General features: G+C 40.9%; 6 protein-coding genes across 15 annotated transcripts in view; 4 read left to right on the top strand and 2 right to left on the bottom strand.

The window, feature by feature from the left end:
- The window catches only part of LOC143431349 (transcription elongation regulator 1), a 9,746-nt gene extending 1,918 nt beyond the window's left edge, over nt 1-7,828 (top strand). For all 3 annotated transcript variants that reach the window (XM_076908015.1, XM_076908016.1, XM_076908017.1), the window contains exons 5-17: nt 1-147; nt 229-432; nt 505-775; nt 893-1,125; nt 1,295-1,455; nt 1,554-1,762; nt 1,867-2,017; nt 5,768-6,211; nt 6,299-6,508; nt 6,645-6,911; nt 7,003-7,080; nt 7,322-7,545; nt 7,661-7,828. The exon at nt 1-147 is cut by the window's left edge and continues 72 nt beyond it. In XM_076908015.1, coding sequence (XP_076764130.1) covers nt 1-147; nt 229-432; nt 505-775; nt 893-1,125; nt 1,295-1,455; nt 1,554-1,762; nt 1,867-2,017; nt 5,768-6,211; nt 6,299-6,508; nt 6,645-6,911; nt 7,003-7,080; nt 7,322-7,545; nt 7,661-7,664 — 2,603 coding nt within the window. In that variant the 3' untranslated portion in view covers nt 7,665-7,828. The remainder of the gene's footprint in view (nt 148-228; nt 433-504; nt 776-892; nt 1,126-1,294; nt 1,456-1,553; nt 1,763-1,866; nt 2,018-5,767; nt 6,212-6,298; nt 6,509-6,644; nt 6,912-7,002; nt 7,081-7,321; nt 7,546-7,660) is intronic.
- Nucleotides 7,829-10,613: 2,785 nt separating this feature from the next.
- On the top strand, nt 10,614-16,891 carry LOC143431350 (uncharacterized). Its single transcript, XM_076908018.1, has 10 exons — nt 10,614-10,736; nt 12,914-13,312; nt 13,652-14,504; nt 14,608-15,267; nt 15,335-15,644; nt 15,732-15,802; nt 15,876-16,069; nt 16,168-16,295; nt 16,397-16,576; nt 16,673-16,891. Exons 1-10 carry the CDS (start codon nt 10,637-10,639, stop codon nt 16,847-16,849), a joined length of 3,072 nt encoding a protein of 1,023 aa, XP_076764133.1. The 5' UTR covers nt 10,614-10,636; the 3' UTR covers nt 16,850-16,891.
- A 296-nt stretch (nt 16,892-17,187) lies between these two features.
- Nucleotides 17,188-20,573, bottom strand: LOC143431351 (protein SERAC1). The gene is made up of 15 exons (XM_076908019.1): nt 20,503-20,573; nt 20,295-20,422; nt 20,026-20,229; nt 19,835-19,962; nt 19,628-19,738; nt 19,398-19,533; nt 19,169-19,312; nt 18,840-19,097; nt 18,503-18,695; nt 18,270-18,434; nt 18,075-18,202; nt 17,830-17,982; nt 17,582-17,728; nt 17,395-17,461; nt 17,188-17,312 (listed from the first exon to the last, which is right to left on the bottom strand). Exons 1-15 carry the CDS (start codon nt 20,571-20,573, stop codon nt 17,195-17,197), a joined length of 2,151 nt encoding a protein of 716 aa, XP_076764134.1. The 3' UTR covers nt 17,188-17,194.
- A 460-nt stretch (nt 20,574-21,033) lies between these two features.
- On the top strand, nt 21,034-26,824 carry Erf1 (eukaryotic release factor 1). 5 transcript variants are annotated; one of them, XM_076908068.1, is made up of 12 exons: nt 21,034-21,276; nt 21,427-21,642; nt 21,815-21,990; nt 22,055-22,182; nt 22,267-22,417; nt 22,482-22,672; nt 22,762-22,891; nt 23,284-23,504; nt 23,597-23,744; nt 24,112-24,222; nt 25,953-25,969; nt 26,682-26,788. In XM_076908068.1, exons 2-10 carry the CDS (start codon nt 21,557-21,559, stop codon nt 24,189-24,191), a joined length of 1,311 nt encoding a protein of 436 aa, XP_076764183.1. In that variant the 5' UTR covers nt 21,034-21,276; nt 21,427-21,556; the 3' UTR covers nt 24,192-24,222; nt 25,953-25,969; nt 26,682-26,788. The 5 variants fall into 5 exon arrangements, with proteins under 5 accessions (XP_076764183.1, XP_076764182.1, XP_076764184.1 ...); XM_076908067.1 differs by lacking the exon at nt 25,953-25,969 and having other exon boundaries at nt 26,682-26,816; XM_076908069.1 differs by lacking the exons at nt 25,953-25,969; nt 26,682-26,788 and adding an exon at nt 24,290-24,305.
- Nucleotides 26,825-29,377: 2,553 nt separating this feature from the next.
- On the bottom strand, nt 29,378-31,908 carry Mcm10 (minichromosome maintenance 10 homolog). The gene is made up of 4 exons (XM_076907750.1): nt 31,881-31,908; nt 29,723-31,699; nt 29,435-29,648; nt 29,378-29,393 (listed from the first exon to the last, which is right to left on the bottom strand). The coding sequence occupies exons 1-4, from the start codon at nt 31,906-31,908 to the stop codon at nt 29,378-29,380; spliced, it is 2,235 nt and encodes a 744-aa protein (XP_076763865.1).
- A 4,249-nt stretch (nt 31,909-36,157) lies between these two features.
- Nucleotides 36,158-65,510, top strand: LOC143431379 (protein couch potato). 4 transcript variants are annotated; one of them, XM_076908071.1, is made up of 9 exons: nt 36,158-36,467; nt 45,978-46,055; nt 49,436-49,489; nt 52,749-52,811; nt 54,352-54,490; nt 58,731-58,864; nt 60,438-60,646; nt 62,195-62,399; nt 65,099-65,510. In XM_076908071.1, the coding sequence occupies exons 1-9, from the start codon at nt 36,405-36,407 to the stop codon at nt 65,237-65,239; spliced, it is 1,086 nt and encodes a 361-aa protein (XP_076764186.1). In that variant the 5' UTR covers nt 36,158-36,404; the 3' UTR covers nt 65,240-65,510. The 4 variants fall into 4 exon arrangements, with proteins under 4 accessions (XP_076764186.1, XP_076764185.1, XP_076764187.1 ...); XM_076908070.1 differs by having other exon boundaries at nt 54,349-54,490; XM_076908072.1 differs by having other exon boundaries at nt 54,349-54,490; nt 65,130-65,219.
- Nucleotides 65,511-70,474: the final 4,964 nt, after the last annotated feature.

Here is a 70,474-nt window from a genome sequence, read left to right as displayed (position 1 = left end):
CACCACCTAATATGATACCTATGCAACATAGAATGCCGAATCAGTTTGGCGGTCCAATCGCGACGCAATTTGGAGCAGCACCTTTCGGTATGCCACCGCCAGGATTCCAGCCGTTTGGGGGTTACGGTCCGCCGCAGGCAAATTGGGGTAATACTATTTATACAATTCGAAACCATTTCCCGTTGATATTCGTCGAATAGTTGTTAAAAAGATGATTAAATTTGTTAGGTATGCCACAAATGCCACATGGGGTGATGGCCCCGCAAGCTCCGGCGGAAGATCCGGCCATCTTGGCTCAACTCGATCAAGATCTAGTAGCATCTGCTATGGTATGGACAGAGCATCGCGCTCCGGATGGCAGGTTGTACTATTATAACAGTAAAGCCGGTGAATCTGTTTGGGAAAAGCCACAAGCGTTAAAAGATTTCGAAGGTGTGTATGCTTTTTTGGAATAAAACTAAGTAAAACTGAGCGAGTTACGATTCAATGGTCGATTGTCGCTAGGTGCAAAATTGGCGTTGCGGCAAAAGGCAGAGGAAGCAACTGCCAACACTGCCAGTACCGTTGTAACCAATGCCACTGTTACTCCTAACAATGTAACCGCTGAACCCGCGAAACAGGAAAAGCCTCAAGAAAGCAATCACGAAACCAAAGATAGCGTAAAAGAAGCGGACGTCAATAAGCCGAAAAAAGAGGAAACAACGCCTAAAGAGGCTGCGAAACCTCAAGATAAGTCTAGGCCAATTTCCAGCACACCAGTCCCTGGAACCCCTTGGTATACGTTCAAAAGTTAAACGAACCTTTTTCGAGTTACGACCTCTTTTAGTAGCTCGAGAACGGTTAGTATTCTTTCTATTACTTGGGTAAAATATAAATTGAAACTATTCGCTAGGTGTGTTGTTTGGACGGGCGATGGACGCGTGTTTTTCTATAATCCTTCGTCCCGTATTTCCGTGTGGGAAAGACCGGACGATCTTATCGGTCGTCAAGATGTGGATAAAATGGTGTCTACTCCACCTGATGCAGTGGTGACAACTAAAACACCGCGTCAGTCGGATACAAGCGAGAGCAGCGACGATGACCATCCAACACCGGCGAAAAAGATGAAACAAGAAGATACGAAAAGTAAATATCTGTAATGTCTGTCTTAAAAACAATTACCGCGTCGTGGTCTGTCTGTAGTAAGTTCTTCTAAAAGCATCGATCTATTCGAGAATGAAATCGAGAAAATGATAACAACACGTATACGTACGTTATAATAAATTTTTAAACCGTTATAACGTTTACGCTTTAGCTGTGACACCAAAAGAAGAGGAGGAAAAGGAAAGTAAGAAGACGATTGACATCGGGAAGGAAGCTGCGATAGAGGCGGAAGTACGCGCGGCTAGAGAAAGAGCGATTGTTCCTTTGGAGACGAGAATCAAGTCGTTCAAGGATATGCTTGCAGAGAAGGATGTAAATGATCGTTAACTAATACCAACGACCCGTAATGACCCGTGCGAACGTAAATTAATATTTTTCCATTTAATTTACACGATCGTTATCGATAATAGGTGTCGGCGTTTAGCACTTGGGAGAAGGAGCTTCATAAAATTGTGTTTGATCCTCGGTACTTACTTTTGACGTCGAAGGAGAGGAAGCAAGTGTTCGAGAAATACGTGAAGGAGAGAGCGGAAGAAGAGAGGCGGGAAAAGAGGAACAAAATGAAAGAACGGAAAGAGCAGTTCCAAAAGCTGTTGGAAGAAGCTGGTCTTCACGGGAAGTATGTAACAAAAACAAAAACAAAAAAAAAAATTAATATTTAAGATAGGTAAATTTCATTTTAACTCATCTTCACGTTGGATAAATAAATATTTTGCTGTTCAGGTCCTCGTTTAGCGATTTTGCTCAGAAACATGGGCGTGATGAACGGTTTAAGAATGTAGAAAAGATGCGTGAACGGGAGAGCCTATTCAACGAATATCTACTGGAAGTGCGAAAGAAGGAAAAAGAGGAGAAAACAGCGAAACGAGAACAGGTATTTTCATTTTATTAACGCTACTGATCTTGTTGCAACGAGAATATTCCTTTTCAGGATTCGTGCTACACAGTATCAGAAACTCGATTGAAATTTCTCTAGATACTTTAGATATTCGCTACTTTAATCAATATCATAAGTAAGACAGAATTCGCGATAGAAGAGAGACATGCAAAATTTTCATATTATGTGAGAATTAAGGTATATGTATATACACTCGCGCACACGTACTACACGCACATCCATGCTTCTTTGTTTGATTAGAAATTCTTTAAAAATTATCCGTAATCTATCGTAACAATGTCGCATAGAGTCTTTTTTGCAACAAGTATTTTATAAAGTAGTAAGTTTACGTCCATTTTGTATCTCGTGTACCTCGATTCTCTGCGTGTTCCAAAGTATCGCTACTAAAGAAACTCTTTCCCGCGTATATCCGTTAAACCTTCCGCCCTTTTCCACGTAAAACCCAATTTTCATATACATGCACCCTTCCCCATTTTGTTCAGGGAAGTCGTAATACATGACGAAGGCAGTATAAAGTGAAATTTATTTTGTTCAGCACACAATATTACATTCACGATAAATTACTTAAATGCTGAGCAAGTTTTTGTTTAGCGCCAAAAACAAAATTTGTATCGTTTTACTGTTTGAGAAAGAGATAAGATACAAAATAATGCGATGATATTTAAGTAGAGGAGAAATGTTTTAGTTTTAATTATAATATTTAATGAAACTTTTGTGTTTTCAGCAATAATTAATCGTTCTTTCAGGTTCTATAGGTATGTTACTATTTTGTTCCACTTGTAAGATTTATCTAATATGAATACCTAAAAATTAACGGCTGAAGAACACATACCAGGAGAAGTTTCTCTCTAATAATTCTCTACTCCAGTAGATTTTCTCGATAGACAAAAGTTTTGTAGCTGTAAGATGGGAGATGTAGAGAATAAAAAAATCTTAGTATGTGACGGTTCCTTATGTACTTATGTGTTCTGAACTCTCCACTTCAGTCAGGAGGCAGGCAGGACAGGTTCCGTATGTGGAGTGGCTTGGTTCTGAAGCTGGTTGGTGGCATGGATGATGTCATCTACCATCCCCACCTACACTGCGTGGCACAGTTGGCACACCCTCGCGCGCCGCATTCTTTACTCCAAAGCAGAGTCATGAGAATGAACGAACTCGGTATTTGTATATTACTCGTAATCCTCGTTACTTCAAAAGATTAACTTTTCCCCAAAAATCAAAAGCAATTTCTAAAAGGAAATTAAAAGACACATTATCAGCTAAATGCTGGAGGTATCCTACTTCCGAATGGTAGCATCAATCCCAGAAGCGTATTTGTGGATCTTATTCTCTCTTTCCGGAGATAAAAGAACGGTTACTTGTTTTGTTTTCATTTATTTTGTTTTGTTTCATTTCGTTTCGCTTCGTTTTATTTTATTTCATTTCATTTCATTTCATTTCATTTCATTTCATTTCATTTCATTTCATTTCATTTCATTTCATTTCATTTCATTTTATTTCATTTTATTTAATTTTATTCCATTTTATTTTATTTTATTTTATTTTATTTTATTCTATTTTATTCTATTTTATTCTATTTTATTCTATTTTATTCTATTTTATTTTATTCTATTTTATTTTATTTTATTTTATTTTGTGAGAATCAAACGCTACCTACCAATTTCTATTTTACGATCAGTGTATATGTATCAACATAAGAACAAATCAATTTTTTTGCTTATACGTTATCTCGAGTGAAATCGTAATTCTGTCGAATTCGTCGTTTCATTCGGTCGCAAACGATTAAAAAAAGGGAATAGTTTCACCGATATGCCACTATTCTTAACGATAGAGAATGACTTTCGACAGATGTTCTTATGTCAATACATGACATATTAAAATTTAAATATCATTATCCAAAAAATTCGTATATACATATATGTATATATGTATGTACATACGTATATATACATATATATTTCTAATTGGTGTTTAGGCACTTTTTCCTTGGTACAGTAATCTTTTTCTTTTTTTTTTTTTTTCTCTTCTTTAAAGAATATTTTACTCGCCGTGAAACGCAATACAAGTACTTTTGTTTTAAAAGATTAATATATTTGAAGCGACAAGATAAGCATACATTGAAGCAATAGAATGAGTGTGATTTTATGAAATTTGGTTTGTATTCTTCGGAGAACACACCTTGATTGCTTTTGTCTTTAGAAAGTAATAAAAAAGTGGACTTTGCAATAATTGTGTTTAGATGAAAGTTAAACAATTGTGGCACAAGTTCTTACTACCTATAAATAATATAGGATCAGGATCCGAGTAATAACTGATGATAGAAAATTCAAGACCGAAATGTGCCCGCAACTCTGAACTCTAATCATCTTTCATTGTGAAATAGACGCGTATTAAGTTTATACGTGATAGAGTAATAAATTAATAATAATAATTATTGTTATTATTATCATTATTATTATTATTATTATTATTACTACTACTACTACTACTACTACTACTACTACTACTACTACTATTATTATTATTATTATTATTATTATTATTATTATTATTATTATTATTATCATTATTATTATTATCGTTATTATCATTATTATTGTTGTTGTTATTATTGTTATTATTATTATTATTATTATTATTATCATTCTTACTATTATTATTATTCCATTGAAATTATAGGTCGTTCATAAATTACGTAATGGGAATTTGGAACCAGGAACGTGGAATAAAAGAATCTGAAGATAAATAAATTTGTTACATACAACTCTCTGTATACATCTTCTAATAACGGGAAAACCTGTATCGTTCCTAAGCAGTTAGAGAATTTCAATGGTTCCGGTCAAGTTTTTAATGTTAGCTTATTAAAAGTTTATTAAAATCATTACGTGTACATGGGGTCATCGAAGGATTCGTTAATTATAGCAATAATGAGAAATAAAAAGTCGTACATTTTGGGAAGGTGTTGTCGAAAAGATATAGGAAAAATAGTAACTCGTTTCGTAATTTGAACGGCTGAAAAAGCTTTTAACATTTTCAAAATCTCGTGATGATATACTAACGACATTTTTCTTTTCAGCGAGGGCAGCAGATAAAAGTTAATCCATTTCACATACCGTCTCATCACTAAACGCGACAGCAGATATACCATTTTGATGTAATGAAATAATTGAACATTTGAATTTTACACATTTCCGTATAATGCGTAAAATGTTTAATGATGACTCGGTTATCAAATAATTATTTTTGCAGCTATAATGATTATAATTTTTTTCAGCAAAACTGACCAGCTTATTTCATTAAAACAATTTCAACAAGTAGAGCCCTTAACGTCGTGAATACCTCCTGATACGAACGAATGACACGAATGACTATTTCTTCTACCCCTAACGAAATGTAGTTTGAAAACCATTAAAAAGGTTTGCAAGTTGACATAGTTTGATCCACATTACAAGTCATTGAATACACGTATACGTAATAATGATGTCAAAATGATTGTAATGTGGCTGAACGTGTAATTATTGGTTGGAAATTATTAAGCGTGCATGATATTAAAGTGATGATACAGATAAATAAAAAGATAAATTATTAAAATAATGCGTATGAATAAATAAAGAAATAAATGAATAGATAAGAGATTTAATTTTAAGAGAGAATTGTACGAATAGAGTGTAAGCAAGAGGTAATTCTTCTTCAACGATGAAAACTGTTATGATAAATGCGTTTCAGGTGAAAAAGGAATTCATAGCGATGCTACGCGAGCACAAAGACATCGACAGGCATTCGCATTGGAGCGATTGTAAGAAAAAATTGGAATCAGATTGGAGGTACAGAGTCGTAGAGTCGGCAAGCACAAGGGAAGATTGGTTTAGGGATTACATTCGTATGCTAAAGGAGGAACGGAAAAAGGAGAAGGAGAAAGAGAAAGATCATCGGCACAGGGACAAAGATCATCATAAATCCGAGAAGAAGGATAGGGATCGCAAGGATACTGATAAATACAAGGAGAAGTCGTCCAAGGACCGAGCAGACAAGGAAAGTTCAAAGGACAAGAAGCGTAGAAGCGAAGCACCCTCGGAAGAGAATGGGAAGGAAAAGAAGGAAGCAGTCGCTGAGAAGGAAAGCGGTGAAATCGAGGATAACGACGAGAAACCATCGAAGAAAGAAAACGACGTGAGTACTACGTTGTTCAACAATATCGTTCGAGTTCGTTCCAAGTAAGAGTAAGAGTTTTAATTTTTCTGTTCTTCTTTTCCTTAGAAAGAGGACGCGGAAGATCAGTCCGATTCAGAAGAAGACCGTGAAAAACAGAAACGAGAACGTGAGAGAAGAGCAGAAGCGAGTCTTCGCGAGAGAGAGAGGGAAGTTCAAAGAACTCTTGCCACGCATCTTCGCGACAGAGATAAGGAGAGACAACATCATCGTCACACGGAAGCGGTGCAACATTTTAGCGCTCTACTCGCAGACCTGGTATATTTTATAATCGATTCTAAACAATTTCATTGGGTTAATCCTTTAGGCGCCAGTTCCAATGTCCTAAGAAAGGCGTTTGCAGAATGTATAATGGTTGACGCTCGACACTTGAAAGGATTTTGTTCACTTATAGGTGAGGAATGGTGACTTGGCGTGGCGAGAAGCAAAGCGACAATTGAGAAAAGACCATAGATGGGAATTGGCGGAAAGCTTGGATCGCGAGGAGAAAGAAAGATTGTTTAATGAACATATAGAGCAACTTAGCCGCAAGAAACGTGATAAATTCCGAGAACTCCTCGACGAAGTTAGAGCTTCTACCGAACTGACTGCATCCTGGAGGGATATAAAAAAATTATTAAAAGACGATCCTAGATATATTAAATTTTCATCTAGCGATCGAGTACGTAGTACTGGTTTGAAAAACGGTACATCTTTGGAGTTTAATTTTTTTCTCCCATTTTTAACACCGTATTCCTCCTTTCTCTTTCTAGAAATGTGAAAAAGAGTTCAAGGAATACATTAAGGATAAACTTGTCGCGGCCAAAGCTGATTTCAGAGAATTGTTACAAGTAAGCGCAAAATATTATTATACTGTATTGTATTGTATTGCATTACATTATATTATATTATATTATATTATATTATATTATATTATATTATATTATATTATATTATATTATATTATTCGATGCAGCATCAGAAAACTATCATTCGTATCGTTAAGAAGCCAATCTCGTCTTTCCTATATAATTTTTTGTCTATTTATGCGCGTTGAGCATTGCCATGAACTCGATCAAATATTAATTTCAGGAGACAAAACTTATTACTGATAAGACGTATAAAAAGGTACAAGAGAATAATGCACATTTAGCAGAAATTGAAGAAATCTTAAGGAAAGATCGAAGATTTTTGGTATTGGAAGCAGCGGCTGCTGAACGAACGCGTTTATTAATGGGATATTTAGAAGAATTGGCACGCAGGGGTCCGCCCCCGCCACCTACCGCTTCAGAACCATCAAGACGACCAACTACAAAGTAATTATCCATGATAAAACCAGAGAGAGAGAGAGAGAGAGAGAGAGAGAGAGAGAGAGAGAGAGAGATATCTACTCTATACACATTTGACTTTCGGCATCTATTTTTGTTCTAGCTAAACGAAGCCGCATCGATGCATGGTATATACATACGGTGTCCAAATAACAAATCAGTGAATGATCTTATAGCTGTAGTTGAATTGAAGTACTTTACACACGAGATGATTATCGCCTGTAATTATAGGATTCAATAAAACTAACGCCAATTCCACACAGCTGAAAAATGTGTGTCATACTGTAAAGATGCCATAGTGTAAGCATATCATTATTTGTTGAATTACGTTAATAATAGATGTACTATTAAATTTAACGAAAGAATTATTAGTAATATCATATCGTAATATCATGAACTACGAATTTTATACCTATTTTATTCAGGTTTGTTATATAAGCACCTCATTATTGCATATTTTGTATAAAAATAACGTAAAAATTGACAACCGAGTGTTTGTTTCACTCTCGACTAGTTTTAAAAGCATGTGCAGTGAATGTCTATGAACTAATGTTCGAAAATAATAATAATAATAACAATAACAATAATAAGAATAATAACAATAATAATAATAATGTGAAAAATGTAATCCTTGTACCTAAAAAGAGTGTATATCAATCACGGCAATTTTTTCGACGGTGTACCGTTCGGAAAAATCATGTGTTTCAATTTTCAAATTACTTTTTTTGCACAGCTCTGCTGGATGATGAAACGTAAGTATCTTACGCGTTAATCTCGTTTGAAATTTATTTTACTACAATAATTATTATTTTCAACACTTATTCGTGTGTACATATCTGTAATATATATTTTATTTTTACTGTTTTATAGAATTTCATATTGCAAATTCACGTGAGCAGTGAAGAAGAGCAATAAGTAGGTACATAGTAGGTATATATCAGGGTTATAAAATAAAACCAATCTTACTTTCCTCAATCGTATGATTAACAAGTGCATAATTCTATGTTACATAGGAGCGAGCGAGCGAGCGAGCGAGCGAGAGAAAGGGAGGGAGAGAGAGAGAGAGAGAGAGAGAGAGAGAGAGAGAGAGAGAGAGAGAGAGAGAGAGAGAGAGAGAGAGAGAGAAGAGAAATATAACAATTAGCTGTACAAATTTATCTTTATAAATTGGTACTAGACGTTCAGTTCCACTTGTCCTTTCATTATTACGTATTACGTCAGGAACAATGTAGTACTACGTAGACGCTTTCCCCAGTGATTTCAACGCCAGTGCAGGAACAGAGACTTCGATGCCCGTGATAATCGTACTAGGTATGCTGCTGTCGCATCGTGCTTCTCTTATGTAATAATTGTTTTTTTTTCTTTAATATCTATTTCATTTAACATGAAATTCAAGTTGAACGAAAATATTCTTGATTCCTGAATACAAAGTAAAGTTTAAAAGTTAAGTTTTATTCGTTGTCTTTAGATTGAAGTTCCTTCAGATTTGCGGGTGGCCATGGAATTCCAAGATTGAATTCAATACGCATTATCCCGTGAATTCGTAGCATTGTCACGAAACAAAATACCGTACGTGATTGTATTATGGTACATCTTTGCCGTCGATACCGTTAGAATCGGGACTGAGTTGCACTTCCTGTTAACTCTGTAGGAATACGAATACGTGTTACTTTGACAGTATTATATACTCCCCTTCTACTTTTCTATTATAGTCTCTCATCTCTTTCATTTTATCTAATAAATAATAGTAAAAAAAAGCTGAATTTTTTTACTATTTCGATCTTGATTTAATAATGGCGCGTATCTCTGTTTCAGCATGTAATTTCGTAAAACTTCAAAGAAGGAACGCGTCGATTCTTCGCTCTGCAAATGAATCGCTCGCTACAGAAACTCACGACACCCAAAAGAGATAAAACAAGAAGCAGTAGAAGAAAAATTAGGATAGTCGAGGGACTCTGAAACATGCGAATAGACGACCATTATTATTAATCCATAGCGGTGCCATAGCGATAATGGTAATGTAGAAGCTACTATATTACAGAGTGTCGTCGTCAACCTTATTGCGTCACCGATGCCAAGTGTTACTTTCCCCGAGATGCCCCGACCTTGCTCGTCTTTTTCCTTTTAGGTCCGTCTGGTTTCTTGCCGGATGTGAATCTGTTCAAGAATCGATGGTGCATACGTCGATTCGCAAAGGTCGGCCGTAACCGGTAGGTAAAGGGTTAACGAACGTGCCGCGACAGGATAAAATCGACAGGTAAAAAGAGTTTACGAAGGTCCTGACGAAGGACGCGCCCGTGTTATGACATTCACGGATTGCATTCTTTCGAGATCCCAAAGGAAAAGAAGCAAGGGATGGACCGAAATAAAAATGCTAAACGTAGCCCATATACATATAATTCGAATGTATTTTGCAGATACCTTGAAATTTGCTAAATTTATTTCCAAATTATTCAAATTTATTTCATCGGTACACACCGTTACTTCATCGCCTGTACAACTAGGTAATTTGAATTTTCTTTGAAAAAGCTTTTCGCACGTGCAACATGTAAAACGGTCTAAATTTCCCAAGGTTTTCGTTTGGATGGACGACCTTCGCGAAGATAGAAGAAAGGTCGTACCCGGACGTTCTAAAATTTTTGCTGGAACCCGTCCCCTTGGTTTTCCTAAGTATCGGCTCCCTCTCGTTGATCGTCACAAAGACATGTTACACGCGATAAGAGACGCAGAGAGAAGTGAACGTGCAGAAAGGAGAGGGAATGATCTCGATGGCCTCGACGTGCCAGCTCCGCCTTGCAAGACGCGCAGCCACCAAGTGAAAGTGGGATTTTGCTTTCTACCCGTGGCCAGTGACAAGCGTGCCGTGCTCGGGAACGGCTCTTTTCTGTTTACGAGGATGTCCCTGTCCGTCGACTATCGATAAACCAAGAGAACAACGCGGATACGTCGCGACGAAAAAGGTACGCGCATACTCGGCGTCGTTACGATGTTACAGTGTTATTCCGACAGTTAGGCGAAGACCTACCGCGAAATCGTGTCGATACGAAAAGTGCGCGGTGTGAACAAGCGCTAGAGGACGATGTCGAGGCGCAAAACTAACGTTATCCGACCCATCGACGTGATTCCGACATTGTTCGTTCTCGGCTGCTGCTTGCTCGCGACCAAGTGTCACGAACACGGTGAGTCCCTTTCTCTCTCTTTTTTTTTCCCGTCTTCCGTTGGTCGAAAAGATCCGCGGGAAAATGACCCTTTCGAAACGGCAAGTTCGAGTGCGCTAAGGTGTTTCGCGTTCCGACCGAGAGAGCACGCTACCGACAAAAGTCGCGCGATCCTTTCATGGATAAAAAGAGTGCGGGAATTTGATGAGATTCCAGGTCTCATAGGAAGAACGGCGAAAGCGCTATCCACCTAATGTCGCCAACGTAATGCCAGTAGAACGCGTAGGTGGTGTACTTATGTAATCCAGCGAGTCGACGATGTACGAGTGTCGCGATTCAGTGAGAACCTTGAGTGACAATTTTCTCTGGCTCCGGCCTTAAACCTGGGTGGATAGGATGGGATAGGAAAGGATAGGATAGGATATGATAGGATAGGATAGGATAGGATAGCGATACAATACGCGATAGAGTAGAGTCAGAATTCAACGTATAAGAATTACGTACAGTAGCGGCGTAACGCAATCAAAGTTCTATTGTAGTCTGTAATAATGATATCGGTAGTGCTGAGAGATTATTGTGGTATCCACTAAAATTGCGGCGAACGCGCAACTATTTCGCGTAATGATTTCATGTTACATCGAATGTAATATTTCCATGTTCGCGTGCGTAAAGCAATTCCTTTCGACGAATTAATAGAATTATGAATCGAAGTAATCGGTGCACGTTTCACTGATTGCATAATAGATGAGAGGAAAGAAATAGATCGCTTGTTTCCACGGTGTCACGGATGGCGTTGAGAAATGAAGTAAGGCAAATGAATGATTTGGCTTCTTTTCTAGCTGAACCGCTGACCTTGAAAAAGAAACTTGTCTAGAGAAAGTTTGTGTCAACACGTATGGCCATATCGAGCGCGCATTTTCTTTCACGTTCATCTAAATCTGATTCACGGCATAATAACGGTGCGCGTTCGCTTACGATGTATCGAGCGTATCGAGCGTCGAATCTTTGACGAGGCGCATTTCTTATTTAGGTTTGGTTTTCACTAGGATTGTAGGCCAGAAAATGGCACAGCCGTCTGGCAGCGTAATCTTTCGCCTTTTACATTCGCGTTGTATAAGGAAAGTCACGGTACAATAAGCATGAAACGTATTACTGTTTCAAAATATCGTCGTAAATACACGGCTAGATGCCGTTCTGCGACCTGCGATTCTACATGTATGCATTATTATTCAATGAGAGAGAGTGAGAGAGCTAGTAGTTTTAATCGATCCGAGATCGTACGAGGTCACACTACTCGTTTCGACGCTTACCCGCGGTACGGTCGCACGAATAAGACACTTGTGATATTTTCCGGCTGATATGAAAATGATTTCACTTTTTACCGCTAAATTTTGACCGCCCCAGGTGTATATGTAAAGCATTGAACCGAGCTTTAAGATTCGATAACGATAATCAAATGATAAGAAATATTGTAACAGGATCGGTATTTACCAGCAAGTACTTAGTTAAAGCCAAGAACTCGTGTGAACGTACATACGTGCACTTTTAGAGAGTAGGAGCGATGAAGTCGAAGGACGATCGAAAGGAGAACGGCTGTGCTCCCGGCTCGTGTATTTACAACTTCGTTGGCCAACCGTGGCACGCGCGACTTCTCGCCCCTTTCGTGCACGTACACCCGTTATAATTCAACAGCAAATACTTCCTGCTGCCTCGATCGTGAATGTGCCAAACAAGTCCCACGGACGGTACGAACCGGTATCAATCGTATCGCATCAATTTTCAATCGTACCGATTTTCAGTTACGTAACGATAGATGGATGAATTTGCCGACAACCGAGAAGGAGCAGGAGTTCGTGGTTAGCGAAAATTTCGGGAAAAGTTAAGGCATTCGAGGTGCGAATTATATTACACACCGTGGCTTAATTTATATTCGCTGTGGGATTTCGAATGCCTGTGGAGCGCCTTGTCGATACCATAGCGGGCGCACCCACGGAACTATTCCAGTTACGAGCCCCTTTCAACGGTATCTATATTTCCGTCGTTCTCACTGGAAAATCTAAACTGAACTCATAATCAACTCGGTGTCACGGTGGCACGTAGAAAATTGTTCACTGTTGAGTGAAAAACGTCTTGGCTTTATACTTTCATTTATACATTTTCTCTCGCTCTATACCGAATTAATCTGTTTTATTCAGAAGGATCAGTCGAGTCGTGGGACAAATCGTCACGTCTAATACCGACGAATTCGGTGTACGAACAACAGGACAGAGATGCATCACCTTTGGCCAACAATCCGGGTAAAACATTATCGCGCTCCTTGGACGAGAACAACGTCATGGAGACGTCGAGAACAGACAGAAAGGACGACAGAGAACGCGAAGAGGAGGTAGACGAGTACCGAGTCCGAGTTAATCCAAAAGCGGAAGAGCTCTCGAAGATCACCGATGCCAAGTCTCCAGCTGTTAGTAGAACTGGTCCAACGAAAGACACATCCAGAGAGGAGGATTACCTAGAAGATCCCTCGACGAGTCAATACGAGGCGTATTATTATTACGACGATTATGAAAGTAGTAATCGGTCACGGTACCAGGCTGTAGGTAAGAGAAAATTTCAAGGCAACCGCTTTCAAGCCTTACGTAGATTTCGAAAAAATGTTACGGTGTGGATAATAGAGCTCTCCAAGATCGCTTGGAAATTTAAAGACCATAGGAAATCGTCACGTAACGGCACGGTACTATCGGATAATCGTCGCCCTTTCAAACTGTATCCATTAGCGTTATGTAAACCGTAGGCGTTTCGTCGCCTAGTTTAGTTCCCGAAGTAAGTTCGAAAGTTTCGCGAGTAAACCGGTAGAGGGGAACGCGTTCCACACCCGTTTCTTCCGTGTAACATGTCCGCAAAAACAAGACTCGCAAGATCGAATAAATAATTTTTAGCGAACGCCGAAACCCTGGACTATCCGGACGGGGAAGAGGAGGAGGAGGAGGAGGAGGAGGCAAAAGAAAAGGAAGAGGGGAAGGAGTTCTCCGCGAGGAACAACGAGGAAGAAGGCTCTTCGATGGAGGGTAGCGATAAAACGTTCGCGATAATCGACCCGCCAAAGGCGGAAACGAACTCCTCCATCGCCGACAGTTCCATCTTGATCGGTGAAGCCGTGGTGTCCGTAGTTACGACGAAGAGTGTCGTTAATGGGACCATCTCCGTGCCGACGACCTCCTCTCCAACTACCACCGAACAAGTCGCGGCGCCACCCTCGTCCACGTCCATGGGTACCACCGAAGAACCGGTGACAGCGGCGACGACCGAGGACACGTCTAGAATATTGGCTTCCGTTCAGACCAGTCGCAGCATATCGGGCGCCCGATTTCTCCCGTTTCCCGTGATAGATCGTATCGAGCCGATCGGTGTTAACAGCGAGAGGAAGACCTCACCGCCCCCGGAGTCGACTGAAAGCATTATCGACAAATTGGACAGGGTACAATCGGAGTTGTTCGGCGGCTTTCTCGCCGGTGGCTTCAGAACTGCCGGTAACACTCTTCAATTGGAAGTATTGAACGAAAGAGAGAGGAATAACAGAAAACGATACACAACCACCGCCAAGACACCGGTTATTAGCAAATTCGTGCCTCGTCGATATAACGACAAGAGGATCGATCATGCCACGGCAAAGCCGAAACCAGTTGAAACCACCCTTGACAGGGACCCATTGGAGGGGCTGCTACTTCCGCGTGATTATGCGGCGAGGAGCTCAACGACAACGGCGTCCCCACTTTCCAAGACCGGATTTAGGTGATGATCTCTTTTGCATTTCAATATCTAATATTACCCCGTAGTTTAGGTTTACCCCTAGTAGTAAGACGCGCGAAATAAACTTTTTTATAACTTTCCTCAGATGGCCCACAAAGAGCAGCACAACTTCAACGACGACAAACGCGAGTGGTAAGATTCAATTGACCGCGTATACCACCGCCCCTAGCGCGACGAAAAAGGCTAAAGCCAACGTGATCGTACAAGATATCACCGCCTTCTTGCCACCTGGCTACAAGTTGAAAAAAGAGGACGCGACTGTTACGGAAAGCTCCCTGTTGAGCGACATCCTTGCAAAGTCAAAAGTTGACATATCATCGTTGTTGCCACCGAATTATAACAAGAGGAAGAACGAGGGTAACTTGAACGTGAAAAGTGAACAGACCACAACGGTTAAAACCGCAGCAACACCAACCAAGAGTGCAGCTGGTTCATCCGAGAAATCGCCGGCTGAAAAAGCACTCCAGGATCTGTTCGCCAAGTCCAAGTTCGACATTACCGGGCTGTTACCGAGGGATTACGAGCAGAAAAGCAAAAATCTCACCGAAAATTCTATGGAATCTAATGCTTCTTCGACAACGGAAGCGGCTCTAGCCGCGGCAAAGAAACCCGGGGGATTGAAAATCGTGTTTCCCAGCAGACCTGGCGGACGAAAACCTATTCATAAGGTCACCACACCAGCGAGCTCTCGGGGCGAAGGACCTGGCTCGGTTACGCCGAAAATTCAGAAAGGCTGGCCAACCAGGTACAAACAAGTTTTCTTGGAGAAAGTTTACTTTTTCATCTAACGGCGTCGATCCGATCGTTCACAGAGCTACCACAGAATTTACTGGATGGCCCACGCCATCGACAACGCCAATCTCCATTGAAAAGTTACTGGAAGCTGCCCGTACCGCGACCGTTTCATCCGCGTCGATTATCCCGATAACCGAGGTGACGTCGAGCACCACAACGACGACTACTACGACGACAACGCCTAGACCAACCACTCCAGGGGTCTGTGAACAAGAATGCGAGGTAGCCGGAACCATAAAGATAATTGGTAACGCGACCTGGGTACCGGAACTGCTCGATCGAAATACTCAAGAGTGGCAAAAGTTTGCCAATGAAATCGAACAAGAGGTATTTCTTTGATATATTCCGCGTTATTGCGCGCATTAAACACAATTTTTGAGCCAAGTGTTCTGTTTTAATTTTTTTTAATCATAGATGAACTTTGTATTCTCAAAATCTGCTGTCCTAGCGAAATGGTACAAAAAAATAAGAATCGATTCGTTCAGGTAGTAATGCACGGTATATACATACATCGTTTACACGTACATTATTTAATTTTGGTTAATCAATTCATTTTAGCCAGGGTAGCATTTTAGTAGATTATTTTGTTGAATTGACCGACATGGAACAGAAAGTTAACACGCAAGAGTTGAAAGTTATTTTCCACGACTCATTGCGCACGTACAACACAAACAGATGGAACGAGACCAGAACGAAAGGTTCGATAAAACTTGGATCATTTACGATCGATCCGAAATATACAGACTTCGTGGGTGCGTTGTTATTGTTGTTGTTGTTGTTGTTGTTGTTGTTGTATAATATCTTGTATTTTCGTTGATCGTTCCTTCGTTTAAACAAAATTTCTTTACAGTAATACCTAAAGCGGATATTCCTCAACATATTGAAAAAGATGATAGATTAGTTCCACAATGGGCAATTGCTGTGATCGTAATTGGTGTTGGTGGGTTAGTCTTCATTATTATATTTGGTGTTTCTGTTGTAAGTATTAACAAAATTTAGCAACTAAAAAGCCAATCTCAAAGAATCCCCTAATCGATTCCCCAATCGATGATTCAATTTAAATAATAAATTCATTCTAGTTGATAAATCGTCATAATGCTTCGAAATTGAAACCATCTATATCTACGATTTACGAAGAGGAAGTTGCGAAAAACATTACATCCCACAGATCTAGTGATTACTCAAAACCGGTTCATACAATCTGGACTGATCCAGATGTTTCCTGGAACGACAAGTCGTTCGAATCGACTTCCAATAAGGTAGGTATAGTTTTAAAAGAAGAAAAAAAAGGAATTACGATTTCTATATGTACACTTTTATATATATATATTTTTTTATTTTCCTTTAATTTCAAGGCACTCGTCGACAAATCTTTTCAAGATAACAAGAAATATAACATGTACGATAGCTGGAGGTCAGAATGGAACGGTTACTACTATAATGGGTCTCACACCAGTAGTAAATATGGCGGCTACGACAGTACAACAAATTTATCGACTCGTCATCATCCTGATTACGACACAAATTTCTAAATTTGACGGTAATAAAGTAAAACTGTTATCGATTTTATTTTCATTCAATTCATTTGGCAACATACACGAACATCTTGTGCTTGACTACAGAAATTTCTCTTATCGAACAATTTCATCGTTTTCATTGTATTTCTTTATTGAAGATTTTATTAAAGAAATTTGATTGTTCGTTCTAGTCAAAGAAATAAACGATCGGTAGTGGTGTTTATTCCATGCATAAATTGAGGAGTAGGGAGAAAGAAAAAACAAACAGGGGTATATTATTATAGAGGTTTATCTTTCGACTCGTCGTAAGGAATCTTTTAATATTATCTGTAGTCGATGAATATAGAGGTATGTACGGAATTACAATAATTTACTTGGCAATGAGAACAGTTCCATAATTGGAGAAATGGCTGTTTTCTCGTGCGTTGGTATGTGACGTCTCAATACGTTCAAAAGCTTTTGATATAAAAAGGAATGTCTACGAGATAAGAATAAAATATAGAATCAGCTTAATCTCTAATGGATAGAAAGAAAATTTCGAGGTATTTAGAAATGATTACCTGTTTGCCGGTTTACATATAGACAAATGATCTTGGCTAATCTCGTAGAATTCACCTACACCGGGATCTAAGAGTAATTTAACATTAAAGTGTTTTTGCTTATTAAGAGGTTAGCGATACGTTAAATAGAATAATTAGAGATGAGTGCTGAACAGGAAAAAACGACTAATTTCTATTTAAATTATACCTGCTGAATTGGAAGTAACAAACTGAAATGGCACTTTTAATGGTGTTATATGAGTAGACTTGGTTTCAACGAAACTGATAATTTCCATAGGATGTTCTTTCAGCATATCGAGGAAGTCGTTATGCAATTCTAATAACTGCGGCGATTCTAGAAGAAACGTATTCAATATACTACGCATATTTGATGCGATAAAGAAGACTCGGTCGAGCAAGTACGACGCTATCGTATATAATATTTAATACATGTACCTTCCCGAAGTTCTAGTACTTCAACCGATGGCCATACTACCATTTGTGTCGCTTGTTTCAATGCTGCCACGCGAGAACCTCGATGCGGAGTACTATAAAATATAATGCTACGCGTATTTTTGCATATATCATTTTTATCACCGTTCCTCCATTCTGTAAGCAGAGTAATTAATCGTCGCGGCTAAGTAATTGTATAAAACGATCAAAATATTTGATACTATCGAAAGAGAAAACAAAAAACCAACCGTCCACAAGCATCTTTTTTACTAACAAACCACCCATCGAGTGACATACCCAAATCGTTGGTCGTTTTCCAATGCCGGCGGTTAATAATTTCTTTGTATATTCTTTACTTCTTTCTCTCATACCGGTTCTAATTAATAGTAACAGAATAATAGAAATGACCGTAATGACCGTGTTAACCGCAGTTAAATATTTACCGTACGCCTTCTATCGGGCACAAAGGAGTCCACATTGATAAATTTGTGTCATAATTAACTCCGATGACACGAAGAAATGGGACGTCCTCTGGTAACCAGTCTTTAGGCCAACACTGTGTTTTGCGCTGCTTATCTCGGTGAATGTTCTTCATGCACGCATCGTCTCTGAAATTGGTGCGAAATTCCTCAATGAAATTTCTCAATGAATTCGAAGGAAACGAAATTAAATATACCCGCTGCAGAAAAATGGTCCACTCGCTCTGGAGTTAATATTTTCCGGACAATCGTCTAAAATCACTTCAAAATCCTGTCCCACTCTGTCCCATTCACGTTTTCTCAAGTCGCAAGCTAAATCTTTCAGAAATTCTTGCGATTGATCGTCAATTAAATTTGAAAAATTGATTCCGTCTTGTATAATATGGGGATCTAGACGAAAGTGAAGTGTGTGGAAAAAAAGAAGAACAACAAAGAAGGTTCCGTTTCTTCGGTTATGCTTAATTAAGATGATCAACAAGTTCCTAGTATACGGTTACCATTTACACTAAATTATCGCTTGTAATACTAACAAACCTACAACTCGAACTTGAGATGCGTCTACATCTCGTTGCCTCCATGTTATAAATACACCACCCAATAGCCCGTGTAAGAAAACAACATCCAGCTTTATTTTCGCTCTAGTTTTATGCAGAGGGTGGAGAAGATATATGCGCCTCGGGTATTTGACAGATTCATTTTCATCTACATCCAAGTTTGCCAATGCACGACTAGCCGGCACCGACAATCTTATATCGTTGCTTTGAGACCATTCTACCAGTGTACCGATCCAACCTAAAACACGAACGAGATTTTAATTATTATTCGAACATTCATTTAAACTCTGTTGAACGATCGATATATACCTGCTTGGAAAATGTCGTCCAAACACTCGGAATGAAGCGAAATATTGGAAATGATCTTTGCAAGTAATATGCACACGTCGGTATTGTCGAGAAAGATTTTTTTTATCAACATCAATAACGGAAGACCACCAGCGTCAATAATATCTAAAGATGAAAGTGGAAGAAACAAACAGGCGAAACAAAAGTACTAATCGGTAGAATCAGTAGAATAACAGACTTTACGGTTTACCTTTGCTGTATTGTTCAAGACAAGAATGATGGCATAACGTTTGAACGCAACTCTGTAATAGTTCCGTATCCCATACCGTGGCTGGTGCTACAGCCAGCCCTAAGTTTGTTAAATCGTGATCAAGTATCAGACTATCCTGTTTGTTTTATACTTTGTAGATAAATTAAAATGCGCACGAGACAATGTCGACAGTGGACGTTTGAAAACTCTAGGTAACGTGTACTACTTACAGAAGGTGTATCTTTAAATTTTTTGTTGAGAAATTGTATAAGACACGGATGTGTATTTTCGCATACAGCACTCAAACGAAGGAGCATCCGATGCATCTTTTCTATAACGTCCTGAAAAGGAGGTATAAGGATAGTTGAACTTTTAAGAATCAAACTTTCGGAGAATCAGAAAAAGAAATACTATATCGTAATATGCGCTGTACGCACGTGTAATTTATATTGCACGTGATAATATGGTGGCTTTAAGAAGAATCTCGCGTCAACGTTTGGTATTCTAGCAAGAGATATGGCAGTTTTAGCGTCCAACATTTGTGCGATATGTCTATAGTGCCAATCTGCGGTAGTAATGTTTGAATAAAAATGTAAGAAGCGTCGCTAGACTGGTATAGAAAGGATACCTTTTAAATGATTTAAAGAATTTAAAGCGTAGAGAGCCCTCAATCGATCAGTTTCCATGTTGGCGTGTCTCGCCATATGCAACAGTTTGTAAGCCACATTACGGTTTAACGACTTCCACCATTTGGTTATAGCGTGACTGAACGAAAGTGACTCCACTGGGACGGACGATTGTAAATTTTCAATTTTTCGAAACATAAATACATCTAGAATGGAAAAAGATAACGAATAAAAAATGTTTGCATTTCGATGGACTTTTAGAAAGCAATACCTTTGAATCTAGGATCATCGATATAAATATAGCGGGAGTGCGGTTGCTCCTTGCTTAGAACATTGGTAGGGACAGAAGCTTGTAAGATTTGGGACACTTGACGCAATTGATACAAAAACCAACAGCCGCTGTAAAAGTGTTGATAATTGTTATTGTATATTGTATGCGTGTATATATATGTATATATATGCGTATACGAGCGACTTACCCAACCATAAAGAAACAAAATCCAGTTGATTTTATATACTCTATATATTTTTGATAACCTTGTAGTCCCATCGTTATTTTTAGTATATATTCATAGACATAATATAGATTGGAAAGAAAAAGAATCCCTTCCTCCCTATCGTCTATCGAAATTGAGAAAGAGAAAGAATCGTTGAAACGATTTTGTTTGCACGCGAGAACGAAACAACTAGTTACTAGTCAGGTTTTAGATTATTTTTGGTAAACGATAATTGCGATGTAGCGTGGTTAATTTCGATCAATATATTATATTTACAATTGTATAAATACAATTGGACAAGACGTGACGATGCGAACCGGTTGACACGACCAATGGAACGCAATCCGGTCGGTCGGTGTAGGAGGAAGAATGTAGGAGGAGAAAATAGTGAAATTTCGACGAAATGGTAAATAGTTGATGGTTCTAGAAGGAGAAATTCGGTCCGGTTCGAAACGAAAGCATAAAACTGGAAGTAGCAAGTAGCAAGCAAGTAGACGATGGTGTAAGATGTAATTGCGGCTGCGCCTGAATAGGGGATAAGCGGCCTCGAGGCGCTGCTCGCGCACGAAACCTTCAGTCTTTTTGCTTCCCATTTTGTACCGTATAGTACGTCCACCGAAGCACTGACGTTTCGCTGTGCCATCGCATGGCCGACGTGTGCATATCGAGGTTCACTTTCGCGTGGTACCCGCTGTGGCACGAGTATTGCTTTTAAAACAGAACATTTGCGGGAAACAACGGCATACTGATCTGAAAGTGAGTGAGAAGTGCGAGAGAATGATAGTCGGATTTTACTAGTGCGGAACAGTAGTGATTCTTTCGAACGAACACGTTCTTTCTGACATAATCCGGTCTAAACTGGATCGAAGCAGATCCATCGATAAACGGATTGATCGTTCATTTGAGAAAAAAATTTTTAGATCCGGCTTTCACGTCGACGCGGACCACCTTGCCAGGCTTCGTCCCGTTGGTGATAAACGATTAACTCTCGGTAGCCGTATTCGTAAGCCGCGACCACGCGACCCAACGCGCAGCAATGTCCAACGAGGAGACTTCCGCCGACCGCAATGTCGAGATCTGGAAAATCAAGAAACTTATAAAAAGTCTCGAGATGGCCAGAGGGTAAGTAGGCCGAAATTAACGTTTACCGCGCCTTTTCCCATCAGCTGTTCAATTTTCTATCCGCACGTTTCCTCCTCGGCCCCCCGGAACCTGTTAATATATTTTACCAACAGATTGTTGCTAAAACGACCAAACGTTTGCCTGCCTCATCATCGTTTACCTTTTCTTACAGGAATGGGACTAGTATGATCTCGCTGATTATCCCTCCGAAAGATCAAATATCCAGAGTAAGCAAAATGTTAGCGGACGAGTTTGGGACTGCGTCCAATATTAAATCTCGTGTAAATAGACTATCCGTTTTGGGTGCGATCACGTCCGTACAACATAGGCTAAAGTTATATACTAAAGGTAAGTTAAAACGATACCTCTATTTCCTGGTCTATTAAATAGAAAACGTCGAACATTATTCTAGTGCCTCCGAACGGCCTGGTAATATACTGCGGTACCATTGTAACGGAAGAGGGAAAAGAAAAGAAGGTTAACATTGATTTCGAACCCTTCAAGCCTATTAATACATCTCTTTATCTTTGCGACAACAAGGTAGTTTATCGCTCTTGAGAATTTTCTAAGAGCCAAAATTGGCCAGAAAACAGAAATTTTAACGCTATTCTATGTACATTCCAGTTCCACACCGAAGCGCTTACAGCGTTACTCGCCGACGACAACAAATTTGGTTTCATCGTGATGGACGGTAACGGAGCGCTGTTCGGTACGCTGCAGGGAAATACTCGCGAGGTTCTACACAAATTTACGGTAGACCTCCCAAAGAAGCATGGTACGCAAAAAAACAAATGTTATTAAACAATATGGAAATAACGCTAACGGGATTAAAATTTCAGGTAGAGGAGGACAATCGGCACTTCGTTTTGCCCGGTTGCGTATGGAAAAGCGACACAACTATGTGCGAAAAGTTGCAGAGGTGGCCACCCAACTGTACATTACCAATGACAAACCTAATATTGCCGGTTTAATTTTAGCGGGTAGTGCTGATTTTAAAACCGAACTTAGTCAATCAGACATGTTTGATCCGGTAAGTTTATGCACCGTGAATTAATCAACAGACATTTATTAAACACGATTTTAATTTCATTCAGCTTTATGCAACTTTTATTGCTTTAGAGATTGCAAGCGAAAGTTATAAAACTAGTAGATGTTTCGTACGGCGGAGAGAATGGTTTTAATCAAGCTATCGAGCTGGCTGCTGAGTCTTTACAAAATGTAAAATTCATCCAGGAAAAGAAATTAATTGGTCAGTATACGTTCGCGATCGATAGACTGCGGGTATTTATGCAGACACACTAAAATCTAAATAGAAATTAATTACAACGCGTACATTTTCATATCTTTTACATATTTTTGCGTGCATATTTCACTTACATGTTTCCTTTCTCCTTTTTCTTTTCTTTTCTTTCCTTTTCTTTTCTTTTCTTTTCTTTTCTTTTCTTTTTTTCCCCCCCTTTTCTCATTTCTATTTTGTGCGAGTATACGAGTACCGGTTTGAGAAGCTCTGATAAATGTATGCGCATAGATCGACGTAATAATTTGAGATGGAATGAGAAAGAGTGTCTGTAAAAGAGAAAGCAAAACGCAGTGTTGTTTCTAATTCGTGGCTAAGTATATATTGTGTACTGCTCTGTTCAGGCCGCTATTTCGATGAAATTTCACAAGATACAGGAAAATATTGTTTCGGCGTAGAAGATACGTTAAGAGCATTGGAATTAGGCAGCGTGGAAACTCTTATCTGTTGGGAGAATTTAGATATCCAACGATACGTTTTAAAGAACCATACGAACGCGGAAGAAAAGGTTTTACATCTAACACCGGAACAAGAGAAGGACAAAACTCATTTTACCGACAAAGAAGTAAGTTAAGCATATCGAACAGATTTTACAAACTGGACTAAATGAAATTCTTGGAGTAATTGAGATCGGATGTTTCATGTTGTCACGCTTAGAGCGGAGTAGAATTGGAACTTGTAGATTGTCAGCCTTTGCTCGAATGGCTGGCAAACAATTACAAGAGTTTTGGTGCCACATTGGAGATCATTACAGACAAATCCCAAGAAGGTTCTCAGTTTGTAAGAGGTTTCGGCGGCATTGGAGGTAAGTTTGCTAGTTTCGCTTGACTTTTAACGCTACTAACCGTAACTCGACTGAAAGTAATATAATATTTTTAAGCAATAATTCGTATTCATCCACTCGAAGTGTATTACTAACACAAAAGCGGCTGATTCCATTTTAGTCTAACTAGCTAATTGGCATTGAGCCAAACTCTCGATACTTTGTTAATAAGAGTGTAATCGATCCTCATAGCGGAATCTTCTCAAGATGGTTCCTTTCTTTTTGCATACTTTTAAAAAGGGAAAAAAGTGGTAGTAAAGTTTCAAGAATGTATCTAAGTAAAAGTAAATGGTATCGAACGAAAGTTGAAAATATTTTCATTAATTATGGAGTATATCTTGATGCATAGGAATCCTCCGCTACAAAGTTGATTTCCAGTCACTGCAGGCTGATGAGCCTCTTGATGACGTTGACCTCGATGATTACTAATTTCATCTGTGAAATACTCAAAGTTGACCAGGTAGCTCTTTCTCTGTCTTGAGTGCATTCGTTTACATTTCGTGTATTATAGAACATATTACTTTCAGAACTGGACAAATTTATCAAAATCTTGTATTCATTTACAAAAGTAATAATAATAATAATAATAATAACAATAATAATAATAATAATAATAATAATAATAATAATAATAATAATAATAGTCAAATGACGACAATTTGTATTATATGCTAAATTTTCATATACGTATAACGGTTGTTTAATAATAATAATAATTATTATTATTGTTGTTGTTGTTGTTGTTGTTGTTGTTGTTGTTGTTGTTGTTGTTGTTGTTGTTGTTGTTGTGCATTGAATTACAATATGTAGAATGCAACGCTTTATAAGAAAAATCTTGTACCCATCACGAAGAGATGAAATGTGTTTATTCCTTCTATTACAATTGTTCATTACCAGTAACAAGATTAACGTGCAATTGAGGATAAATTTGTCCAAACAATTTGCAGTTTCTTCTGTTGGATTTCTCACTGAATAGTTAGCTGAATAATTTTATGCAAATTTAGTAGTATATGTATGTCTCTCTTCTGATGATGAGTTTTGAATGTGAGAATAGATATTTTTTTAGTTGTGAATTTCGAGATATAATATTTACATTTTACGAATAAAAAGCCTGAAAACTTTGCTGTCTCCTTTTTTTCTTGGTGGTGTAAAGATTAAGAAAATCTTGTATATACATATACGAATCGTGGATAAAATTGAATGAAAAATTGAGAAGGGTGAGTCAAAGTATATTCCAGTGTACAACTATTTTCAATTTTAAACAATTGAAACATCCCAAATATTTGTGTTTTACATTTAGTCAGATGTCAAATCCATAAATTAATATGTGCGACGCACGCACGATACAGTCGCAATTAGTATTATTAAATAGTAGTTGTCATTTTGATATGTAAACTGCTACGGATGCAACACATGTATGTTTAGTAGAAATTAACAAAAGTACCAAAAATAATATTGCCATTTAAAAATAAAACGGGGTATATGGTAATAGCGAAAAAAAATTGTACATATCTAGGCGTATATATGTGATTTTCGGAATATAACATCGAAACCACTAACTATTTCTTATTTCATTCTGCAGTAGATTGTACATTGGAATTTTTTGTCTGCACGCTTGTTACACGCTTCTTAGCCCATTTATTATTGTCTTTTAGAAGCCGAACAATGTATTTTGCAAATATCCGCAATAAATACTGCAAACGTTGATTTGGTTCTATTATTTCTGTATATTACGTTTCTTTGTTGTCCAATGACTCGCGCAAGCCCTCCGATTACAGGTTGTAGAAAAGAACAGTAGTGTTGGAGAAATTACTAGTAGATGATACGCGTGAATCGAAATATGTAGCGCATCAGCAATAGAATAGAATGGACCAACCAACATTTAGTATCGATATTTTAATGTAATAGCGTATAATAAATTTGAATTTCATTTATATTATTGTATACACGAATATGCTGCTTGTCATTGCTTTATATAAACGAATAACGATTGAAAATATTGCTAGCTGCATGTTGTACGATAGGCAAGTATATTCATTTTATCACCAAAGATCAATTTTGGTGGTAAATGTAAATGTAAAACATAAATATACTAATCGTTGATTATGGAATAATTAGCTAGGCTTTGTTAAATAGTCGTCAATGTATTTGATCAAGCATAAGTACTAATTGATATTTTGTTTCTATTAGCTTGCATATTGGGAAAGGTATAGTAATTGCTTTTTACCAATTTAGTGATTGCACTCTTTTATCATTGAGCTCATATATCATTCCGCTTTAGAATGTTATTATAATACGCATCTTACGTAGAACTCTTTCGACTAATAACTTGTGGAAATATTATTTAACTTGAAGAATAAGAATGTGATACATTCTATTATAATCAATTCCCTTATTCCCCGTACCAGTACTTTCTTGATACTAGAATTTAATCATTTTGAAATTGTGCTATTCGTTATACGTGTATAACATTCATTCGTATCATGTATCATCCGTTTGTTCATTTCGATGGCAACGTTTTCTTTTCATCGATTGCATCGTGTAATCATTCACGAAAGGACAGTGTTTTTCTCGCAGTAATAATCCCTGTCGTAGCTTCGTAGCCTGTCGTAGTATATTATTAAGGTATTAAAATTTGGTTAAAAAAATTGAAAGACACTGTAAACAAAATTATGCATGACTCGTTACTATTATATTAAATTTATTTGTCATTATATTTCTACAGATGGACTGCAAACTCTACTCTTTATCGATTTGCTCATAATACTTTTTTCCTCTAGAGCATCATTATTTGTATCGTTGTTGTTGAAAAGTTTTCATTTGTTTACATAAAAATCATCGTAACGGAAAGATATATATTTACATGTACTAAAAGTTTGTATCTATTAAAATAGTGTTTTCTTAATGTGTATTTTACAGGTATATTGCGGTACAAAGTGGACTTTCAGAGCATGCAATTGGAAGACGTTGAGGTCGATACGTTTGATCTGGATGATTATTAAATCCGTGATTCAAAAGAGACAGTTCTTTTAGCTTTGGAAGAACATGAAAGAGTATATGTTCTCCTCGCATCGTATTTCAAAAGTGGCACATAGAAGGACATGTTTATAAAAATCTATCATAATGATGCAGCAGCAGCAACAACTGCAACTACAACTACAACTACAACTACAACTACAACTACAACAACAAACAAACAAACATACACACATACATACACGCACGCACACACATACACACACACGAAATTATTCATTAGAGGATATCATTGGAGCAATTTCACAAAATCGATACACAAAAAGGTGTGAAGCACAACCAACAACACGTGGCGCGTCGATAATCCATGTCCGTGAAGAAGGAAAGGCAAACTCGAAGACTGTGACACTTAATTAAGCCAGCTTGATACCTGCCTATCTCACACGACGTTATTACAGTTATATTACAGTTGCATTCTTTAATTATTCACATGGATTTATTTGAATAGTTAACACGCGCTAACACGTGCCGAATATGTTTGTACAGTTACACACGGTCGGAGACGTCATAATTTTCTATCAAAAATTAACGTTTATCATCGCATCACGAATTTTACGATTTAAAAGAAAGACGGGGAGAGGGAGAGAGAGAGAGAGAGAGAGAGAGAGAGAGAGAGAGAGAGAGAGAGAGAGGAGGGGGGGAGAGACAGAGAGAAAGAGAGAGAGAAGGAATGTAGCATTATTTTTGTTCAGATACAATTATGGATAAGCTGTAATAAACTGATTATCATAAATATAAAATTTACGTATCGTGCATTCTATACCGATTACTAAATTCATATGAATAATGAAGAGTTCTGTACATAGACTTAAATTTTTAATGGCACTGTTGCCTTAGATATAAGTTAAGATCGCGTTGAATATCCCAGGAAAAATAAAATCTTTCCGTCTATCATCGAGTGATACACGTATATAATAAACGTATAAGAGAATAATTTTTCGTATTCTATCATTAACTTTTTGCTGGCTCTCGATTCTTATATTTTGTACACTCGCAACTGTATATAAACGAAATACGTTCCGCAAGTATACCCAGCAGGGATAGAAATCTTTTCGATTGTTGAAACGGTGCAACCAACTCCATTGGTAAAGAGAATTGCCCCTCTGCAATATTTCAGTTACATTGCAGTTATTGAAACTGTTAGAAAAATTCACTTATATTGCTTATCCATATGATGCCTTTGTAATAAACGATAATATGTATTTGTATAAATGTGAAGAGAAACGAAACGTGCAATTTTGGTGAAGTATCTTTTATGAAATATCGCTGTACAGTTGACAAAGATCCTTTGTGAAAACTAACGTATTGTTAATCGATAGTATAATTAGATTATTGCGATGCAGGGATAAAGCTTTATGAAAACTTCATCAAAATAGAACGTTCAACAGCGAAATGAGAAGAAAGACGATCTGGTTTTTATGGTATGGTGCGCAACGAATTCCAAAACGTATAATGGTTCAAAAAGTATTGTATCTGTGTATTGTGCGTCTTCAAGGCAGCGAAATGTTAAATGTCAGCTTAACGTTTCTTGAAATTTTTATATGTAAACATTCTCTTTCAATAGGAATCTAGATAATTATTTATTATTATTATCATCATCGTCATCATCATCACCATCATCATCATCATCATCATCATCATCATCATCATCATCATCATCACCACCACCATCGCAATCGCAATCGCAATCACCATCGCCATCGCCATCGCCATCGCCATCATCATCATCATCGGTGCGATCATTTATATTCTGTTTGGCGAAAGATTTATTTTAAGTACGCAAATTCTAGTTCTGTAAGAACTCGGTAAAAAACGTTTGAAAGGGATTATTAGTAAGTGTCGTGTAACCTTTCTTTCTCTTCCCAAGGCGGAGTAAAAAAACAGAGAACGCGTCCATACATCTCGTTATTTTTAAACTAATCGATTACGTACTTAGATTATGGCTTGCCTATGATCTCTTCCATAAGCATAGTTGTATAATCTGCTAAAAAATTTCTTATCCTTTCGGCAATCTTGTCCTCGAGAAAATATTTTCGTTCCTTCGAATGGTTTAATTTTCATTTAACAAGGCGATACAAGCTTTCTCAAAATGTCCAACATCCTTTGGATTTGATTTGGATTTTGGAAGGGTGTCCGAAAAAAATTGAAAGATACGAGAGTATGGTAAAGATTACATGATGCATATTCTATTAAAGATGATGTTTTGTGAAGTGATAAAAAGGGATATTGCGAAATAATGTTTTACTTTTAACACTTGCGGGAAGATGGAAATTTGATTTATTTTTATAATAGTTTCGATCGATCGATAATAATTAGAAAAATATACCGTTACGATGCCGGTGGTAATGTCACGGAATTTATTTTTTACAACAAATTATTTTAATCGACAGCATCGAGCATTATTCCCTGTCTCCCTTTTTTCACGTACGCATTACACAAAATTTGTACAACGGAAAATGGAAAATTGACGTGTCGTTGATATCAAAATTGAATAAGAATTTGAATAGAGAGTATATGGTATGAAGGAAAAAGAACAAAAAAGGAAATGAATAAGAAGTGAAAAATACAGTCTATGTTTCTCATGCAAACAAGTTGCTATATTAGAACCCGAAAATGTCACGATTGCGTTTGCTTACAAAAATATTTCTAATATTTTAATGCGTTCGCGCTGCGATGGTTTTACAATTAGGGATATCTCCGGGTTCCAATTATAACGACTTTTTACATTTTTGTCAACGCGTGCTCTCCCTTTTCGCACGTGGATTTTATTAAGGAATCGCATTCGGATATGGAGTATAACGATGGAGAGAAAAGGTAATTTATCCAGCGAGCCATTCTTAAAACCAGGTTCTAATGAAAGAAACAAATAAGTGTATGTAAAAAAAAGGTTGCTCTCTCTCTCTTTTGTATAATACATTGTTAACTTTTCTCTGGTACCAAGAGATTAAGATTGGCATCTTTAGTAATCGACCCTAGAAAAGTTTCCTCGTCTCCGCGTATGCATAATGGGGCGATGGAGATGTTTGTTTTTCTTTCGTCCATCATCGCGGCTCTCCTCCAATTCGAGCTGCTGCATTTTATACAACTATGCGACGGTATTCTATCTAAACTTACTGCTCTATTGCCGCAATCGGCGCATTTAAAGAACTTCTTAACGGCATCGAGAACGCGCAACGGATGCTTTTGCTCTTTGCACAAGTCGGAAGCAGAGAACGAGGTATATTTACAGAGTAAACATGTAACAGCTTTACAGGGAAGTTTATAAGTGGCCAACATTCTCTCTTCCATCCTTTCTTTCATCTCCAGCTTATCGAAGTACTTTTCTTTCCGCTGATCGTACGATCTCTCAATCAGATCGGTATGAATAGATTTAACGCTCATTATTTCCTTAAATTTATCCGACAGGACGTTCGCTCTTTTTGCCTCCTGTCCGTCACAATACTGAACAGAGTCTTCTCTCGGTCGTTTTTTCCCCTTTTCTAGTTTCTCCTCTTTACTTAAACCTATTTTGTTAGGATCCCTCGCTTTTATCTTCCCATTCTCTTTAACCCATTTAATTGCATTACTTTTGGCTACATTAACGTGCCGCGTAGTTATTGGCTCCGACAAATCTATCGTTCCGCCAAGGCAACCAATACCTAATCGAGGTCGTCTTAAACACGCAGAAGAAGAAGAAGAAGAAGAAGAAGAAGAAGTAGAAACAGCATCGTTCTTTCCGCTTTTCGTTTCTTTCAATTCGGACGGTGAATCCTCTTGGGAGGACACTCGAGACAATACGGCAAATTTCCAACCTCGTGTCTTGTTAATTTCTTTTCGCATTCCTTCCCCTGGTGTCGCTTTTTCATTTTTATCCAAATTCTTATCCCACCCATTATCAGCCTTCTCACTACCCGAGAGTAACGCTAAACGTTTCGCATCCTTCTCTTCCAATTTTTTATTTCTCACTGCAACAACGGCACGAAATTCAGGCATGTTGTTCGTCAGTGATTTCTTTGGTTGTCGCGACTTTTCTTTCAACATATCTATGGAAAATTTTTGAGTATTACTAAACGCTTGCAATTCCGCTCTATGGGAACACATTTTATATTCTCGTTTAATGTGATACAAACAGAATTCACAACGATTAATGTTTACAATGGAATTGCAAGGTTCTCCATTTTTCTTTTTTGATCTGCACTTTCCCATGTCTTTGGATTTACCCAGTATCATGACCCTCTGAGGATTATCAATCGATAATGTAGCTAGATCGGCGCTGTCTTTGGATTCTAGCACGTTTGGGTTAAGAATACTTATAACGGTCCCAACGGTAGTTTTCCAAAGTGCTTTATACGCGTTACTGAACATAAAAAGGGACGCTACGTTCATATCCTCCGATAAGTCTGTTATTTTCCATATGGAGTACGAGCTTCCCTTTTGAGAAGTCTTTGGCGCTGACTTACTTATTAATACCCCTGCGATCACCCAATCTTTATCCATCTTTTCTCTATTAAGATGAGACTTTATTCTTGACATTGTTATTGCCATTTTGTCCGCCATAAGAGCTTGCAGCTGAGCGGATGACACTGTTGGGTTAACGATTCTGAATCCAAAGAACGGATCGCTGTAAACATCTTTCGAGTTAGTAACGGTATCGTTACTTGGATTATTGCCCTTTCTCGCGTTCAAATCAAACGTTTTGCTAGTTGTTTCACGCGACAGTGGTTTCTCGGTGATATTTTTCGTGTCACGACCGTTAATGGAATCTAGCGTACCATCGTGAACTTGACTTTCTTTACTCTGAGCGACAGGTTCATTTTCGTCAATTTTTTTCGCCGTTTCGTCCTTCGTGTCGTCGTTCGCCAAAAGGTCGTTCAATATATCGCCTACATCCGAGTCGCTCTCATTATCCATATTAAATATATCTAGAAAAAGTCATTAAATCTTACGATTACGATCGAAATTATATTCCTACTTAATCTACACTTTACTTTAGAAAATATTCTTCTCTCAGCTTAGAGGTTAGCTGTCGACACTGTATCTAGGACGCTTCTTCTTCGATTCAAACTCAAGATGCGTTTCTATAAACAGCGTCGCTACTGTTACCAATAATTTCGGTCCTATTTTCACGCATCGCCAAGACCAGTTTCAAATCAATCAGTCGTTTTAAACAAATTCAACAAATCCTATCCTTTCCCTTTATCTGTCGGGATTTATCAAATTAATTAACAATTAATTATTCACGTATGAACACTCATTCATACTGTCTATTAAATTATAAACTATAGAGACACTCTTCAAACTAATTGTTACGTATTATCTGTGTAAATACATGAATCACAAAACGACACTTACCATATATTTACAACTAACTAATTAATTTTTAAAAAGAAAGAACACTGTTTACAGCAGCTCGCGCCATCTCTTCGAAAACTGGACAAACTACTCGCGCAACATTACCGAGTGTGATGTTGGCAAGTGAATTCATGACGACATATGGCGCCATCTATGTGAGAAGCGCTGAAACTACTCGTCGTTTAGTTTCCGCCGTTCTCACAGAGATGGCGCCACGTCTTCGTCAGCTGAGGTATAAATATTACAACTGATTAAAATCGAGTTTAATTGTTAATAATTAGCGAGGAAAAGTTAAATAAAGGCCAATACATTTCAAATTCATTTATTTAACGAATATGTGTACGCACACGTATCTTTGGTCCACCCACGCGCACACACACATACACTACAGACGAGAACTATGAGTCTCGCTTCTTCCAGCGTTGATAATCGACGCAAACGATCACCCTCTGAATTTAAATAGATGAAATAAAAGGAAGAAACGATCGATTCGTTATTTCTACGCGTATTTGCTACGAAATGTTAAAGTCGCCCCTTTGACAGCTGCTGCTGCTGCTGCCGCCAGACCGGTGGCGCCATCTCTGTGAGAACGGCTGAAACTAAACGGCGAGTAGTTTCAGCGTTCCTCACAGAGATGGCGCCACGTGTCCGTCAACAGTGGCATAAATATTATAGCCGATAAAATCGAGTTTAATTGTTAATAATTAGCGAGGAAAAGTTAAATAAAGGCCAAAACATTTAAAATTTATTTATTTAACCAATATGTGTACGCACACGTATCTTTGCTTTACACAGGCGCACACACACATACACCGCAGACGAGAACTATGACTCTCGCTTCTTCCAGCGTTGATAAGCGACGCAAACGATCGCGGTCGGAATTTAAATAGAAGAAATAAAAGGAAGAAACGATCGATTCGTTATTTCTACGCGTATTTGCTTCGAAATGTTAAACTAGTCTCTTTGACAGCTGCTGCCGGACTTGTGGCGCCATCTCTGTGAGAACGGCTGAAACTAAACGGCGAGTAGTTTCAGCGTTCCTCACAGAGATGGCGCCACGTGTCCGTCAACAGTGGCATAATAATTATAGCCGATAAAATCGAGTTTAATTGTTAGTAATTAGCGAGAAAATGATAGATAAAGGTGAATGCATGTAAAATTCACCTTATTAACGAATATGCATACACACACGCGCACACACACATACACCGCAGACGAGAACTATGACTCTCGCTTCTTCCAGCGGTGATAAGCGACGCAAACGATCGCGGTCGGAATTTAAATAGAAGAAATAAAAGGAAGAAACGATCGATTCGTTATTTCTACGCGTATTTGCTTCGAAATGTTAAACTAGTCTCTTTGACAGCTGCTGCCGGACTTGTGGCGCCATCTCTGTGAGAACGGCTGAAACTAAACGGCGAGTAGTTTCAGCGTTCCTCACAGAGATGGCGCCACGTGTCCGTCAACAGTGGTATAATAATTATAGCCGATAAAATCGAGTTTAATTGTTAGTAATTAGCGAGAAAATGATAGATAAAGGTGAATGCATGTAAAATTCACCTTATTAACGAATATGCAAGCACACACGCGCACACACACATACACCGCAGACGAGAAGTATGACACTCTCGCTTCTTCCAGCGTTGATAATCGACACACACGATCGGGATCTGAATTTAATTATAAAAAATGAGAGGAAGAAAGGATCGATTCGTTATTTCTACGCGTATTTGCTTCGAAATGTTAAAGTAGCCCCTTTGACAGCTGCTGCCGGACCGGTGGCGCCATCTCCGTGAGAACGGCTGAAACTATATGGCGAGTAGTTTCAGCGTTTCTCGCAGAGATGGCGCCACGCGTCCGTCAACAGTGGCATAAATATTATAGCCGATAAAATCGAGTTTAATTGTTAATAATTAGCGAGGAAATGTTAAATAAAGGCCAACACATTTAAAATTCATTTATTTAACGAATATGTTATGTAGACACACGTATCTTTGGTTCACAAACGCGCACACGCGCATACGCAACAGACGAGAACTATGAGCTTGCTCGTTCCAGCGTTGATAATCGACACAAATGTTCGCGATGTAAATTTAAATAGAAGAAATGCAAAGAAGAAACGATGGATTCGTTAATTCTACGCGTATCTGCTTCGAAATGTTAAACTAGTCTCTTTGACAGCTGCTACTAGACCGTTGGCGCCACCTCTGTGAAAATGGCTGAAACTAAACGGCGAGTAGTTTCAGCGCTTCTCTCAAGGATGGCGATAGTCGCGCGTGTGTCGGTAAATGGAAAATTCATTGAATTAATGTTTAGGCGTACAACATATGTATCTTTCGCTGGCACACGTAGTTACCACAGATGGGAAGTATGGGAATCTTTGTTTCGAACGTGTTGATTACCTAGTGAAACGATCGCGGATCTGAAGAGGAATAATAAGAATGAAAGGAGGAAAAAGTCGGTTCTATCTGAAAGAAAGGATAATTCTAGTGGTGGTTTGACAGCTGCTGGCCGGCTGGTGGTGAAAATTAGGGGCGAGTAGTTTGAGCAGTTTTCACGGAGATGGCGCGCGTGGGTTGCCGGTAATTATTTAAATTTGAAATTCTCTTGTTTGTGTTTAAAATAGGGAGTATTTATCGAGAAGGTAATGGATAAAGCGGTAGTCGTTTGATCAGTATAGGTTTTAGGAAGAGGAAGGAATCTTGGGGAAAGCTGTTGGAAACGGCTCGCAGATGTTAGTCGTGGGGAAAGCGTAGGGTTATCGGGAAATTGTTCGAGTAGAACGGTCGGGGCAGGAGGAAAGAAAAGGGGGCACGTGGGTTGCCCGTATACTCCCACCCGTAGTTGGGTCCGCGCGCCCCACCCCTGCGCCGACGGCGAATCGAGCCCGCGCGCGCACCCGTTTCGAGCGTCGCGGTTCTTCGTAGTCCGTCAGTCTATCGGCAACCTGCGTACCAGTCGTGTCGCAGTGCTTACGTAACACAATACACATTATTATTATTATTATTATTATTATTATTGTTACTTGGCTGACCGGTGTGTTGTTCTCATTTAGAAATCACGGTTCACGGTTTTTCGTCCTCGTCCCTCTCTCGCCACGCAATTCTCTTTACACCCGAGTCTATAAAAACAGTCGTAAACGAAAGTAAAGTAAAGTAAAGTAAATTATAATACAAGTAGTATACACGCGATAAAATAGCAGAGGAACGGACGAACGAACGAACGAACGAACGAACGAACGAACGAACGAACGAACGCAGGCGTCGCGTAGTTACCCCCTGTATCCTTCTGTCTGCGCACGTCGCCGCGCGGACACCTACGGATCCGAATTCGAATCGATCGATATACGTGATAAATCGTACGAGGATACACACCAAGAAGAAAGGAAAAACGGAGTGCTGCGTGTGCTGCTGGCTACAACCTGCTGCCGGTAGATGAACGAACAAGTGTCGTCGACGAGCCACCACCACCACCACCACCACCACCACCACCACCACTACTACCACTGTAGAACACGTTCACTGGGTTCGGCCCTCCTCCGCGGGCACGGTGTATCGATTGCTCTAAAATAGACGCGTGGGAACACCTGCAGGCAACATACACATTGTATATCTACGGCGCTCTCTCTCTCGCTCTCTCTCTCTCTCTCCCTCTGTCTCTCTCTTACTTTCTCTGTGCACTGGTCTCCCGACGCCCTTGCAGCGCGTGACAGGTGCAGCACCGCGTTGTCGTAGGGCTGGAGAAGGTGGTGGTGGCGGCGGCGGCGGTGGTAGCGGTGGCGGAGGTGCAGGCGGCAAAGAAGAAACGTAACAGGAAGCGGAAGAAGCGGAACGACGAAAAGGGAGAGAAGAGAGAGAAAGAGAGAGAGAGAGAGGGTAGAAACGGAAGAAAGTATACAGAAGAGAAGAGGGGCCACCGTATACGCGCATCCATATAAATTCGTACGCGTGTGTGTGTGTGTCTGTGCGTGCGCGCACTTGCTTGCTCGCTCGCTCGTTCGCTCGCTCGGACTTCGCGAAAGTAAAGGAAAGAAAAGGCAGGAGAAGGAAAGAAAGGTGGAGAAGGAGGAAGGAGGCGATACGCCTGGTGGGTTTCTCGCGAGAAAAGGGTTATTTCCAGTGATACGTCCTGGAGGCGCCTGTCGTCTTCGCCGGTACAACCATAACGCCGCCCGCTTTAAAACGCCCGAGACGGGATACGGTGGACTCATCGCCGCCACCCGCTCGAACCGCAGCCCCCGGAAACCCCGGACCATCCAGCAAACTCGCTTGCATCATGGACGCACCGCTCTCGCAGAGTATGGACTCTGTCAACACGGTGGCCACCGGTGAAGACGAGGTACGCAACGTTCTCCTTCCTTCCACGCATTTCTACCGAGCATCCGACATAGTCGGTTCTCGTTCCCGTCACACACAGCTCGCCATATTGCTCGGTGTTGTACCCCTTTCGCGTTATTACCGCTCTGTTGATAGGTTGCACGTCAGGAAAGGCGCAGGCGCAAAGTTTACGTGCGCTCGGTCTTCACGTACACGCGTGCATACGCATGGATGGAGGATACGTATGCACGTGTGCAAAGCGGTAGAGGCGGGAATTCGATCGTGTGCCGCAGGTGACTCGACTCCGTTTCTATCGTCCGGTCGATCGCGGATGGTTGGCTGGCTGGTTAACAGGCCGGTGGTGTTTCCTTCCTTAGGTAGAGGAGACCACCTGAGAGTGTGACGCGCCATGCCAGACCACGCTTCTTATTGATTTTTCCAGAATACCTACCGTTCCCCTGTACGTTCGCCCGTTCCGTGTCACGACACACACACGCGTTACCAGACGCGTTACCCACGTAACGGTGACCGCGGCTTTTTTCCGTCCATCTTCCGCGTACCTTCCGCATACTAAAATCGTACGCCGTGAAATATCGCGATACTTATTCTCGTCCAACGGCACAACGCTCTTACACCCGAATTATTCCTGGCGATTTGTTTGCCCCGCGCCACCAGCCCGTCACCGTTCCGTTGTAGGGACAACGAACGTTAAACGATTCGAAATTTCATTCCTGTTATTCTTCGAACCATTGGTGAAACTATTATTCGATTACGTAACGGAAAATCAGTGGGCTCGCGAACCGTGCCCAGTCGTATTGTATAACGATCGGAAACGCTTTCCAGCTTTTCTACGCTCTGATTCGCTTCCCTTTTTTTTCTTCTTCTTCTTCTTCTTCTTCTTCTACTTCTTCCTCTTCCTCTTCCTCTTCTTCTGCTGGACGTCTGGCAGCAGCGCAAAATCTAACGAACGAATTAATTTTCTACCTCGTCGAGGACGAAATAAAATGGAAATTCATTTTGTAACGCCTGTTGAGAGATATTAATTAATCGATTGAACGAATTCGCAACGTAGTTTCGAACCGACCGGTTAAAAGGATAACTGGATAACTGTTTGCCCGGTGAATTCGAAAGATCTTTGTCGATTTTTCACGGGCCGATGGATCTTTCACGGAGTCTCGCACTCACCGTAGAAACGGCACCAGCGCATAAATCCCGATGATTTTATGCCCTTTTTATACTACAAGTTACAATATTTAAACAATAATGTTGCTTCGTAACGTTGTTCTTCGTAGGTAGAGATCGTAGGTAGAGATCGGGTTCTACTTTCTAAATCTGACGCGGCTACCGGCAACTCCCCGTAATCGAAACTTTTCCTTTTACGTTTCAATCTCCTCGTCGCGAGTTCTTTTCTATAACTCGCAACACTCGAATTGACAATTGCACTTTCCTTGACTTCTTTCTTTCCTTTTGACTTCCTTCTTTCGGGTAATTGGATTTGCTTGAACCATTCGTTTCGGAGCGGCATTCTATCACTAGATAGAAACTCTGTATACTTTAATTTAGTAACGTGGAAACTGTTTAGTGCCGAGAAGATTTCGATCGCGGCGCACGGGGTGCAGCGTCACGCGAGGAATCGATTAGGTTGAATATTGGTCAAGGATAACCCCGTGTAACGTGAAAAGGAGCGTTGTTGAGAAAAGGAAAAGTGCACGCAGGTAGAAATGGCCGGTGGAAATGGATCGATAAATCGAGAAACGTCAGCTCTGTTTCTCGGCGTGTGTATACCTAACGCATTGAATTTCGTACGGCTCGGGGAATGATTGTATAACGATGAACAATGGGTGGTAGCTGGGAGTCTAGCTGGTAGAGCGGATGTTGTATAACGGTTAGCCAGCGAAGAGGAACGAGACGGGAGCAGCAAACCGTAAACGAACGCCACGAGCGTTCATCCTCTCTATCCTTTTTCCACCTTTCTTTATCATTCTGTCTTTACTTGGCGTAGTTATTTTGCTGCGATTCCGCGTTGGCTGCCGCGAGACTTTGAATAATACCGACGCGAAGCGACGCAGCTTATTCTCACACCTGTCAGGTGTGCGGGCTCCCGTACTTTCAAACGTTTCCACAGAATCGAACTTTAATAGAAAAGTATGATGATACGAATCCGTGATCTTTAGGCTACTACCGGTTCTACTACCACGGTCGAAATAGACACCCCCCCTTTCTCTCGATGCTTTCGTGCATCGTTTTAATTAACTTTGAAAATAATTGTACGCCGAATATAAGGTTAATTACCGCGCGTGTATAGTAAATGCATTATTCATCGTTTTAATTAAACATCGGCTACGCTCGGTCAGATTTCTAAAAGTGGAAAAAGCAGACTTTGTCGAGTTATATATATATATATATATATATATATATATATATATATATATATATATATAATAGTAGTTATAGTTGATAAGTTTGCCGAGTACGGTGAAACGTTAAATGATTAACAAACAGGATGGTCGAATTCGCCTAATTTTATTAACATCGTCTCGCGTTGATTTCACATTGTGGTTTGCGACATGATAACGAATTGTATCGAGCATAGTCGAGGATATTATCGAACGGTAATGTTCTTTGGCAGAAAATCGAGCAGAGCAAGAACCCTTTTTCCTGTTCTATTGTTGGAAAATTGAGAAAAACTTTCTCGATACTAAAGAGTAATTAACCGGGGAACGAGTGAGCAACTGGTGACGGATAGTTTTGGCAAAAGTAACCAAGAGCGCAAGATTCTTGGCTCTTGTTTCAAGCCAGGTACAACTGATAAATACGTAGTACGTACGCGATCTCTCGACTTTCGGATTTCACATATTCTATTTTAAATTGGACAGTGTTGAACCGCTAATCGAGCGCAATTATTTCACGTCCGTACCTACCTTTATCCTCAACTCGTTCAACCGACACTCATTTACGTCGCCAGAATTCTACTTTGGTTGATGAATGGTATCGAATCGCGTTGAAAACCGCTGCTCGTGTATCTTCTGGCAACACGATGGACTTATCGGACACTGAACATTGTAAACGTACTTGATAATAGTTTGCAACGGTCATTCTTCGATCATATTCTTATGAAAGATAGATTCCTTCTCCGCGTACAGCGTTAAAAAGAAAGATCGCATAGTATGCAAAATATATATATATATATATATATATATATATATATATATATATATATATATAGTATAATTAAGTATAACAAAAGGCGCACCACTTATCGAAGCTATGCAAATATTGTTTGCATTTTCATGCAGATTTCCCTCACCCTTGCGTTTCTTTCACCTGGATTTCAGAATGCGCGTCTATTAAAGAGGAGGGAGCGAGTTGGAGTGGATGTTGTTGACGAAACCGCAGAGAGTGTTACTTGAAACGTGCATTACGTAAAATTAAACAATGTAGAGAGTTGTTAGTTACGTAACGCGTATGGTTACTCGGCTATTTTTCTTGTTTCGATATTATCTTTTTGCATTCGCGTTCGTATCTTCTCCAGTTAACTCTCCTACTACGGTTGTTCAGTTGTGACATCGCAACGAATGTTGCTTCTCGTTAAAATTGTTAAATAAACTAGTACTAAATTACTTGTAATACGTATTTTTAATTAATTAAAACTCTAGATGTATATCACGGTCACGGTGAGATTGCAATTAGTAGTGATAAAACAAAGCTTTGCATTTTTATGAACGTCCATTAAATTCAAATGAAGGTTGTTATTAGAAAAATGTAATTATCATTTCCGTAACATTTCCTAATAGAATCGCTCTATTGTGATTTAATGTAGAAGGATAATTACTCGATGGTCACGGTTCCAAGATTCGTGAGAGCGCAACCTACCTCAAAGTTCGGATCCGTCTTTTTCGTTTCTGCACGGGGGGAAATGGAGCTATGATGGAAAGAAAAAAAAAAAAAAAAAAAAAAAAAAACAAAAAAGAAAAAAGGGAGAAGGACAAGACAAGTTCGCGTTTCGATTAGATAAGCAGCGGAATGAAAAGCAAAAAAGTAAAATGTCCACTGGTGTTCGTAGGGGATTTTCGAGGCGGTACGATGCCCGAGATCGCGCTCCATTGGCAGAGACATTTTAATTCAACGGCTTGGTGCACCACACACACACACACACACACGCACGCACGCACACGCGCACGCACGCACGCACACGCGCACAGACAGACACGGGTAACGACACGGGGAGCACAGAAGCCTGGAATCATTTCGGAGCGCATGAATAAGTGATCGGGTCGCGTTCACCTCGGTTCAGACACGGCGTCGCCAGCGCGACCTCACTCTTCCCTCTCCCATCCACCAGCCCCTGTTCGTTCTCCACTCGTTCTCTCTTTTCACCCCTCTCTTCGTCATTTATACATGGAGAACCGTCTTACCTTTTTTTCGTTACCGCTGTTTCCTTCCTCGCTTCCTCTTCCTCGGAGGTTAACGTCGATAACCGAAGTAGATGGAGATGAAACGAAACACGGTGGACGTCGGAAGGAAGAAAAAGCAGAGGGAGCAGAGGGAAAGAAAGAGCCGGTGGTGTATAGAGTCAGAAAGAAGCAGTTTTCTAGCCAGAAAGAAGCGCGACTGAGGTGGTTTCTTTATGAGGGCGTACGGACATCGCCGATGCATGCAGAGCCGCGTCCTCGGTTTACCTCAGAATCTAGGGTCGCTTTTTCACCCGGAGCTGCGAAATTAATATTAATGAACGTAAAACGTACGCCGTCCTCCACTGTTGGTAGCGGACACGTGAACTACGTGTCCACTACGTTTCTAAACGATCGGCCCGTTCGGGATCGTAGCAACGTTTTTCATTATTTCTCGAGCTGTCGTGATAGGGCCACGTTTTCCAGTCGAAGGCAGAAGCGAGAACGACGACGGCCGCAACGATGAATAATAAAAGTCCGCGAGGTCAAACTAATTGTAACAAAGTTACGCGGCCGCGCCATGTGCTCGATCCTCACATTCATTTCATCGACTACTCGCGGCATCTGTGCGCGTCGTTCGAGCGAGCCTTTTACTTTCCTATTATATCCTTTCCGGTGTAATCGGATTTTTCTTTCGCTCATCGACTATGATCCGATATCATTAATTAATATGTCTGATAAAAGACCATGAACTTCTCAGGAAGAAACTCGCGCCCGTTCTCTCCTAACAATCGGCAAACATTCTCGTAAAACGGATAGCCCGATCGATCAACCGAGTCGCACAACTGAAAACACAACTCGGTGGTATTTAGCGCGTCTGTTACTAATCCCGTTATAAATCGCGTCTGTCGTGACGTCGGTGTGTCGGCGAAGGTGTGTTTAATTGGAAAATTTCTGGTACGAGGTGGACGACTATTTGGCACCGGAAACCGACGCGGCGCGTGCGACGGTGACCCGCATTTCACACGGTGGCGCCGTAATCTCGGTTCAAGCTGATTCTCCTTATTATTATATATATTCTGGCATGTGAAATTTTTTTGTACAATTTCATTCAACTTTGAACAATCTCGAGGAGCTCTCACGTCGGATCGCGATCGCCGCGTTTCACCGATTTTTCCCAGACGAAAGAGAAACCTGGGCCTGCCCGGACTGTTACTCGCAGGAGTTGGATCGAATTCGAGGGCGAGAAACGAGGAACGAAACAGAGTATCGCGAATTAATGTACGCGCATAGAATATTATTCGCGCCGTGAGAAGAAATTCTCTGTCCATCGTTCGATTTGGGTCGCACCATGAATTATAGACTAGACTCGCGCAGCTATTTTCGCTATCGCGCAAGCGGACGCGCGTGAGTCATTCGACATTTGAGAGAAATTGGAATATAAATTTCTTCGCCACTTGTAATCGTATCGCCTGTGTACCTAGTTGTCATCGCCATCCCGTTCGAATCGAATAACTTCGAAACCGAACCTTAAATATAACTAACCCGATAACTTTGATTCCGAAATCCGAGACGGCAACCCCCGCGAAAATATTCCTATACACATTTAGATACGTCTCTGTCCAGCAGCCGATTTTTCAACGTCAATTATTTTTATTTTTATTTTTCTTCTTTTTATTCCGGTCCATCTGAGATTAGTAGTTGCAACTGTTTTCATTTTTCATAGCAAATAGCGACTCGCGTTTTATTAATATGTACTGACGTAATATCACGCGAGAGGTTACGCCAGAGAATCTCTAAATTAATCGTGGTAGAGCATCGGGGCGAAGGAAACGCCGGTGGCGAAAAAGGGCCGGTGAAGAAGCCAAAGAGCAAGAAGCGTGCTTCCGCCGCCGAGACAAAATGAAATACCGGAGCTGAGCTTCGATGAACACCGGGCTCGTCGTACTCGACACGCTGGACCGTCCATTAAACATACCTGGTCACCATGTAACATCGCTACAATTTCATGTATCCTAACATCTAACATTGCGGACGTTAGGCGATGGGATTTTAACGGAATCGACGTACCCTTTATTACTATTAATAATTCGAGGAGGCTCGTAAACTCGTTTCGCCATTATTTATGCGTATTTACGGCCACGGTTATTTACGCGAAGCCATCGTCGTTCCAGATGCGAGGTGTTTGCTCTGTGACCTCGTTCAGCTGTAATATTTCATCGAAACGATCGAGTTACGATTTAAAGAATGATCGATAACGAATTATTACTCCGCGAGTAGAACTGCCTGTTGTCTCGGGGTGTTTTAAAAATATTTTATTTCCGTTGGAAATAGGTTATTTCACCTCCTCCGTACAGGGGGTGAAAAGGGGGATGTAACTGGGCTTTGATTCAGGGAAGGAAGCAAATTCTTCTTGAGAAATGTTTTGAAAGCTTCCGCGAGCTTTAATAATTTCTTTCACCGAGAACGCCTTTTCCACGAGTTTCAAAACTTTTCTTGCGACATTCAAGGAAAATAGTGGGGAAACGTGACATTTCAGGCAAGTGAATGCAGATTTAGTGTTTTGAGAACTTTCTCCCTTTCCTTTTGCTAACTGAAAGTGTTTTCTCGCTAAAAGGTACACACCCGTTTTGTTCGAATTTATTCTTTGGTGGAACGGTTTTCGACATGGAATAAATTGGACGCTCGGCGATGCGAAAAGTTGCGGATTAACGCAGCTCGCGTGGGACTGTCCGTTTTCACTTACTTCACTTCGTTTCTCTTCCTCCCGTTTTAATTATGTCTGGTTAAGCTCCGTGTTGTCGCTCGAATTTGTTGTCGAATTTTGTAAACGGGAGCTTTGAAAAAGTTTAGAAATTTAAGTTGAACCGAGTTTATAATCGCGCGTAACCCGGTAGCTAGCCCGGTAGTTAGAGAAGAACATCTAACCGGATGCGTAAATAGGAGAGGCAGGGAAACGTGACACGCTGAATGATGCGAATCGCTGACACGGCTGGTTACAGGAACTGGGAGCGGTGTTGATCGAAAACTGCGCCTCGACGTATTTCCTTCCGGTCGAATCGTCTCCTAAGTTTTGCGAAACTAAAACTTTCACGTTGCGCGATCTCAATGAGAACCCACGTGAGAGACGGAGAGTTGGTTACGGGGTGAGAGTTACGGGCCATACTTCCAGCCGGTGGCGTTTCTTAACTTTATTAATTGCCATGGCTTCGTTACAAGTTATTTCATTACGAGCCTACCACGCCATTGCGCGGGCACACGTGTGCGCTACGTCATTAATGTTGATTCACAATTATCGGTCCAGCTTCTTGGTCACGTTCAGAATCGGCCGCGCGAACGGGGACGCTCTGCGGGATTTTTTCAACAAATTTGGAAAAACTGGTTTCACTGTTGTTCATCTGTTGTTACAGGCCAGTGTGCATTTACTGTACTGGGAAAGTAGAGAACGTCCAGGGTTAAGAACTTTCACCGCATTTTTACCACCGTTTACGGTAGAAATTTCACATTCCGGAATGATCGAAAGACGAACGTTAAATTCGTTTATCTCAACCTCTCGACTGATCCGAGCAGAGTTTTTAAGGAAGGATTGACGGAGGGCATGCGATTTCTTAAAATGTAACCGACTGCACGCTTTAAAAGCGTTCAACTTGTGTCAGTTAGTTAGCTATACAACAGGTATTACAAGTGAACTGGTTTTTAGCGGTTCGCTTTCACCGGTTCGTTCGTGACACACGTCTAAATTCAGTTCTAGCACCGTCTAGTGTTGGATACGATATTTATGAAAGAAAAAAAAGAAAAAAGAAAGCAATAGTTTCATCTTGAACGAAGCTTCCGGATGTCGCGTGATCGACCCCCATGTTTGATCGTCACTCGGTAGGAGGTTGGTTGATTTCGGCCATCCGGAAAGCGTTTGGCGGGGCATCGGGTACTCGTAGGTGCAAGGTTAAATTGGATAGGCGCTCGTGAATATTAATACCAACGACATCGTGTTACACAGCATAGAGCAGAGAGCGAGTTGAGAGCTCCTTCTTCCGGTACATGCCGGGGTGAACGCGTTGCTGCGACGGTGACGCGCGAACAAGAACGCGAATGTTATGTTATGATACATATGGAGGAAAGAAATTGAGAATCGCGAATGGGGAAAGAAAGTGAGAAAGATCGTGGAAGGGTCGAAGAGAAAAGAAAAAGCGATAACGGGCGTAAAGTATGCGTATCGAGAGCAGTGAAAGCGGCTGAAAGGGTCCGATTGTTCTTTTCGTGTTTCTCTCATCCACCTGTTCGCAGCATTGTTTCCGAGGTATCGCGAGGCATCGCGAGGCTTTGTCCCTCTGGGAAATCTTACAATATGTACGTGAGAAGATGCAGATCGACGCGCCGCGGCGCGTTCTCCCTATTTCCGCTCGAAGGACTGCCGCGGAGGACTTCCTACGATATTATAATAGAAAATGCCAATCGTGATCGCCACGTATGAATCAAGCCCCGAGACAGTGGGTCCTTTATCGTGAAACAGTATCCGTCATAGGTAGTCTTTCTCGTCGTTGGCTAGCTGCCAAATCAGTAGGTAATTTACTGTCTCTCCGTTTCGCTTACTTCCGTGCCGGCCACAATGCGTTCTCAAGCTGCGGATATCTAGGTCAAGAATAAGTACTACTCGCTGTTGCACACGGTGTTAATTATGCGAACGAGATGAAACGAGCGGTATTTTTTTCGCTTAATGCAACGTTGTTCATCGCGATATAGAGAAATAGAGGGAAAAGGGGCGGAATGGACGCGGCGGTACCAAAATGTCCGTCACTCGAGCGAAAATAACCCCCGGGGCATTCTGTCGGTTAAAACTTGATCGTATACGTATTATATAGGCTAATGGCGCGAGCTTAATTTAACTGGTAATCCGTAGCTCGTTACGATCCGTGTAATACACTTTAAAATTAGGGAAGGAAGCAAAGACGAAGAGAAGAGAAGAGAAAAGAAAAGAAAAGAAAAGAAAAGGGGGTAGTATCTCACCGTCTGGTATTTTAATTCGACAATTAGCATTTGCCTTCTTTTCCTTCGTCTTCTGTTTCTTCGTTTGAACGGGTGCTTTTGAACCTTGGCCAGGTTAATTAACTCAATTATCGCTTTCTTTCTTCCTGTTGTTGCAGGTGCGCACCTTGTTCGTGAGCGGCTTGCCGATGGACGCCAAGCCGAGGGAGCTCTATCTGCTCTTCAGAGCATACGAGGTGAGTCGAAAATATAAAAGAAGAGATAACTTTTCCCCCCTCCAATCGCGAGTTTTCAGATAAACGGATTATTCGGCATCCGATTAGGTGATTTCATCATCTTCGCCGGCGTAACCGTACCGTCCAACTTGGATATCTCCGGGGAGAGAGGCAGATGTGATTCGACTTGGTTAAACTCGATCGAAATTTTCGCACGTGCCGTTTAATCAAGTTTGGGCTGTTAAACAACCGCTAGACTAATAGCTCGGCATATGGAAGATTTTTCTATCGATGATCCGTCATGTTTCATTCATAATTGGTTCAATGCAACGTCGAATGTTTGCTCGATGCTTTGGAACGTGATGGAAGCTCGACGTGAAAATCCTGTTGCGCGTTAATTCAGCTGAACAGCGTTGAATGATACTTGGCGGGACCGCATCGTCGCTATAATAAATCAACCTTAACCCATTTGCGAGAGAGTACAAATTCGATGCCTGATAAATCTGCTTTAACCTAATGGTAATAGATATTATTTAACAAATATTTGCGAACGAACTCTACTTGAATTTCGTTTCGTTTCGTTTCGGTCCGTTACTATGGACGTGGTAGTTTTTCGGTGCTGTCTTGCAGCAATATTGTAGTTTCTCTTGGCCGTTGGCAACGCGATTGTTTAACGATATATAATTCTGAAGCAGTTATTTCACGGCGAAATGAAAAATAACCGGTGACAGGATTGCGGGCCGTGTAGCGGAATAATGTAGCTAAAAACGTTCGAAATCAACTTTCACCTGGTAGAAATCAGGTTTAAACGGTGGTTAATAATTATTCGATTCGATCGGAAACGAACGCGATTGCTGGCGCATAATCGAGGCATAATCAATCGCGGGGAAAAAATGGTGCGTCCCTAGCAGCAGGTGTATTCTGGTGTAAGGTAAAAGTTGCACCGGTCGAGATTCGCTCGGATAGTAGTAGGAACCACGGGAAAGTTACTAGCGAAACTTATTTCGATATGCCCCCTTAGGGCCACTCGAGGAAAATCTATCACGGGGATCCGTTATTTCCTGCGCGGTCGATGCGCGGATCGATCGGCAGTTTCTCTCCCAGACTGATGGGCCAGATCGATCGGAAGGAAAAGTATTTTACGATATCGAGGTCGCCACGATGCAGGAGTTACACTACGGGCATCCTACGTGGTTTTTCCTACCGGAGCGATGCTTTTATAAAAATTAAACGGTGTTACGGGACCCGTATGGATTCGCGTTTCACGGGCAAGAAACGGGTGTCGCCGTTTCTTCCTATTTCATCCTCCTTTTCGTTTTACTTTATTTAATCTTTATTTTAGGGATAGGAATTCTTCTCTATCTCGAGAAGAAAAAAATGATCGACGGCATTGTGCCGGAAAATGATGTACGGGAAGCCTGCTACACGATTGCTCTCCCCGCCTCGATTCTCCTTGGCACACGGTTCGTGGTAGTACCACTGATCCAGCGATGCGGCTTTCGATGAGACAATAAACCGACGTGTTACCAACGTTCGCGTCTCAATGAAAACTGAAATATGAACCTTAAACTAATCCAACTGATCTAATTATAATAGTTGCAACAGGCACGCGAATAGTTGGGAAGGAAAAATTGGGGAGGAAAAATTGGGAAGAGGCATTCTTGTACCGTGAACCTCCACGTTTCGTCCCCGGGATGAATGTCCCAGCACCGGCTATGCCTCTCTAATTACGGCTCCGCTAATTAGTACTAACATCGTTTACGTACAATTAACAGTTTGATAGCTTAACGAGCTTTATGCCCGGTGCGCCACGCGGATGCAACAAATATTTATCTTACAGTGATTCTCCGACAGCGTTAGACGCGTGCGTTACACTTGTTAGCGACCGATCGTCACGGAGACGAACGTTTCGTTACTGGAAACGCAAAAACGATTGAAAAAAATCACAATCCGATATCCTTCGACGGGTCGACGAAGTTATCGACGTTCCCCTGGAATATTAAAATTTGCATTTTTCATGCCGCATTAAGCCTGGAGACCTTTCGAGCCATCCACCATGAAAGGAATACTTCCGTCAGAGCCGAGGTACGGGTTTAAAAATATTCGCGCGGCTTGCTCCAGTTTTCTTGTACAGGTCGCATCAATGTTTTAATATCCGCCAGCAGGTCCGGCTGGAATATGTCTAATGGCCGGCAGCATCCTTTGACCGAGTTCAAGGAAACGATCGACCCTTGACTTGTTTGAGAGAAAAGTTTGTGTAAATATCATATTGTATGATAAGGATATTAAAGCCTCCTCTATAAATAACCGTAAATCGTGCTATTCGCGAACAGGCAGTCGACGCGAGATTGCTAACAGATTTCAGTGAGTCAGTATTGATTTTCCGTTTGCCGCCTACAAAACCGCTGCGCCGCGATGATTAACGATTTCTATCGCTCTACAGCTTTTCTCTAAGCTTTGATATTGTTAGAAAGAAATGTTTAAACTGTCGCGAAACGATCATATTTTCCTCTATGAGGAAATTATCATGTAAAGCCTAAGAAAAGTCTAAATCTTTCGCGTTTAAGCGAAAAACGAAACCTTTGCGCACCCCCGTCACAACATCCTCCCTGGTTACCCCATAAATATAAATAACAAAGATAAATTCATCAAAGTTATTCGAATACGCACGGTGAAATTTATTTAGTTTAGCTTATCATCCGAACAACAGGGTGGGACAGCCGACTGAAACAGGCACGCGAATGGTTTTCTAATTGTCGCCGGTTCGATTCAATGATACTAAGGCTCTCTTTTGGGGGGATGAAAATAATGATACGATGCAGAATAATACATGTATTTACACGATATAATTCAAGAGTCCCGGAGCATTCTTATCTCGTTCTAGTATCGAGAAAAGAATCGCTTATCTTATCAGTCAAAAATGGTCGCAAGGTACATACGTTGGTGGTACAATTTAGAGAAAAGCGTACACGTGGAACGGTGCACCTGAGAGAAATGTTGTTTTTCAAGTAAATTTTAGGTAAACTCCAATCTATGGCACATAAACGTTCGCTTGCTGGTTGTCGTTTCATTTGAATTGAAAGCCGAAACTTTTTGCTGACCGAGACGAAAGACAACAGCGTTAAATTCATAGGTGAGAGGCTGGCTCGAGTTGTTCGACGTGCGTTTTATCTACGACGGAACAAGGTAATTGCACGGCAGATATGCAAATTTCCCCACATTTCCCTCTATCTACGAGCAAACCATGGTTTCCCGAACTAACTTCAGTTTATTCCTAACGGCGAGGAGGAGGATAGCGCAACGAGGGGGAGAATCTTTTTTAATATCTTATTCAATGATAATATTATTACCAGTACGATTTGTCAAATTCTAATGACACTTTGAACTCGGTTCTGTTTCAGGGTTACGAAGGGTCCCTGTTGAAAGTCACAAGCAAAAATGGGAAAACGGCGTCGGTGAGTCATTATTAGTTTTCTTTATCTTCTCCTTTTTCTTTCAAATTACCACCACCGGTCATTAACGATGAAAAAGGGAACTTTAACGCGGAAATTTACGAAGAGCAGAAAAGAATAGAGGGATGATTCCTTGCGGATAGAGCGGATAGAATTCCCTTTTACGATCGCGTAAATTTATCCGTCAACCGAGGGAACGACCCGACAAAGTGTCGACATTTTCTTGCGGTTACTCGACGGTTGGGAAACTGATGGGAAAACTTGCGCGAGCCGCTGGTTTCAGTCGAATTTCACGATCCAGAGAGAATACATTTTTTTCGTTTTCATCTCCGCCACCCCGTTCGTTCCCCATTTGCCCATTTTCATCGTTTCGAACGGTCTCGATAATTCTACCGTTAGTGCGAGTCTTGGTTAAAATATTTCCTACGATCTACTGTTTGAAAGTAGAGGGGAAATGGACAGAGTCGACTCGGAGGGTTACGTGAGTCACGCAACGCGGGAATATCGATCGTCTAATCGATTCGAATGAAAAAAAATACATCAATTTTATGGCTCCGCTATAGCGGGTAAAATGTATAACAGTGTACCGTGATAACATTAATTTATACGCCGACCGTTGGAACAGACGCGTTACACGCGACACTCAACGACTACGTTGAAAAATCTTTCACTCGGTTGAACCATTAAACGCGTTTTCCACCCTCTCGCGGCACTCTCTTCCGTGGGCTCGCAAAGTTACCCAGATAGTATTCGTATGCGTGTATCTACGCGTACATTTCTGTTTACCGTGTACGTGGCACGTTACTCTGGCCTTACTTACTGGCCTTTACTCGTATCCCGGGGCATTTTAAAATAACGCATCGCATCGAAGGATGCTGGACTGACGTCACTCGGCCTCTACGTACGGGGTGAATTCGATCGATGGGGGTGGTTCGACCTGATTTCCGTCTGGGACTGTCTCGCGAAAACACGCGAGATTGGAAATTCGAGACGCGTAGCAGCAACGCGGCGAAAATTTCTACGACTGCAGAAATCGATACCAGCACCCTTCGCGGCGAGCAGCTAATTGCGCTCCGCTCGTCTGCGCCGCGAATATTCCTCCCTTTATCGCTACGGTCCATCTGCGAATAATGAATCGAACGGTGAGTAGAACTGTTTCATCATTTCCCTTGAATAACGTACACGTTACGCGTAATGCTTTTTGCACATCCGCTGCATATTACTCGCATATTTCAACCATTACACGACCGAGTGGCCGTCGCGTTGACAGGACCGACTACCCTCGCCTTCTTCCCTCGATGTCAATACGGTTATACGAATTAGAGAAAAAGGGGGAAGAGGGAGGGAGAGGTACTTTTACTTTTGAGATACGTACGGACGAGGTATAGGTGTAGAAGGAACGAAAAAGCGTAATGACTTCTGGAGCTGCGGTTATTGCTTCCAAGTGAATTCAACGATTTTACGCTTTCGTTTCGCGTAGATTCGCTTGAATGGCGAACACTACTTTCCACTCTTCCTTTTACGGATCAAAATGAATCGTATAGCGCAGCAAGCTTTATTACTCACTTTACCACTCGGCATTAGTAACATGAAGTTCGCGAATTTCAGTTTGTACAGAATCCCTTTTACGATCCTCTTACAAGAAGACATAGAGTGTTAATCGGCTGTGAAAGTGTCGAGAACTTTAAGTGGAGGAAAAAATATTGCTGCAATTTTAGTAGCCACGTCGGGGTGAACTTGTACTCGATTCCAGTCGGATTCGCGTTCTTCCGCGAAGCCGGATCGAAAATGCCGCACCAGTCGGCGGCATTGTATAATTTTCCAACCCCCTTCGATTATGCGGGATCGCCGTTGCGCTGTTCGTCGCGACAAGCGTTACATGCATAATCGCGTATGCGCCGTTTTCCATTATTCCCCGCATAGCTTGCGTTGCAAGAAATATGCTTTTCCTATCGCCATTATTCATGCGTATCAGTGGTCGCCGAGTAAGTAGAATGAATAAGCGAACGGGTAGACGCACTAACAAGAATTTCTATGCGTGTGAAAAAGTCGAACAGTGAAACTTGATGCAAGACGCAATTACGTATTAAATATACTGTTAACCTACATAGGACGAGAACGATGGGCGTCGTTGATAAAAATGAGCTAGGCGAAACAGTACATTGCGGTCAGAAATTCCGTGTCTCGATAAGGGTACCGGGAATATGACGAGTGTCACGAAACGGGAATCTAACACAGAATTCATAAAAGAAATCAGAATTGGTGGTACTCTGGCGTACTTTGTTCGAATTACTATTTTCTTGAAATCATGAGGAAATTCGATTAATTAGTTGGGGAATTATTAACGCCATGACGACAAAATTCCTTTGCCGTTTCATTATCTGGTTCGTACAATCGGTTTCAGCCGCAGAAATTTATTTGCAACGTGCCCCCGTTATCTGATCCTGTCGATGTAATTTTGCAACGCGTTCACGAATATCGCTTTGTCGCGTGTTCCCGCTTATCAAATTTTGATTCACCAACGCCGATAAGAAATTTGTGGAAAAACCAGCTGCGCTCCAACTACAATATGTATAATGCATAGATCGTGCCAGAGATCGTTAGAGGGGCTAATGTTATTAGAGGAATAAACTGTAGAGGGAATGCAGAGAAGTTCAGAGATCGGATTCGCGGTGTACCCTGTTAAACGGATTATTCGCTTCCGATCGAGTACTTTTTCGATGTGACAAAACACGAGCCGAAATAGTATTAATTCTGTGTGTGTGTGTGTGTGTGTGTGTGTGTGTGTATGGAAAACGCACGTGGAAACTTGATCGAGTTACCTCGGGAAATTACATCGTGAAAAAGGACCGTTGAACGAACGATTCGTTTCCCGGTGAATTGCAGGCTTCTCGAATCCCCTCTTAGGAAACCGGGGGTGAACTTGCGAACATCGTCGAGTCCGAAAGCCTATTCGATCTATTTTAAGCCGTATTAACTTCAATACCAGACTGATTCCTTCGATTCGAACGATTCGAATCTGTTGCCTTTTTCAAAATAAATTCTGTATGTGTTTTGAATAAATTAAAACTGCAACAGAAGAAAGATGCAAATCTTAATCCTGACGGATTTAATCCTTTTAAGGTAACTAAAGTTTCAAGTCTGAACAATTGAACGATTTGATTTTCTAACGTATTACAGCAAAACTAACATATTTTATTTAAGAAAAGGAAATTATCTTCCTGAATTCGCATTAATGCGTATCGATTTTGTGTGATTTCAGCCGGTGGGGTTCGTGACTTTTCATACGAGAGCCGGTGCCGAGGCGGCGAAACAGGACCTGCAGGTAATAGTCCGTTTCTCGCAGGTATCGAGAGAGAACAAGTCGTGTTTTCTAATGAAATGCGAGAGCTCCCGCGGGCTCTTTTTTCAATTACAATCATATTTTCTATATATATATATACACACATACATACACATACGAATAAACAATGGCCCGCAGTTTTCTGTCCTCCCCCCATATACATATATATGAATTTTTTTCACTTTTTTTTTCTATTCTCTCTCTCTCTCTCTCTCTCTCTCTCTCTCTCTCTCTCTCTCTCTCTCTCTCTCTCTCTTTCACCTATAATATATTATACAAATATATATAAGAAGAAGATACACACCCTTGCCTTAGATTCCAGCTGGCACGGGTTAATGCTACGTAGCTCTTTACCTTTCAATTACCATACACGTACTCTCTTTATCTCACTTTATTTTTCTACCATGTATATGTATTGTATACATCAAGTTTCTTTCCTCTCTCTCTCTCTCTCTCTCTCTCTCTCTCTCTCTCTCTCTCTCTCTATTTCTGTCTTTGTAATCTACAATTATGCTCCCCATAAGCGTATTTTGCGTATTCACCCTCGTTTTACCTCCGTCTCAATATAAATACAGTACTCTTCGTAGGACTGTTCAATCCTTGATTCCTGTACAGATTACTTGGACAGATATGATGATATCTAGTAGATCGGCCGAGTGTATTTATACATTCACGTACAGAATATGAGGAATAACTTTACCAGTTTGAATAAACTGAAAATTGTATTAGGATTAACGACAAACAGGAAGAAAATTGAATTGATGAAATTGCGAGCGTATTCAAGATGGTAGTATAGAGTTATTGCCTCAAGTTGTATACAGGATGTCTTTGAAGTTGATGGTTTCCTTGAGCGAGGGTGTTCAGAAAATGAAGTAAAATAAAAAGTTGTTATATCATCTCTCGGTTAAGAACATGATATTTGTTGAAAAACGTCCTGTGTATAAAATTCCGTATTCTTATCACACCACTGCAATTGATTTCACGCAACTTGCAACATGTTTATAAACCTGTGTAACCAGTTACGTACGCGAGGGACTCGAAACATCCTCTAGTCGGATGGACACGTCCGCTGAGAACAGCCTAGAGCAGACTAACAAATGACCCACTTCCATCGATAGCCACTTTACCAACAATAATACCGATATACGATCTTGTGCTAATTTTCCAGTAATACAGACATCAGCAATCTCCTCCTCCTCCTCCTCCTCCTCCTCTCCCCGTTTCATTCTTAGCCGACGGGCCGTTTCTACGAAACTTTCGTTGCCAGTCGTTGATCTAATAGCGAAGTGTCAACGAGCGGTAATTAAAACGGCAAATAAGAAGCAATTTGAAGGATAGCGTTAATATTAGAAAGTTTACTTGAAATTTCAAAAGAAATTTAGCAAGATAGTCGTCGCCAACACTCGCCATTTCTCAATCTCTCTGTCTCTCTACTTCTGTCTTTCTCTTTGTTCTCCTCTCACCGATCCAAGCATCCACGTGTGCTCCCGGTTTACTAATTTAGGGAATCTATTTGCAGCAGGGGGTTAGATTCGATCCTGATATGCCACAAACCATACGTTTGGAATTTGCAAAAAGTAACACAAAGGTTAGCAAACCCAAGCAACCAGCCGCTGCAGCAGCCACCTCGCACCCTGCTCTGATGCACCCTCTAACTGGACGTAAGTATGCACCGCCACTCGTTCACTCGCTGGATACATCTCACTACTATTCTCACCCACTGCACCGAACTACAACGTATCTTCCTCCCTGTTGTTTCTCTCTCTTTCTCTCTCTCTCTCTCTCTCTCTCTCTCTCTGTATTACCATTACTACATACCTACCTTATTTTTTTACCTTGTCTATCTCTTGGAGCATTTTTTTACTTTTCTTTATTTTTAAATTTATTTATTTATTTTTCTTTTTTATTCTTTATCCACGCGATATTCCTGACCACCACCCCACACGGTCCTCGGGTATTAACCCCTTCTCTGACATTGGTCGGTCACCGAGGCGTCGGACAGCGAGGAAATAGTACGATAAGGGATACGAATTTTGAATATTTAAAATATTGAAATTAGAGAATAAATGGTGAAAATAAATGGTAAATTTGACAAAAACATTACGATTTTAGAAAGGAGCAAAATATAATAAAATTGGTACTGGTAACAATATTTCAACGAACAAAGCATCGATATCAATTCAAAGTGACGCGTCACTTGTAATACAATAGAATACAGTCTGTTGTGAAAACTCGGCAGCAAATTGATTATCGTATTATTCGACCGCTGTCCGATCAGTTGAATTCCTCACGTTCTTTTGGGATACCTTGTGGAACAATGGACATCGTTATTAACCCTGTCGATCATTCGTAGAACCAGCATTCGCCGCGGTACGGTCGAACGTAACTTTGGTTAACGAAATGGAACGTAGCGTTACATTAATCAATTTATTAAACCGGAAAAACATATCGTCTTAAACGTCTTAATTGTTACACTTGGAAAAAATGACGAAAAACTGAATAGAAATGAAAGTTTTTCGTATCGAAATTAAGTTGGAGTAGAAGAGCGGGATTACGAGATTTCCAGTGGAATGCGATGCGAATCGATTTAGGAAGATAAAGCGAACAGACTTGTTGAAAGAAACATCCTCCTTGGCACACATTAACGGGTCGTCTAAAATTCATGATCCATACGTACACCATTTCTCACGAATGCAGGCAACTTACGCTTCGTATAATGATTAACGCAATTAACTATCCGAACTATTTCCCTTGCTTCTTCGGTAATCCATTTTTATATTTTATTGTGTAATTGTGAAACTTGGAAACGTGAACTACACTTGACACACTGTTCGTAAAAATAGGGCGATTTTCGTGTGAAAAGTCGCAGCTAGAGTACGATTTCGAGCCGATACGATTCCTCGATGGAAATAAAGAGATGGAATAGAATCCGTTTAAAGGGATATCGACAGTATAATTGAAACGTCAATTCCTGTAGTTGTACACGTTTGGGAAATATCGAAGGTATTCGAAGTAATGTAGATATAACAGATATAACAGACGATGACCGAATCGAGAATGGAAAAAATCAGTCGAATAGTGTTTAAGGTATATTTAGACGCTCGTGTCGAACGACACAACGCGCCCGTCGACAACCTTCGGATATGGAACAATTCACCTTGCGGCGTGCGAAAAACCAGCCACCCGTGCAATTTTCTCGCAAGAACGCAGACGTGCATTCCTCGACGCATAAGTAACGGGGGGGAACGCGGTGTTTCTCGCGACCGAGAGCCAACGAGGACACACGGTACAAGCGATCGATTTAATACTTGATATAGATTTTAAAGTAAAAATGAAATAAAGAAAAGCGAAAAGTTAGGCCGGTTTGCATTCCATTGTACAAATATTTTCCAAGAGCGTTCGTTCTCGCGTTTCACGCGTCTCTCCTCGTTAACGACGCGACAACGACATTATTATAGATTATCCGGGTTTTTTCGATGAGACAAAGGTGTCCCGTAACAGCTATTCACCTGTCCCCATGCTTCTTCCACTCTAAATACTCTCAGTATCGTTCGCGTTAACGAGTGCGTTAACTGATCGTTTTATTTAACGTCCTATCGTGGAAAAAATAGTCGATCGATTTTCTTTCTCACTCCTCAATTAGCAATTTAAATAAACATAACAACGAGAAGGACGATAATGAATTTTTTTATAAAATGAGAAAATGTAAATTGTAAAAACACCAGTTTGAAACTTTACTGAAACATCCATCGTCATGATCGTCCTATTCACGTTTTTATATCACGTAGTACTAGAAATATATGCGTGTCGTCGGTGGGTGTAATATAGAAAACGACGCGTTAAAACTGCACAACCGAACATTTATTTCGTTCGCGATAAAACGCAATTTCAATTTATTTCTTTTCGTCATGTTTTATGGAAAAATCGTATAAAAAAAGAATTTATCCACGTTTGAAGACTCCTCGGAGGGGTGGTGGTTTTATACGTGGCTAGTGAATTAGAGAGTAGAAGCAATGTAAAGTATTCGTAGTGACGGTAGTGACGGTGAGACTCGCCGTGAGAATCGCGGGTCAGCCTAAAATCAATAAAGTGCAAGGTTCTGCCACGTACGAAAAGCCCGCTGGCGTGTAGTAAAAACCAGCGCATAGTGCAGGTGTGACGTGCCATTGAATTATTTACCGTTCTCATCCGACTGTTTTCCTTTCTTCGAACCCTTCGAGAACGATTCGAGATACGTTGAAACGTTCTATACAAACTTGGAGTAAATTTAATGGCACGTACATTATTTGTCGCGTTTATGATTACGCCATAGCGAGTCGCGTGCTTGGTATATTTTTAGGTCGAGTGACTTTATCGCTCGATAAGTTACAAGTACACCGAGCTTGAGAGTTAGAGTTCGAGCAGTAGTATTTCGTCGAGCGTTAACAAAAAAGGGAATGAAAGACGAATGAAAAACGAGTGAAGAAAATACTAATTAGGAAAATCGCTAATTACGAGAGGAGACTCGATGCAGCCAAGTTGAACGAAGCGCGGATCTCCCCGCTAGGATCGCGATGCACAACGTCCCAAGTACAAAAGGCTTTGGGTGTTTTTTTGCGCGACGCTGACCATCCTAGATACGGTATCTTTCTTAGAACGAGCAAGAACGCAGGGCCTATTAGAAATTCATAAATGAAGCTTGTTAACAGACTCGACTCGCTAACGACACGTTAGTTCGTTAGCTGAATAATTTGTAGATAATAGAGAAATGTGTAATTCGCCGTTGAACAGCGGCGGCCTACAATTTTCATAAATCATCGCGATAAAATCGCGTTTCGTTCAATTTTAGAGGGAATTCTTTCCTTTTCTTAACTCGTCGATGTCGCGGTCGATTTCGTGTCGGCTAGAAAATGATTAATTATAAAGCAGCCAGATCGGATCGCGTTTTCTGCAACGTTGTATGGAAAAGAGCCGTGTTGTTGCGCAACCGTGGCCATTCTGTGCAATCTTTCTGGGATAATTGCCGGTTCGTGACGTATCGTCGGTCACGAGAAACAAACGGCTTCGTAGAAGCCGCTTTGGTTGGCCGATTTTCATTGATTTTGCCACGGGAATACGTGTGGTGCAAGCGTCAACCTCTTCCGGCAAAGTTAAGATGAGTTTTTTCTTCTCCTCTCTTCTATTAGCGTTATTAGTTCCAATGATAAATAGAATGAAATATGTATTTGGAAATTTAGAAGAGAAATGGAACGAAAATGAATCCTATCATCATTATCTCCTATCGTCTTCGCATCGCATCCACGCAACAAGTTGGTAATCAAAAGTAAAAAAGTGGTGATACTTAATTAGCACATGTTTTATGCATCCTCGAAGGTTGGATAACAAAAAGATGCATAATATGCCATTCTTCGAGGAAATGAACTCGATGGTTGGTATTTCTATGCGATTCCAAGAAATCGATATTTTTTCTTCGATAATTACATTTGACGATTGTATCGCGCCATTATGTAGTTTCTCTAGAAATAATCTTGATATTCACAGTGGTATAGAAAAAACTTGTGTGTCACAGAATGTGCCGTAACGGCAGTAAATAATTAATGATAATCGATAATACTATTGTTTCTCGATGATGATCTGTTTGAGTTGGGAGATTGTTCGAACTTACTTACACACACACACACACACACACAGAGTATTCGGAATGAAGAAATTCCACTGTTAGTCATCGATATAGATCGGTATAAAAAGGGCAAAAAGAGATCGATAAAAACGTGAAAACGAATGGAATCGTGAATAAATTACATACCACGTACATTACTCATTGTATAACGAGGACATAAGAATAGCGCGGTTAAAAAGCACAAAATAAGGAAGAACGGTAAACCGATAAGACAGCAGCTCTAATCGTGTATTCTATTGCAGACCTAGGGAGCCCGTTCTTCCCTGGTGGTCCTGAATTGTGGCACCATCCACTGGCATACCCTACCACTGGCGAAATACCCGGCACGCTGCAACACGCGACGCTGGTGCATCCGGCGTTACATCCTCAGGTCCCCGTACGTTCCTATCTTTGACTATCTGCAGACAAAGCTCTGGAGCCGCCGACGAGCGCCCCGATGCACGTTAGTGATACATGACCGTTATACTCGATTACTATACGATACATCCTAACAGGTAGACACGCACCGAAACGCGATTCGGACTAATTCGAACTTTCGAAGATAATATTACGCAGCACGTCTTACTTGAACGCGTTCAAGAATTTCTGTCGGTTGTTCGATCGCGAGCGTCGCGATATCGATTCTCTCGACTGAACGCTCTGAAACTTTCCAACCTCGCCAAAAGTTAATTACCTCTCTGATCAAAGAAAATTTCAAGCAAACTCGTATCGTGTCTGCCTGATTCCCCCGACAACAGTAAGAATGAACGATGCTGGTACAGCCGGGTACGAATTGGCCAAACAACCAGCAGCTATTGATTTTTAATATCGCCTAGTAATCCTGTGCCAGGTTCACCTGGGTACTTTTATCACGCACGATCGCGAACCGTATCAAACACTACTACATCTACCTTTCCTGCACCGTGAGAACGCGAAGAAACGCCAACGAACGAACCTTCCGTTTCTTCGAAACGATTCTTTCTACGATGGACATCTTGCCCCGAAATTAGAGTTTCATAATTGTCGAGGGAAGAAAATGTGGAAAGGGCGGTGGCAAGTACCGCGACGTATAATTGCGCGAACTTTATGCCAACGGCGACATATTGCAACGTGGAATTACAAATTGACTGCGGAACAGAGTATTCACCGGTGGGAACAATTTCTGTTGCTATGCTTTACTACAATATCACAAATACATTTGCATATTTACTACGCGTACATAGGCTACTGCTCATGAATATTAAATCGCCTCGTAAGTAATGCAGTTTTTGCGTGTTTTCTTTGCAAAAGGGATGAAATAGAATTTTCCAATTTTTTCCAAGTATTTATATATTTCTAAAAAAAAAAAAAAAAAAAAAAAAAAAAAGTAAAAAGTAAAAAGCAGTATACGCGCGCAGCGTGATAATAAAAATGATTCGAAACTCGTTCCAGGTGCGAATTAATTAATCTTGAAATTATAAATAGAGGGAAATCTATTTCACAGCCGAGATTGTTTCTCGCAGTTCGATCGCGTTTAATCGCGAGCTACTCCTTTTAATGTTACTGCAAATTATACTGCGGTTCTTGCGTTAATTAATCCACGCTTCGTAACTCGGTCATGGACTCGAGTCTGAATGGTACCCGCTCCCGTTGTTTCGGTGATTATATCGAATTTGTACGTTAACCGCGGAGTTATTAATAGGCGATATTAATGTCATTTGTTGAAAACACATTTCGACATTTTTCAATCGGTTGACGATTTCGAGAATGATTAAATGAGAGAGCACGCGAATGTCTCTGTTCAATGGAATTGAAAAAATCGAATATGCCGGAATATATCGGTGTATTCAGCTTCCGAATGCTTTTCTGCATTGGAATGAAACAATTGGAATGTAAAAAAACAGAGACATTCACATAGACAGAAGCAATACGACCGTAACGTTCGAAACGTCCTGGTCGAATGATGAACCTCTCGAACTTTTCTTTTCCAGGCGCCCATGTCTCTACCGCATCCAACGACGCTGACGTCGATACACGCGTCGCTGCCCCATTTCCTACCGTCACCGGCATTGGCATCGCCGGTAGGTTCACCCTCGTCCCAGCCGAACATAGCAATGAGCAACGCGCCCTGTTCCACGCTGTTCGTCGCGAACCTTGGCCCGTTCGTGGCCGAGAACGAGCTCAAGGACATCTTCAGCCGGTCAGTGAACGAAATATTGTCAATTGAAAACCACTTTGTTTCGATTTTGTTTCGAACTGCTTGAACTGAACCGTCGTAGAAATAGAGGATGATCTTAACTCGCGTTAAGAACTCAAAACAACTTAAACTGTTGTTGATTTTCGGTATTTGAAAAATTGAAAGGAAACTAGAAATAAAGCTGGATTTAGCAACTTCGATACACCGGTGAACACGGTGATCTTTCTATAATCTCGAAAGTGCTGGACAAGATTTACTAGACCGAATCAAATCAGTCGAGTAACGTGGCATGCTCTGCTGATTTTCAAAGTCTTTCTCTTCGAAGCTTGTTCCCGCGTGAAAACCCCCCGCTTCCCATTGCGCTCTCCTTCGAGAGTTAACTTAACAAGGAGCAGAGGTATGAAATTTTGCGTAAAAAATTGTAGACTCTGACAAACTGCACTGCCAGTAGCAGTAGGCAGTGGAAACCGCGCGTGCTACTTGGGAATTCATACGCGGAACATTCATACACGGGATTCGTGGTGTAATGAGAAGAGGTTCCGCGGGCTAATTATACGAAACACGAAGGAGGTTCGCACTCGCGCTCTTCGCTTCGTCGCGGTACGTTAGACGAGGGGGTGCCGATTTATTTTCGTTTTACCGACGGACCGGTTTCATCCCCCTCTGCTCTTCTTGATACTGTACTCTAATTTTAAGTAAAAAACTGCCTTAAGAAGCGTGCGTTGCTCCGCAGCCTCGCGAACATCGCGTGAATGGCAGCAGTGGATACAGTCGTTTCCGATCGGTCGTGTATGTACGAAAACCTTTACGCGAATGGGCTTCTTAAAACCGAACTAACAGCACCGCCTCCTCCGAGAAGTGTATTATCACTGACATCCGCTCATTCATTTTTTGCCAGCCACCAGTCTAGTAGCTCGTAGCCGTAAGACGCACCCAATGCTAGTGTACCCGTAACCGTATTGTCAGTATCGGGATATTCAGTAGCATTAACGAACACACCCCAACACGTACTCGTCACCGCGTATACACATGGTGCTCGCACCGAGAGGAAACAGCGGACGAGCATCGTGAGAGAAGAAAGGAGTGAAAGTTCCCGAAGGACGTAGTATATCCTTAGTAGTCGAAAGAATCGCAATTTACCTGGCGGATACTGTCGAGTTATAAATTTCTCTGTAATCGGTCTTCGTACACGGTCTTTGAAATTACGGATCTAAATCTTTTGTTAAGAACGACGCGATATAACGAGTCGAGGCGCTCTTGTTTCAGTATAATATTCGAATATGAATATTCAACATACGTATACCCTTTGTCCTATTCGTGCTCTCCATTTCTCACGGTGTCTCGTCTCGCTGTTCGATCATCAGTTAGTTAAAGGCAAATAAATATGTCACGCATAGAGAGATGCAGAGATATACGCAACACACACACACACACACACACACACACACACACACACGTATATGTACACATCGGCCCTTCTCTTTTGACCAGAGTACCGTCTGTCGTAACTAACTAGAGCACGTATTGTACGCTTCTCTTATTTATGCACAGTTTTCCTGGTTTCTCCCGGCTTCGTATGCACACGAAGGGAGGGTCGCCAGTGGCCTTTGTCGAATACCAAGACGTTCGCTACGCGACCCAGGCGATGGCCACTCTCCAAGGATCCTTTCTCCTCTCCTCCGACCGGGGAGCAATACGAATCGAATATGCAAAGTCAAAAATGGCCGAGGTGGGCTTTACAAATCTCTGGATCGAAGTAGGTTTCATTTTATGCTACGCTAGCCGCTACGAGATAGACCACGTCTACATCGAAACGAAAACGCAGTACCCTCCGTTAACCGTAAAAACCTCGTCACGACGCATTTACCCTTTCATCCCTTCATTGTCTCTTGATAAGGCGTTTTCTCCAGTTCTGTCGCTTCGTTCTATGCTCTTTTTCTTTACCTTCTGTTCGTATCGACACGAATAATATGTCTACGTTTTACCGTTGATCCACCAACCATGGGTAGAACCATCGACGATTCCAATGGCATATTATTGCACGGAGCACAGATCTGCGTTTTCGTTTACGGAGTTTGCAGCGTTATCGCGGGGAGTTTGGACGAAATGCCTCTGAAAGGAATCTTGAGAGGATCTTGTATCCGTTACTTTTGCTCCCTCCTTTCGTTTCTCCAAATAATAAAGTAGAAACCGCACCGAGACAGGCTTGATCGGGCGTGCCACTGTTGCTCCATTCGCTCTCCTCTCACGCATTTATACGTGCATTTTATTTCACCATCTCGTACATTAATAACATCTGTAAATACTTGTCCACTTTCCCGATACTTCTCAGGGGCATTTTACCACAGCTCCAAACAGTACAGTGGCCTCAACCATCAGTCTCGCAATCAATTATCCCGCTTGTCAGATTTCAATCGATCGATAGAGTAGTAACGCGGGGACCATCGATCCAACTTTTGTTGATATTCGTTACTTTATCCTTGTTCTACGTTTTATATCGTCGATTTTCGACAAGGTTCTGCTCGGTCTTCGCTGTGCTGCTTGAGAGATTGATAGTAACTCGTTCATTTTCCTTCCGCTCTGTATGATCTTGTTTTCTTTTTTTTTCTTTCTATTTCTTCCCATCTTCCGTTCCCTGTACTCTATTGCACTGTGTACCCTGACGCGCTTCTCGTAGACATTCTGTTGCTGATATCGAGGTTAAAGGTGGCGAGAAGGTCGGATATCTGGTAATTAAATTATTAGTACATTACACAGTCATATTACGTATGAAATGTTTAAAGTTTCAAATGTTTAAACTGGAACGGCGTCGCAGACGTCCCGCGATAGGGGTGAAATATGGGTCACAGCAAGAAGCAAGACCGCATCCTCGGCGGAAAATAGGATTCGATCGAACAAAAGCAGCCTCTTGTCCGGAAAAGAAAAAAAAAACAGGCCAGATCGTCCGACCTTCCCCGTCGGTGAAATTAGAGGATCGATAGAGAATCCGCTTGGGGGCTGGGAGACAGCGGGGGACGAAATGCATCGTCACTAATTCATTTCGCTTAACCGGAACGGAGACAGAGACGCCTTGGCAGCGCGACGAACGTGGCTGTTGAAGGAGTATTCGATGTCTCTCCCTGATCTCTCGCCGTGAATTAAAGCGACTCGACGCCTCCCTGTATTTCCTTTCATTCCTTCCACCGCGACCAAGGATCCCCGAAAGCCGAAAGGTTGAAAAAAAAGGGAGAAAAAAAGAAAAAAAGCAAAGGAAAGAAAGAAAGAGGGCTTTTCAGTCCGGACGCAGTCACGGCCTAATGAGGTACGTAAATTACTCAATGGCAAGGCGTCTCTTCTTCCGTGGGCCGTGGAAAGAGGGGCTCGTTCAGGGTGGAGGGACGAAATGTAGGTTGTCTCTTGCTTTCGGTACCAGGGACAATGACGAATTCATTTAAGAAACGCGACGGCTCAGGCTGCACTGAAATAAGGTAAAACGCACGAAAACCGGATGTTCGAACCGACCGTTTATTTATCGTTCGCTCTCGGCCACGATCACGGCTGATTAGGACGAACGCGAGTCATCATCGTTGGCTCGTTCCATTGAGATCCTCTACTTAAGTTGCGTCGCGTGTAATGCTTTAGAGAAAGTGTCGGAAATTTTTGGTAAACGCTATTGTATGTTCGTGAAAATTATAATATTGCGACGACGACGACGACGACAACGACGACAACGACGACGACGACGAAGGTGTTCGTATAGATTGTAGTTGTTGCAACACAATGTTGATTTACACCCAAGACATATGTACAATAAATAATAATTCGTTGCAATGTTATTTGCGAGCACCATGCAGCACCTAAAAGTTTATGACTCTTTCTGCCAAAGCAACGATCGATTACTCGGGAAAGAAACGTTCATTTTCGGTCGAAAAACTAAAGATTGTTCCACCATTCCCATTTCCCATTTCTTTAATCTTGTTTATAACAGTAGAAATTTCAGTTAACAATAAAACTAGCGTAGAAAAACCGTGAAAGTGGCGGAATGGAGACAAACGAAGCGCGATGAGCGGCCGTCCATCCGTTCCGATTTCACGAGGAACGAGCGTCCGGCAACTATTTCGCAATCCCGTCCAGCTCGGTTTTTTTTCACTTTCCACGAACGATTTGAAACGATAGGCCACGGAGCAAGCAGAACTTATGTTTCCGTTCGTCGTTCTCGATTTCATTCCCTTTCATCGACACGAACGCGATCGAAACGTTCGATCCTTTTTTTTTTTTAAACCAGCCATAGACCCATTAAAAATAGGGAGAACTTATCTCGTTCACGCTATTTGTCGCGATTGATCGAGAATTACATTGCGAAACTATGAAAATAGATTGCCTTTCCTTATGAAATATTTCTATCCTATCTCAAAAACAAAGATACATTGATTACTCAGTGTGTGCATCCATGTTTTTTTTGTTTTTATTTTTCAGAATGTTCTAATTAATCTGATGGTGCTTCCAGGGATCAAAGAGAGAAGAAAACGGGCAACCTTAAGATCGACATCAACGGCATGTAAAAGGAACGAGAGAAGACCATGCGTGCTTGCACCCCATCCAATGTTTTCGCAATAGTAACAAAGAAAACATCGATAACGACAATTCCGAGACATTTCCAGTGTAGCAGGTTTCCAGAGCGATCGAACGGTTCGCTCGTGAAACCGTTGCGGAGACAGAGGAACCATAATAATGGAGTGGCGAACTAAAGTAAAACCAGACAGAGAGGCAAAAACAAACAAACAAACAAACAAGGCTATGGGGGTGGGGGTTGCGTGTCTGGAAATTTTTGGGAAAAAACTAAGAACAGCAAAAATGGAAAGAAACGGCAGAGAATACGTACACACACGCACACACACACACACGCGCGCGCGCGCGCAGACGCACACACGAAACACACACGCACGCACGTACACGTACGTATTGGGAAAAATGGGAACGATGAGGAATGAACGAAAAAGGAGATAGTGGAAGGGTCTGGTTCCAGTCTTGTCTCGCGGTTGCAGCACGGTACCACGGTAGAGAGAAGAAGAGAAAAGGATAAAAATAATAAAAGTATAGAAAAAAAAAGAAAAAAAAGAAAAAAGAGGAGGGAAATGTAACGGAGGAAATTCTTGTAACTTGCGCGGAGCAATGGCGTTTTAGATTCGCGACTCGCGGGGGGCCCAAAATAATCGCGTATATATGATATTCCTAGGTATATATATTTTTTAACGACTTAACTTATCGATCTATTTCGATTAGCCGTGTACTACCTTGTCTATTTATTTTCCACCGAGTCGTGATTGCGATCAACGACGACGACGAAGCGAGAGAGACACGAATAAAAAGATAAATACGGGAAGAATATCGGAAGCAAAAGAGACAAATATACGAACACGTTCAAGTACGCGCATCACACAATCGACACGTAGAGAAAATGGCAAAGGAAGTGCGTTCGAACGAACTCGCGCGTAACATCGCGTCGCTCTAGCGAATTTTCACGCCGAGACGGTCACGCACCGTGATTCCGACATCCGTGACACGATTTTCTTTTACATACCTACACACGTGCACACTATATACAAACGAATATACATACAGACAAAGAGAGGGGACACGTGTAAAAACAAGAAGGCACTGTTCAAGTTACACGCGCACGCATATATCTGATACTCGTTCATACGTACACAGAAGAACACACCAGAGTCCACGGTCGCGGAAGATTCTTTTAGGAAAATCGAGCCCCGCGCTGTTTTCGGGCAAATTGTTTCGTTTCTCTTTTTTCTTCTTCTTTTCCTTTTTCTTTTTCTATTTCTTTTTCTTCCTTTCTTCCGAGCGGGAGAGGAAAGGGATGGAGGGAAATGAAACGAGCAGGGACTTTATTGTAGGATACTGGTGACGTGGTTATTCCCGGGAAAACAGTGTAGTTTCGTTGTACGGGGCGAGTTTTTAACCTGTTAACTGGATTGTTTGTTGAAATGAACGAATTTGTCGAGATAATTTCGAAGATGAATGAATTTAAACTGATAGCAAAAGAAAAGGGGAGGAGAATATAAAGTGGAAAGTTTCTGTAAAATAAGAATGAAATTGGTATTTCGTTGCACGTAACAGTATTGTTTAACTTCTTGTCTTATAATGATACGCTTTGTGGTCCAATCTCGATATAAACGAGAACTAATATAATTGTATAATTTATTCTATCTAGTCGTAAGGTTGCTTTCGAAATCTATAAAATAGAGTCTAACGAAACGCGCGTGAATTTATATACTGCTACAGTGATAATCATAAACAAGAATTCGGACAGAGTAGAAGTGATAAATAAAGTAATAAAAATAAAATGGCAATATCGTTTCGAAATAACGTCGCAAAAGAAAAAAAAAAAAAAATGAAAAAGAAAGGGGGAGGATAAATTGATACTAGCAGACTTCGACATGTGTGATCATACAGAAATAATGATAAATCCAAAGGCGAGGAGTTAAAGCAAAACTGTGAAATCGAGGTATAGTACAGTTCGGTTCGTACAGTCTAATCGTTCACTGAAAGTTGTGTACAACCTGTTGGAAGTAAAAAACGCGCGAGCTGTATATTTCGTAATTCATCCTGTAATTGCCAGTTAACAGATTAACGTCGAACACAGCCCCGAAAAGTGAAAAAAAACAAAAAAATTGGAAACTGTTACAACATTCATAATAAATATTTCTCGGAAAGTTTAGAAAGACGATGCTGCGAAGTACAAGCGCGGGTGCTCGTGAAACGAAATTGCGTAATATAGAGAGATACAAAAGAGACGAAGGCGAGTACATCAAGCTTAATACCAAAGGTGCCCTAAGAAGCGTGTATTTATGTTTTATCATTGGCGCGTCGCAAAAAGGCGAGCATATATACATTTAATTAACGCATCTTGTTAAGAAGAGTCTAAATATCCTAGACGAGTGTGGCAATGAACGAATGAGAGGATAGGAACGCGACGAACGTTACGTATGAATGATGGTGAGCGAATGAGAGGATCGTGTTAATTTTACGCGTAATAATCTTATACATATACATAACGAATGCGAACATATCATAGGTTTAAGCAGTAGAGGCAAGAAAGTTAAAGAGTTCTTTTTAAGAAGGATTTAAAGTAACTTTTAAAACGTTTTCTGTCATTGTAGTGGCGCAGATAGACAGAATACGATGATACGAAGGTGGTGTGTGCCCTGCGTGCTAGATACGACGGCCAACTCGGCACGTAATTTGCCCAAGTGCCTTCCCGTTGGTCGAGTCATGCTGTAATTCATACCGTGTATTATTCGTCTCGTCCCAATTTCAAACGTCGAACTCCCCCTCCCTCCCTCCCTCCCTCCCTACCTTCATCCCTACCTTCATCCCCGTAAATACATTACGCATCTATACACGTACACGCATAATGGAGAGCGAGCGAGAGAGAGAGAGAGAGAGAGAGAGAGAGAGAGAGAGAGAGAGAGAGAGAGAGGAGAGAGAGAGAGAGAAATTAAGGAACGGTCGCAGTCCTGAATTTATCCCAGACGTATGCTTGTACGATATCGAAGAAAAACAGAAAAAAAGAAAAAAACAGAAAAAAGAGAAAAAGGGAAAAAACAGAAACTCTTCGACTAAATCCAAAGCTGTTCGAGCCTGCCTGATAGTTTTCTATCGCCTCGTCGTTTTCTACTTACAGCTCTATTATTCCTCAAGGGATAAAGAGCTGCCGCATCGATGCGTGTTCCTCTAACTAATACTTGTGCTCGACGATTATTCCGTTGACAGAATCTAAAAGTATCTCTGCGAAGTACCAGTGTTCGCAAGGGATGAAGTAAGGAAGGAATAAAAATTATTGGATTTCGTTTGAAATTACGCCGAGGAAGAGAGAGAGAGAGAGAGAGAGAGAGAGAGAGAGAGAGAGAGAGAGGATAGGAAAACCGAAAAAAATTCTTCAACGGAAATCGAAAACTACTCTTCGTGTAGCGTTAAAAGAAAGGATCGCATATTTTTCTCGTAGATTCCTCGGATTTCGATCGACAGCTTCTTTTCTCAGAGTTCAGAGAGCCAATCCTCGTACGAATAAATATATATGTATATATACATATATCTGTATCCTCGTCGGAACAACCACTGGGCATTTATTAAAACGCAATCGCAATTAATAGTGACAAGTGGTGATTAAGTGAGTAGAGGTATAATAGGGTGATAGAGGGTGTTAACCGAACCGTGTGCAGATAAAATTGCCAGGATAGAACAGAAAAAGAGTCGATTCAACCATTCAACCCATTCAAAATACGTCTCACCAGCGACATCCGGCTGCTGTCGTAATTGCTCTCGAGCCTCGAACAAGCTCCTTTATTTTTCTATTTACAAAATACAAAGTGTACCAGGCTAAAAAAAAAAGAGCACGTCGAAGAAGCACTAAAAACGGTTGCGAACTCGTGCCGAGCACACTAGAAAACATCGTGAGATGATTTTCAAAATCTTGTTGCTCGATGAACCTGTGAAGGTGGTCCATCTACGATATTCATTTTCAAATAACGAAAATAGAATAGAAAATAAACTAAAATCTAACCAAATTGTAAAGTAGTGTAATTGAAAAATTCAGGCGGAACGGACCACCTTCTTGCCTTTCCGTCCAGCTTTCTTGCTGTGAAATAAATGTCCGGCTGACCTGAAAGAGGAGCCTAACCGGCTCGTTTCCGGGGAACTGGACCGTCACGAAATTCAGAGCGAGACGAGCTGTCCCTTGATGCTGTGGAAACGGTAAACACAGCTCGTCGGGCAACGAGATTGTCCGAGAGGAAGTGTGCCAACGATCGCTAGGTTTCAAAGGTCGGAGTGATGGTGTGGTTTTAAAAAAAATTTCGGCTCAGAGCGCTCGATCTGTCGTCGGTTTTTAAATTACGCATAAATGAGTCGTTGAATCGAGAATGAAATAAAAAATCGGGCAAAGAGAAAGGGCCAGGCAGATGTAACACGAGTTTTCAGGGTAGTCACTCTTCTGATACATATCGCTAGATTGTTAAGGGTTTGCCGAGCAGGTCGTTTAAACTAGATAATTGTCTTAGATAGCGTTTGTGGTCGTTCTTTAGTATTATCATTGCAAGAGTAAAATCGATCAAAAATCAACTCTGAGTGAACGACTTTACCAGACGCTTTCTACCTGATTGTTAGCGTAATAAGGAAAAACAAGTAAAACAGAAAAAGCAAAAAAGTCTGTGAACCGCTTGAGTCCGCGAACACGTCGATCCACAAACATATCACCGAATTTCTGACTCGTTAGAAAATCATCGATCTATACATATATATATGTATGTATATCTACACGGACAATTATACGTATGTACATACATATTATAGATGGTGACCGAATACTTTTTTTCTTGGTAGTCCATGTAGAAGAAAACACGTATAAAATTTATCGAATTCCTCGGATCTTTTTCTTAAGTGCAAATATATATTTGTTAGAAAATTGTTTCACATTGGTAGAGGAAGGGAAGCGTGATTTTGAAAGGGAGAAAGTTAGTCAATTTGCTTGTGAAACACACTATGCAATGTCCCATTCCGGATAGGAATCATCGCGATTTTCGGGACAGAGAGAAAAAGAGAGAGAGAGAGAGAGAGAGAGAGAGAGAGAGAGAGAGAGAGATACATGTGATCTTCGAAAACGGCGGAAAGTATAGCCTAAGTTGTAAAATCCATGTGAGGCCTTACATTTGCGAATTCAAAGAGAGCGGCGAAGCAGAAAGAGAAAGAGAAAGAGAAAGAAGAGATTGTTCGTTCGTTTACGTTCTTCTAATTACAGTCTTGCCCGAATATAATGAGAACGATACAAAAGTAGAAAGA

Source organism: Xylocopa sonorina, chromosome 17 (assembly GCF_050948175.1).
Source record: "Xylocopa sonorina isolate GNS202 chromosome 17, iyXylSono1_principal, whole genome shotgun sequence".
Classification (NCBI taxonomy): Eukaryota; Metazoa; Arthropoda; class Insecta; order Hymenoptera; family Apidae; genus Xylocopa; species Xylocopa sonorina.
The sequence above is the reverse complement of the archived record's forward strand: the minus strand, read 5'-3'. Positions and strand labels throughout refer to the sequence as shown.

Coding starts and splice junctions, on each gene's coding strand:
- LOC143431350 (XM_076908018.1), top strand. CDS start 10,637: ATGTCGAGGCGCAAAACTAACGTTATCCGACCCATCGACGTGATTCCG. Junction 15,645..15,731: donor CCAATGAAATCGAACAAGAG/GTATTTCTTTGA, acceptor TTTTAATCATAG/ATGAACTTTGTATTCTCAAA. Junction 16,577..16,672: donor TCGAATCGACTTCCAATAAG/GTAGGTATAGTT, acceptor TTTAATTTCAAG/GCACTCGTCGACAAATCTTT.
- LOC143431351 (XM_076908019.1), bottom strand. CDS start 20,573: ATGGGACTACAAGGTTATCAAAAATATATAGAGTATATAAAATCAACT. Junction 19,098..19,168: donor GGACGACATTTTCCAAGCAG/GTATATATCGAT, acceptor TTCGTGTTTTAG/GTTGGATCGGTACACTGGTA. Junction 17,729..17,829: donor AGTACTAGAACTTCGGGAAG/GTACATGTATTA, acceptor CGTTTCTTCTAG/AATCGCCGCAGTTATTAGAA.
- Erf1 (XM_076908065.1), top strand. CDS start 21,557: ATGTCCAACGAGGAGACTTCCGCCGACCGCAATGTCGAGATCTGGAAA. Junction 22,418..22,481: donor AGACCTCCCAAAGAAGCATG/GTACGCAAAAAA, acceptor TTAAAATTTCAG/GTAGAGGAGGACAATCGGCA. Junction 22,892..23,283: donor CCAGGAAAAGAAATTAATTG/GTCAGTATACGT, acceptor TGCTCTGTTCAG/GCCGCTATTTCGATGAAATT.
- Mcm10 (XM_076907750.1), bottom strand. CDS start 31,908: ATGCGTGAAAATAGGACCGAAATTATTG. Junction 31,700..31,880: donor AAATAGGACCGAAATTATTG/GTAACAGTAGCG, acceptor GACTTTTTCTAG/ATATATTTAATATGGATAAT. Junction 29,649..29,722: donor TCTCTTGGTACCAGAGAAAA/GTTAACAATGTA, acceptor TTCTTTCATTAG/AACCTGGTTTTAAGAATGGC.
- LOC143431379 (XM_076908070.1), top strand. CDS start 36,405: ATGGACGCACCGCTCTCGCAGAGTATGGACTCTGTCAACACGGTGGCC. Junction 52,812..54,348: donor CGGCGAAACAGGACCTGCAG/GTAATAGTCCGT, acceptor ATCTATTTGCAG/CAGGGGGTTAGATTCGATCC. Junction 58,865..60,437: donor CGTTACATCCTCAGGTCCCC/GTACGTTCCTAT, acceptor TTTCTTTTCCAG/GCGCCCATGTCTCTACCGCA.